Below are 72,089 nucleotides of genomic sequence, written 5' to 3'. Positions count from 1 at the left end.
AATGATGCGGCTGCTGTTTATTTATTGAAAGTATGTACAACAGAAGTAAAATGATGAGGATCTTAATTGGGGTCTAATACCTGGATGACCAAAGGAAAAAAACTCAATGGAAACATAGTGCCTTTGGGATACCCACATTATTGAAGTACTTATTAGCATGGGAAAGTACTCAAGGGATTATTTGTTGATAGATATGAAATTAAAAAGGTAGCAAATATGAGAGGGTAGCATGATGGAACATTGGTTTGCGTGCTGTAGTCCACTCAAGGTGCATAGGTGGAAGCAAAAAAAGGTTTCTAATGCATATTGTCCAATGGTGGGACTTTTTATATATGCATACACAAAAATGCGTGGGAAACAATATGCTGTGCAAGAAATATTTTGAGGGGTTCTTTAGAAAGATGGTGTAGCTATAAAAGCATATGTCGTGGCTTTGCAAGCTGGCATCCCTTTAAGAATGGTTTTCGTTGTCGAGGATATGTGCTCTCATCTTACTGTGCATTGTGCGTGAGTGTTGGACTCTACGACACTCCACCAATTGTAAGTTAATAGACTTTGACTCTTATGCTCATCCCATCCAGCATGAGCAACATGACATAGTTATGCTGAACTCTTTCAGCTTGAGCGTAAGCCTAATAACTACGGCTCTTAGCACAGAGTTTATTATGACCTGAAGCTTTGGGACTGATGCTTTGCTCATTTTATGGCTTAGCAGCTCGACTCTGACTATACCAAAGAGTGTTTTTTGCACTATGGCGACTTGACTTTTTACATTCTTGTGCTTACTACAAACATTTCTTTAGGTAAAAGTAAGCTTGAATCTTCAAAAAGAGGATTAATGAAGGACCAAGTTGGCATTGAAGGTTTCTTTTGCCATACCTGATTTATCATTTTTGAATCAAAAGCTTTGTTGGTTGGGTTGTCCTTCTTTGACTGTGAAGACTCCATTATTCTTCATGTGATCCTCCAATTCGGCCTGTTGTAAGGAGTCTTTGAGGTTGTTGTAAGCCTCTGTTGGCTGTCGGCATCTAGCTTTTGAATCGGTTCATTGGAAAACTTAGGAATACAAATCTCTTGAGGACCTTTGTAACTCCTTTATTGACTTTGCTTAGCTCTAGGTCTTGTTGAGCTCTTGAGATCTTCATGGAAGTCTGGTGTAGTTGCAATTGGCTTGTGGTTGATTGTTAGCCAAATCTTTGTATAACCTGTGTAGAATCCTTATTTAAGAGGAAGATTCTTTGAGATCCTTCTCTGTTCTGTATCCTCTTGAGAGTTGTGGTAAAACTTTAGCATCTTTCGATGTTGTTCTATTGTATACGTGCTTCTTAAGTATCCTAGGATATTATCGAGGTTGATACCTTGTGGACCTTCTTTCTTGGGAGGATCTTGATTTCACTTGGTATGCTCTAACCTGCAGTTTTGGTACCCATATTTGTCTGTTACCTCCATAGTACTCCTGTTCTCTTAAGCTCCATTGTGATGCTATCCATCCCATGTGTTTTTATTTCTGTGTTGATTTTCCATCCTTAATCCAAACTGAATCATTGACTTTGACTAAATTTCTCGGAACAAACACTTGCTTGACTTTCCTTTGCTTTCTTGAGTACTTTGGCTGATATACCTTTGATTTGTTGGGTGTCTCCCTAGAGGTTGCAGTTGGGTCAGCAATTGACTTGAAGTTTTGAAAGCCTGACTTGTTTGAAGAAGCTGATCCATGAGGGTTTTTTGATGTAAAGGCATATGCTGTCACACCTTCTTTGCTACTCGGTGGAAGTTCCACTTTGGATTTACTTTGTTTGCAAGATTTGTCTTTGATTCTTGTGACTTTTGCAACTCTGATTCTATCATTAATGGTATATGTAACTGTTTCTTGCTACCACTTGGAAAAGAAAGTAATAGCATTCCATCTTCTTTGTATGCTTTGTGCTTGTCTAACCACTGATGTCCAAGGATGACATCTGCAAGCATTTCCTTTGAAGGCTTCACCTGAAACTTTACTTGCTCTTCATGCTGTTGGATGCTAAGAGTAGCAAACAATTCTTCTTGACTTGTAGCCTTATCCAAAATTTCTCTATTATTAGGCTTGCCTGGAGTAATCTCTAAAATGCTCTGAATGTTGTTTGCAACCATATTGCACTTTGCTTCTTTATCCAGTAGAGCATTGCATCTGACACTCTCTTCAATTGTATTACTGAGGACTATAGCTATTCTCATTGTTGGGTCTATTGAAGATCTCTGTCTACATTTGCCATGGTCTCATCTTGATCTAACTGTGTCTCTATGGAGGGTGTCTTGAGACTCTACTTTTCAATTTGACTTACATCGGTAGATTCAACTGGCAATGTCGGGATTTGTGGACTTCCTATAGCTTCTTGGTTGTCTGCAACCCCCCTTCTTAACTTCTCGCTTTGGTGGCATTCTCTGCTCAATAGCTATCGTTGTTGCCCTTTACTCTGATCTGCACTTGCTATTGCCTGATTTGCTTTAAGCTCTTCTGAAGTTAAGTCCGATGGAGCTGAATAATCTTCAATAGGATCTGCTTTGATATCAATCTCCATTTTAACTGTTCTTGAGGACTTTGTGACATCGTCCACGAGTGACCAGTCTTGGTCTTCCTTCTTTGTTGCCTGTGATGACTTTGTCATGTTTGAACACCGTATCTCTAACATCTTCTGGGCCATTGGCATTCCCACTATGATGTCGTCTTGCATATTCTTTGCTATGATCATGTGGAATTGGGTTGTGATGATTTGTGAACCTATTTGAATGGCAGTGGAGACGACTCCCAAGCATACTGTTCGTTTGTTTTCAGATATGCTCATGAATTTAGGAGCATCTTCCAGCTGTGGTTGGCCACATTTTTTCCAAGTGCAAAAAGACACGAGGTTCTTGTCTAACTGAAAATCTAACTTAACTTCACTTGACAACTTTTCTTCGTTTTCATCACTGGTGATGCTGCACTTGATCTTCTTAGGATTTATTTCTGTATTGATTAATTTTGTTGTGGCAGTGTCCTTGGGTTGAGCTTTTTCTACATTGGCTTTGTCTTGATCACCTGCTTCTGTAGATGTTGTCTCATTTTGCTGTAATACTGCACCTTTTGATTGCAACTGTTGAGAATTGTTCTCCTGTATTTGGGTAACCCTTGATCTTAATAGATCCACTGTACTTTCTAGCAGAATGTGTCTCTTTGGAGGAGATTTTGGTGGTGACCTTTGTGTATCCTTTTGGACTTCAATTTTCATTGATTTTGACTTTTCTGTCACCTGTTCTGGCAGCTGGAGGCTTTGCATCATCTTCAGATAGTCTTTGACTTCAGTCGGGCCATCTGTAGGGGCTTGTACAAGGTCATGAACCTACTGATAATCATTGCCATTTGCACCTCGATATGGATGGGTGAGCTTGGTCACATGCAATTTCTTGAGCACTATGGGATTTGTTGGATTTTGGCTTTGACTTGTGGAGATCAACTGAAACTTTCGCCCTTAATGATCTTTATAGAATCAATTTTTTTGCAGATTTTGATGGGATTTGGGTAAGTGGGAAACTTCCAATAACCATATAATCTTTCAATGGTTTTTGCTTTGAAGGGATTTTTTGGCTACAAGTTCTTGAGCTTCTAACTGGTGTAGCATTTTCTGGTACTAGAGCTGAGCTTGATGGATTTGCAACTCCCCCCTTCTTAGGGTGATCACTATAGCCTGCTCCATTATGAGAGTTCAAAACTGTTTGTCTGTGGTTTAGTCTCACCTTTTGGGATTGTGAAGGCACACTTTGGGTAGCACTGTTGATGTTTGATATCTGTAAACCTTCTGCATAGTTTCCTATGTATCTTTGTGAAAGATGGCAAATTATTTCCCAAGTCAAACTGTAGATAGCATTATCTTTGCCTTGATATTGTCTATCCCATGGGTCTCCTATGATATGAGCTTCTGTGGTTTCAGGACCCAAGGCATCATAGATTTTAGACTCTCGTCTATATCTACGACTATTTTGGTCAAAGTATATGCTCGTTTGGTCACAACGTTGAAGTCTGATTTTTGATGGAGGAGAGTATGGCTCTAAACAGATTTTTGGATTCACTCGAGTAATATAGTTCAGCCCTAGAGAGGATGGGCTATAATAGTTTCTATCCTCTGAAATGAATCATCCTTTCTGATTTATCACTGGACGCACTTCTATGAGTTGGGATGTGGGCCGTTCAAACACTGGTTGATCTTTTGTTGTACAATTGCTCTTTTTGGTCTACATATTGTGCATATGAATTATGTGTACCATACAATGCTAACATCATTCTGTTTGATGTGTCCCTTAGACTCGTGAATGATTGCATACTTGTGGCAATGGATGCAGAATCATTAACAAACCTTACACTCTTTTTGACCTATTGAGATTCACGTTTCTAGTTTGCTCCATGCTTTGCTTGGAAGTTGATGTGTCCTTGTTGTCTGGATTTCTTGGATAATCTTCATGAAAATTTTCACTTTTTCTTCCACAATCTGAGCAATACGGCATGACTGGTGATGGTTCTCCAATTAGATTGGCTTCAATTGGCTGATCTATTGGATCTTCCAATGCTGGTTCTCGAGTGTAGATTTGACCAATGTAATCCATGTACAACGATCCTGATTGCATATGCACTAAATGGATGCTTTGCTGGCTTGTGCAGGTTTCTAGATAACCACTTGGATCCATCTTTGCACTTCTATCTGTACTTCATCTTTGAGCTTGCAATACCTGGCTCCACTAAAGTCTGTGAACATCTAGGAGTTCTCTGAATCTAGCTTTACTCTGATCAATAGGCTTGTGGCTCCTGTGCTACTTTTGCCAATCATAAGATACCTATGGACTTTCGAATCTGTATACAAAACTTTATCTCCAATGTAGCCATATAGCTGTAAAATTTGCTCTGTTACAGTTGTGTATGTGTTGCTACTGCTACTGGTTAGCTTTGGTTCTTGTGCACTTGAACTCTCGGCTCTACTTGACTCCATGCTGTCTTGGTCTCTAAGAACTATCTCTTAGCAGATCCCGATGTTGATCAACAGAATTACACCTGCTTGATTTCGATAAGACTGCTTTTGCAAAAGTACTTTTGGCAGCTGATTGCTCTTAGACTTATAAGAGCTGATTAACTCTAGCTCGAAAGTTTGAGAATGATTGCAGTCTTTGAAATGATGAAAATCTAGGCCTTGAATAACCTAACCTGCAATCCAATGTGATTTGTGTCCTGATTGGCAAGTTCCATGCGTGAAACTGCCCTAATGGCTTTATTTTACAAAAATCAGTTTCGAACTGCACTTTTATATGCTCGATCACATTTTGACAGGTTTTTGATCGTTTGCTAACTATTGTGATTGGTATGTGTATATCACTTCAATATGAGCTAAGTGAGTCAACAAATAAGATTTTAAAATTCTACCCTTGCAAAGAGCTAAAGGATTAATCTGCAACATGAGAACTGACTTAACATGTACCAATTTGGACCCGATGGAATCCAAACTTGACCAGAGGCCTTGTATTATGTTGCTCTAACACTGTACAAGTTCAAAAGTCCAAAATTTTCTCTCTTGGGCTCAAAAGTAAATAATCCGATTATTCACTTTTCTCAGTTTTGCTCACTTTTTAAGCTTGTTTTGCCATATAAGCACATTGTTATAACCTCTGGACAAGTTTCACTGAATTTGAACAAGATTTGTCCAAGTCATCAACTGTTTAGTGTCCGCAGACTCAGTTTTCTAGAATCTAGCTTAAGTCTCACTTTTGTGATCCAAATTTTTCCAAATTTGATATGTGAACTCTACTTGATATACTTGACCTTGTGGTATACTAAGTTGTGCATAAAGTTGCAAATCTTACAGTTGTAAATAATCACGATTATTAACTTCTGGATTTTTTTTTTTAAATAACCAAGATGTTGATACAAACAGGTAAAGCAGCTCAATTTAAGCTCCCTAGCAAAGTTTCACGAAGTTTGGATAAACCCTGCTCAATTTGTCAATAGTTTTGTGTCTGCAGACTGTCTTTACAAAACTAGCCACAATTTTCACTTTAGAGATCCAAATTTAAGCAAATTTGATGTGAGTGCTCAATACAACATGATAGAACTTGTGGTATGCTTGGTTGGCCAAAAACACTTGAAAATTGGGAAAAAGCAAATAAGCGTGATTATTTACTTATGATAAAATTTAGCATATTTTTGGTCACCTGAGTATATACCCATGTTCTACACTCTAAACTAAGCCTCTGAGTCAAGTCTCACCAAAGAACAAAATTTATCAAGTCAAACTCAATTTCTCAACAATCAATACGGAGTTTAGTTTTTGTCAAGTTTTTGGCATGTTTTGTGATCCAAACTCTATGAGCCTTTACAAAAGATGTTTGTAATCATGCAAAGAGTTTCTGGTATCGACCTTGATTAATTTTCAGTTGAAAGTAAATAATGAGATTATTAACTTTTGGCCTAAAATGAACATTTTTTGCAATTTTTTCAATGGACTGTCTTTTTATGACATGTTTTAAGCTTGTGAGTCAAGTCAAAACTTAATTTGGCCTAAATTCTCAAGAAAATGTAAAATATTAAGTTTCTTTTCGTAGAGCTATTTACACATGTTATTCCTTCTTTTTACATGTATGCTATTAACATAACATCAGCATTGACAAAACTATAGTCATGAAAATATACGTTCGAATACATTTTTGCTAAATGCATGCACACTAGGTGTTATGGGCCCTAGTTTTTAGCAAAGGCATATTTGGAGTGGCATGCAAATTCATGAAATTGATAGCTTATGAAGCATTTTGACCACAAGTGCACTATCTCTATGAGATTTATTATGGATTTACCAACCACCATACGAGGGAAATGGCTCGGTATGGGTGCCTAAACTGTGTAAAGTTTATTCTAAAGTTAACCAAGTGGTTTGTTCATAATTTGTAGCAATTATATAGGCTACTCAAAAATATTGAGAGTAATTGAGACCCACATTGGAAAGGGGGAAGGAGATACACACCCAACCCGCACAATGTGTGTCTCTCTACAGCCCAAGGTAAACACAACACCCCTAACCACTAGTTTTCAACATGTCGTTCATCACTCTCATGCAATCATCGTCGCCCCGCTGACCTCCACCATAACCGTCGGGTGTGCCCACACAACCGTTGCGGACGACCACCATTGATGGGTTGTAGGCTATGGGGGATGCCAACGAGGATGACACCGCGAAACAAATACTCATGTGAGAGAAGACAAATTGCCCTGCATTTTGAGAAGCTAACTGTTGGTAGCGCTATGCAAGACATGAGGATTTTTGGGCTCTGCACCGTCCTAAGGGGCGTTTTGAAATGCCTCTTTCTGTGCAGCATTTTGAAACGCTGTGGGGCAGAGACCACCTTGCTATTGGATGGCGTTTTGATATGTTGTAGTTTTGATATGCTGCAGAACTGCCAACCAATAGCAAGGTGGTCTCTACCCCATAACGTTAAAAACGCTGCGTAGAAAGAGGCATTTCAAACCACCCCGTAGGACGGTACAGAGCCCAAAACTCCTCATCTCCTCCATAGCGCTACCGACAATTAGCTTCTTAAAACGAAGGGCAATTTGTCTTCTCTCTCATGAGTATCTGCTTCATGGTGTCATCCTCGTTGGCATCCTCCATAGCCTTCAACCCATCAATTGGTATGATTTGATTAATGTCTATTACATATATATAACCACAAACTTGCCATGCACACTGAACTTGATTTGCATGTTGTAGAAGAACCATTTCCCACGGGTTATGACCACAAGGGCCTGAAAACCCAACAGCCACATGCATCAACAATGCCGTTGCGTAGTGCCATGGCACGAATGCCATGGCCAAGCTCCAAAGAGCTTCAAGCTCTCTCTTTTCAGGTTGTCAAATGGGAGGGCATTCTCGAGGTCAAATACCTTGCAGTCCTTGCTCTCGGTGGCACAAGTGGGGTTAATGCCATGACACAAGGTAGCTACAGGTGCATGGCCCTCAAAATTCCTCAAGAGCCACATAAATTTCAACAAAAATCTGTTATTTTCCATTGCATTGGACTTCCTATCATTTGATGCTCACAAACCCGGTGATCGAGCCAAAATTGACCGGCCACATTGTCATTGAATGCATCTTATCCATGCTGCACTTCAACCCTCCCAAGCCCACCAATCAAGGCCATAAAAAATAGGAAAAAAACATATGATGCCTTTTTTCCCACTAAATGCACCTACCAGGCCCGCAACTTGGCAACCATGGCCCCGATGGATGAGCCGTAATTCTTGATAGCCCCATACAATGCACACTATATTCCAAAACTTGGTCGAGGCCCAAAATCTCCTAGTTGGCATGCTCTCCAATGCAAGCAAGTTGCCCCATAAATGGTCCCCTGTCAATCTTTCAGCTGGCCATAAATTTCTCTCTAGAGCTCCAATTGACAATCCAGAAAGACCGACATGTTCCACGACTTGAGCTCTTCAACCCTATCCCCATTGACATGAGCTCTTGCCATCTATCCATGTATTCCATGTCCGTTGGGGATTGGCAAAGCCTCCTAACTTTGAACTTCAATATCTTTCACACCGTGGCTGCGTTTGAAGAGCCGTCTGGACCGGCATCTAGAGCACTTTGAACACTACATTCTTGGGCACTGCACACTACTTTGGACACTTGGACCTTCCAACTCAATTAGACCTTTTCAAAGCCTTCTTGGTCTAAAAACCTCATCAGGCATACATTCCCATTGCCCTTTGCTTGCCCAGGGTCCTCAAACCTGCTTAAGCATTTGGTCCCAGGGCATGTAGGCACCCATAACCTTGTATATCATGCTTTCTAGCATTGACCAAATTTGGTTGTACCATCATTTCCCACCCCTTGTTGAACATTCATGCTCAAACAAAAGCACTTTTATTGAAATTGAAACCTGCAACACTTTGCTAGCACTCAAGAAAATTGGAAAAGGCATAACCATATCTACATCATGTAGAGAGTTGCATGTTCAACACACTTGAGCCTCTTTAGGTGGGTTTCCCAACCCTTTGGCTAAAATTTGATTCACATGAGGTACCAAATTCTTGTCAAAGTATAGCTTAAGCCGCACCTCGTTCAACCTGTTTCTAAGCAGCTTACCATTTGACCTCACCAATTGATAGATCCTATTTGCAAAAGCTTTTTGTACTCTGTACGGCCATCCACTTCTTCTTGAAATTATTTTGGAAAGTAAAATCCAAGTCCTTCCTCTTGCTCCTGATCCGTTGAATTTAGCAATCCGTTTCTCCCGTTGCTTCACACAATAGTATGTTGCTACCTCCCTATTCATCTGTAAAGCTTCAAGATTGACAATTCGATCCTGCAAAAATTCATGCTACATGGAATTGACTTGCCACATCCCCTTCAAAGCACCTAGCTGAACTTAGCAATTTGTTTCTCCCACTGCTTCACATAATAGTATGCTGCTACCTCCCTATTCATCTACTCTGGTTGAACTTAGCAATCCATTTCTCCCGCTGCTTCAAGATTGACGAGTCGGTCTTGTAAAAATTCATGCTACATGGCATTGACTTGCCACATCCCCTTCAAATCACCTAGCTGCATATCCATTGGCAACACTACCTCCTTAACATATAGCAACTCAAACAAAGTGAAATTGGTAGCCACCTTGTATGATGTCATGTACACCCACAAACACTTCTCGAGATTGGCCTCCCATTTTTCTTCCTGCTTGTAAACATACTTCATCAGCATCTTTATGATTTTTCCATTGGCACTCTCCACTAGAACATTGTATTGAAGATGATAGGGTAAACAGAACCTGTGTTGAATGCCCAACTTCTCAATTAAAGCCTTCATAAGCTTGCTTCTAAATTCCTATCCTTTATAAAAAATGAGCAGTCATGGTATTCCAAAACAACATCAGATGTTATAAAAAACAAATTGAGCCACAACATGAGTATTTACCTCATTGGCTGCCTTTGCCTCTAACCACCTGGTAAAGTAGTCAATAGCTACCACAATGTACTTCTTCCCACTTGCCAACTTTGGGAGTGGGCCACTGGCATCCAAACCTCACTTCTCAAAAGACTTTTGGGCAATGATAGTTGCCTGTGACCAACTACCAACTTCCTCTCACCTATAGTTTGGCGTTCATGGTAGGTCTTGCACAAATAGTGCACATCACATACTAGTGAAGGCCACCAAAAACCTGCTCTTAAAATTTGAAACAAAACCTGGTCTTTACCTTGATGCCCACTTTCCTCATGACACTGCTACAACACAATGACAATCTCCTCCTTGTAGAGAACCCTTTGCAATACTTCATTTTATCCATAGGTCATTAAATTCTCCCCTATCAATGTGAGCTTGCAAGCTTTCTGCTCTATCCTCCATTTCTATAGCTTAGACAATCTTGCTGAACACTGTCATGAGCCCAAAAAGTCTTCAATTGCCTTCAAAGTCTCATGACCTGCATAAGTGGCTGGGGTCACATATAAACCTATAACCTGTACTTGCACTCCTTTGCTTGCAAGATGACACGACTCTTGGTTTTGTTCTCTTTTGACATGCTCGAATTTAACCTCTTCACAAAACTTTAACACCTTTTTAATGACATAAGAACAATGCTTCAATGAATCTTGTTTCCTCTCTCTTTATCAGGTAAGGTAAACACCTTGCTTTCCCGATCTTGTTTAGCACCTATTGCAAGTAGGCATGGCCTACCTAAGATGATAGGGTATGCATTATCACCTTCTTTCATTACAAAGAAATTGATTAGGCACTCAACGCCCATCACCTTTACTCTTACATCTTAAGCCATGCCCAACCACCTAGCTTTAGCATGGTTAGCAATCCTCATGCACACATTCAATTTGGTTGCTGCTTCAACACCTATTTCCCTCATGGAAGCCTCCGCCGTGATGCAAATTTGTGCCCCACCATCTATATCGGCTTGAACCTGCATCCTCTTTTTTCCACCAAAGGAAGAACATCAGCTGGGCGCCACCCACCCTTAGTGCCATGTTTTGCACTCTACTTGCACATTGCCCTTAGCTTTTGGTAGCCTTGTGCTCACACTTGTAGAACACTATCTCCTCATTTTAGGATTCAAAGCCAAAAATTGACCAAAAGTTATATTAGCTTTTTGGTCCTGCGCATCACTTACTAAATCATACTCGGGGTAGCCGCATCCTAGCTAAAAATCACCCTGTTTGAACTTGCGATGCCTTCTCTTCTTGTTAGTTTCTGGCTACTCTCTACCCTTGTACACTTTCTCCTTGCCTTTACAAGCTCTAATCTCCCGCTTGGTCTCCATCTCCCTTTCATCTTTTTCCCTTTTATTGGCCAAAACTTCAATATCCTACTTATCGACCCCAATGATGTTAACCCTAGGGACGTCACCACTATCCAAGGAGCTAGTTGCACTTGATTCTTGAACACTTGCTCTCTCGGGCCGTTAAACTATGGTGGGTCTCTTCCCCTACCAAACAATGGGTAGATACCACCTCTTTCTGTCAGCGGATGAGGGTAATCCGGTGCAATGTCCTTCTTCACCATAGTTGTAGCACTTGTCGGGCAACGACCTTCGGGCCGTTAAACTATGCTGGGTCTCTTCCCCTACCAAACAACGGGTAGATACCACCTCTTTCTGTCAGCGGATGAGGGTAATCCAGTGCAATGTCCTTCTTCACCATAGTTGTAGCACTTGTCGGGCAACGACCTTGCCTTGCCCCTTGCTCCTCTTGACTGTCCTCTATCCATCAAACTCAGCCACAATTCTTGCATTTTCTTAGACAAATCCTGTACAATTTGCACCACGGTTTCCATGGTTGTCCTCATGAATAGCATCCCTTGGACCCTAAGGTTGAGTAGGATCCACTGGTTCATAGCCTGGCACACCTTGCTCAATCTTCTTTTTGAGTTTCCTACTCTTTGCCTTTGCAATTACCACTGCACTATTATAATTCTTCGGGCTCTCAAAGTCCACCTTTTACCTCACTTTAGGATGTAGGCAGGCCATGAATTTATCCAACTTAAAGTAGTTGTCATTAGCCAACCAAATGGTTGCCACTAACTCTGCCTAGCAAACCTAAAAAAAAAACTAGAAACAAACTAAATTCTTCACTTTCATCTTGTTCGAGCACTTTTAGTTTGGAATCCATCTCAACTATGGATACCTCTTTGTGGAAATTGTTTAAGAAACGCGCTTGTAGAGGCGGCCAAGCAAGCCTCGACTTACCTTCCAATGCTTCGTACCACACTTTTGCTTTACCGTACATCGCTAGCGAAAAAGTCTGCATCTTGTTGTCCTTGTTGGGCATACGCAGTGAAAACATATACAACTCAAAATCCACAATTCACTTGTTTTGACTCTCTTCACCTGTGAAAATATGACCATAACTTCAAGACACCATCTCCCCCAATGCAAAAACATGATTTTCTTCACCAAATTAGGAGCAATCAACGTGCTCCTTAAGTGGGGGCACTGGAAGATGGAAAGTGGGAAGGGGATACACACCTAAAATACAAAATGTGCACCTCTCTATAGCCTAGGGTAAACACAACAACCCTAATACCACTAATTTTCACCTTCCAAACGACACAAAATCACTTACACATGCTCGTTCTGACACACTAATGCACACACAGACTTCACGAGAATCTCTAGCACATATCACACACCCATTACCTCTATTCCACATTGCAAACACACACAATCCTCTCTCTCTCTCTCTCTCTCTCTCTCTCTCTCTCTCTCTCTCTCTCTCTCTCTCTCTCTCTCTCTCTCTCTCTCTGTGCATACACGGACCTTGGTTCGGTGTTGCGCTCAACCACACCAACATCGACAACACAGGCAAAGCACACGAGCATAGGGGGAGTGTTGAATTGACACTGGGAAGACGGGGGAGGGAGGCGAACTCCTGCTTGCAAAAGCTTACAAAGTTACCATGGCTCACACGGAGCAATTCTCCTCTTTACTTGCTCCCAAAAAAATCCTTGGCCAAAAGCCCTTTACAACTCTTGAAAAAACCCTCTTATAGGGAGTTCTTCTTTAAAAAGCAAAAAAAAGGTGGTTTCTTTACTCGTACAGCTCTAGGGAGCCTTTTTTTTGAACTGGGATCCCATTTGACACTGATTTTAGTACTTTGGATAGACTATTAACACCTGAGCTATAACATACAATTCAAAGTAACAAGTAAACTACTCATAATCAAGTAGAATTCTCTTAACACTAGGTTGGTAATGGGACACTTTTGTGTCCTGGGACACTTTTATGTTCTGTTAAGTGACCATTTTCCTTGAATTATGTCAAGAGTTTCAAAATGGATTTTGAGGTGCTATCTATCTAGAAAGTTGTCTCATGAGCTGAAAAAAACTCGACATTTTTATGGAATATCAATTCCATCTTTAACCTTGTCCTTGCATGACATTTCACAACCTAAGCTGTGTGAAAAAACGGGTCCTGTTTTTGGCTTTTTTTCAACTTTTTGCAACTATACCACTCTAGAATTCATGTTTGTGAGGTCTATAATGCTAGAGAATTATCTTTAGTACTCCTCAACATGTCTTGATGCTTTTAGGGAGAAGTAAATATTAAAGTTGTAAGTTATGATCAAATTACAAAAATGGTCAAATCCTGTTTTTTAGCCAATTTTAGCTCTTCTATGATTTTTTTGGTGGCTTTCATGATATCCAAATGCAGTTTTGATTTTCTATGTCGCATATTGTAACATAAAGCTAATATTCCTTGAGTTTTGGGGCACCTAATACCCTATTTTGCATAGTAGACAGCGATGGTTGATTTTTTCAATTATAGAAGAAAACGAAACATTCTAGTATATCAAGTATAGCTTTTTCAATATTGTTAGTTTCTTGTGACAACTACATGCATTTTGTAGGTAGTAACCATATCTAGTCATAAGGATCAAATTTGGCTAGATATTGAATAGTTTCTATGGGATTTCACAACTCATAATGTTGAACCAAGTTTTTTCATGTTTGCTGTATTTAGCACTTCATCTTTGTCCCCAAGATTCCCCTTGGTAAGAGATGTATTATTCTTTTGACATGCTCCATGGCTCCTTATGAACCTAAAGGACAATAGGGAACTAAGAAAACATGCATATATTATTTGAATTGAGCGTGGCTATAGAAACTTTGATGATAGGTTTGCAGAATGGTAAAAATTCAACTTTTTTGTACCTATTTCTTTTGGCAAAACAAAAAATAGTGAGTGAAAAGCAATCATATGTTCTGATCACCAACCCATTGAAGTTAACTATGGAATTCATCTCAAGTCCTACAAAAATCCGTAATCTTATTTTTATGCAACAAAACGTAAGAAATGACCGTTTTGTTGGAAATGTACTGGTCCATCAACTTTGGAGGCTTGGTGTGACCAAAAGATGAGAAATTTTACAAGTTTATTATTTTTTCCATGTGTAGTAGTCCCTGAACTATAACCTCATCAAAGGATTTTACAAAATGAGTGGATCTACTATGGTTTTGGAGGTTTTTTTCAAAACCCTGAAAGGACACTTTTATGTCCTGTTAGGTTACCAACCTAGTGTTAAAACTCTTGTCAAACTTATGATTTCAAGTCACTACATTTTAACATTGAACTTTAATCTCTTTGCAAACGAAAAATAACTTCATTCACTTAAAAGAGATAATGAATTGGTTCTAAGAAAATAAAATGTTCAATCACCAAGCGAACAACAAATAACATGAAATATAATGTTCAACATGGTCTGTTCTGCACTTGATCGCTTACATGAAAACAACTTTCAATTCATCGAAAGTCAACTCATGATCAAGTTGCCTTTCAATGATAACCCTCCCACTATCAACCAACCACCTCACCAAATTCACTCTCATTTCCTCCAAACACATGCAAGTTAACTTTTAACACTACCTTTGCTTTCTTCTTTATCTTCTTGGAAGTTTCTTTTCCAAGCTTAGTAGCAAGAGACTCTTTAAGCTTTGCACTAATCTGTTAAATAATCCCACAAACAAAATATGTAATCTTCTTAACACTATGCACCTTATTACATTGAGCACAAGTCAAAGAAAGAATATTTAAAATTTCATTGAAGTAGAGATTGTCACCTTTCTCTCTCTAGTACTTTTTTGTGAAGCCTCGTGATTCATTGCTTGACATAATGATGAAACGGAATCCACAGTATCATAATGATGAAACGGAATCCACAGTCTCATAATGCTCTCTTAACTTTGATTCGGGTGGGCAAAACATGTGATCGAATGAAGGAATAGGGACATCATTCTCAGCCATCTAAGCCATGAATTTAAAAAAAATTGACACCACTTAAGTACTATTAAAAAGACATCTAAGCTTTGTGATAAATAAAAGTACAATACGAATACAAATTAAAAAATTGACACCACTTTAAACTTTTAATAAATTAATATATCTCTAAAATCCTTCATGAAAATTGAAAAAAACAAACATAAAAGCATAGCTTCTACATAGAGCAAGAGATAAATAATATCCAGTTTGATGCATATCATGCCTGCTGCCACATACATGGTAGGAACTTCACTTTTCCATCTTGATCTGTAACCCTTGTTTGCTTTAAACCTTTCCATCCTTGGACTACAGATGAGCAAGTTGATATAAGCTTCCAATCCTCATCTTGAGTAGTCGTTCCCCATTGGGCATAGCTGCTATTCATTGCTTGAAGTTTTGTTAGCCGTACTCGTTGTAGACTAGAGTCTACCTCTCAAACAAGAGCATATGCTAGTCGACAAGAGGAAGATTCTTCATCCACAAACTCTTTGACTTGGACTATGTCATTCTCCTCAAGCCATGGAGGTACACATCCAACACATCCAACAATCAATAAGCGTCTACGAATGCCTAGATCTGTAGTCTCATAGGCAATAATACAATTCTGAAACCTCCACGGGATAAACTTGTGTAGTAGTAAATTGACTTTTCTTATACAATCCCAAGAGAAAGGCATAGGGGTGACATGCAGTATGCTCATTCCTATAATCGGATCCACATTCAACTTTTCAACATCGTCTTCAACCAGGATTGAGTGTCTATAATAATCTGTACCAAAAAAATAGTAGAATTTTTTCCTGGGACTGCATAGTAAAGAAGGGTCCAATTCGTGCTTTCCACTCACCTACAGAAGCTGTATTCTTTTGATAATTATCAAATGTCACCACAACTGTATCTCCTACACTAAATACTTCTCCTTTGAATAGAACCTTCTTGTGTTGTAGCACTATAGCAGTATGGAATCCATACTGACTCATAAATCGTTTCTCCTCACTTGATGGCAGTCTCCAGTTTTTCCTTCGTGGACCAATGATGATGCCTTTCTCATGAATGGATCTCCCACATGGATAGTCACATCCATATGCTACGTGAGCATTCCACAACTCCTTTGCCTTTATGATGGATGATACTCTCAAGATTCCATTTTTGTGCCATTGTTGACAATGAAGAATATTGCCCTCATCTATCCTGTGTCCTTGGGGTGCCATGATTGCAGAGTGGAGCTCTCCATATAATCTTTGATAAGGATACAATCTATCCTTATCGTTTTGAATTTTGGACAAGACCCATGTAAGAAGCTTTCTCTTTTGGAAGTTCGTAAAGGAGATTTCACTCTCTTTGTTGTTTCACTTGATGTTGACATATTTAGAGACAAGGTAATCATCTACTAATAACAATGCCCCTCTTAAAAAGTCAAACCATCAAGTGCGTCACGAATAGAATCTACTAAGCTTTTCTACAATTAAACCATTACCCCAATGTGACACGTGTTCAATTAGCAAGCCAAGTATCCCAGCCATATCACAAGGACTTTTGAAACGATTTCTATATATATAAAAAAAGAGAATTTCCAATATACTTTTCTAGATTGATACAATCAACCTAAAAAAACTGCAATGTAGAAAAAATGGAACATTTCCTAGGTAGTGTACCTAGAAAATTAGACGAGGCTTTCATTGTAACTTTTACATATAGAAAATTAGATAGACGTCCATAAGGAATTGCTATATAGAAAATTAGAGAAACGTCCTACAAAATTTTACATATAGAAAATCAGATGGACGTCCATAAAAAATTCCTATATAGAAAATTGGAGGGACGTCCTACAAATATTTACTTGTAGAAAATTGAATGGACATTTAAACTTATTTTTTACAAAAATAAAGAAACTGATTGATGTATAGATATATATTACTCATTTTTTAGCCTTAAAACAAACCAATCTATCATCTTTGCGTCAATCTTGGATCATCCACTATAACACACATCACACAAATCAATAAACTAACAACTTTGATTAAAAGAAGATTTAAGTCTTTTTTAAGATTTCTATCACATACAATTCAAAGTAACAATAAAACTACTCATAATCAAGTAGATTTCTCTTGAAACCTTGTCAAAACTTATGATTTTAAGTTAACATTGAACTTTAATCTCTTTGCAAACGAAAAATAACTTCATTAACTTAAAAGAGATAATCAATTGGTTCTAAAACATTAAAATGTTCAATCACCAAGCGAACGACAAATAACACGAAATATAATGTTCAACATGGTCTGTTCTGCACTTGATCGTTTACATGAAAACAACTTTCAATTCATTGAAAGTCAACTCATGATCAAGTTGCCTTTCAATGATAACCCTCCCACTATCAACCAACCACCTCACCAAATTCACTCTCATTTCCTTCAAACACATGCAAGTTAACTTTTAACACTACCTTTGTTTTCTTCTTTATCTTCTTGGAAGTTTCTTTTCCAAGCTTAGTAGCAAGAGACTCTTTAAGCTTTGCACTAATCTGTTAAATAATCCCACAAAAAAAATATGTAATCTTCTTAACACTATGCACCTTATTACATTGAGTATAAGTCAAAGAAAGAATATTTAAAATTTCATTGAAGTAGAGATTGTCACCTTTCTCTCTCTAGTACTTTTTGTGAAGCCCCGTGATTGCTTGACATGATGATGAAATAGAATCCATAGCTTCATATCCCAACTAATGTTAAAAAATATAAAACATATATGAGAATCTTTATGTGTAAAAACAAAACACATGCCATTAGTGGCATTACCTTCAATGGAATGTCACTCAAAAGACTTTCTCTTTGCTCTGGCATGGCTTTGACTCTTTTAACATTGCCATTCGATAACAATGCTCCAATAGACGGAAAAGATCCATCCACATTATCTAATTTGAGGTCTTCAAACTGAAATTCCTATAGAAGACCAAAAGAAGTACACAAAATCTTTTTTATGATCGTTTTATTTTCATGTATCTATATTACTTGAGAAAAACATATACCTGCTCCTGCAATGAAGATTCCATACTTTTGGTTTTCTTCCACATAGAGAGTAAATCTTGTCTCTATAGTGGATAAACCATTTCATAAGACTTCAATTTTAAACTTAGTAACATGAAAGTACTAAATTTTGTTCATAATTCTTGTAAAGACAATCAATTCATAAAGTTATGAAAAGACTCACAATTTTCAATGAATCAATTAGTCTCGATGTGCCCTTAGCTTGATTTTGTATCGCCAATGGCATACAATCCACATGGGTCGCCTTTCAGACCTCATCACATAATTTAGGGGATACATCTACTAGCCCAATGCTAGACGCCTATACAAACACATAAGTAAGTAAATACATGGTATATACATTTAATATATAAGAAAGAAAGGTCAAAATATAAGTACCGTCTCTATAGTTGAACCTTTCAAAGCAATAGTACGAGTAGTTTCTATTTTTGCAGTCCCGTGTGCCTTGAAAAGTAAGATGAGTTTAGTTAATTTCTTTCATAAGAGCCCTATGAAGCCAAATATCTTTATGCTTAGAAAATATATACACACTTACATCATTCGTAGTCTTCTTCTGATCATATTTTTGTTGCGATTGTGCATAGGTCAGCACAAACTGATAAATATGTGTCTCCTCCCATTGGTAGGTTGCCTTGCCTCGTCCACACTTCAAAGGTGCTAATTCACCGATCCTAGTTGAAATAAGATCGTGCATTTTTTGTTGCTCAAGGCCATTGTGGCGCAAATCGTCCACAAAAGGATAGTTCTTAAACCATCCTCTAACCATCCTATAGTTGTCTAAGAGCACTCTATGTTGCTCGTCGAAGAACATCTCCAAAAGTTTCTTTCGATACATTCCATTTGGCTCTCTTAACTTTGGTTCGGGTGGGCAAAAGATGTCATCGTATGAAGGAATAGGGACATTATTCTCAGCCATCTAAGCCATGAATTTTTAAAAAATTGACACCACTTAAGTACTATTAAAAAGACATCTAAGCTTTGTGATAAATAAAAGTACAATATGAATACAAATTAAAAAATCGACACCACTTTAAACTTTTAAAAAATTAATATATCTCTAAAATCCTTCATGAAAATTGAAAAAAAGAAACAGAAAAGCATAGCTTCTACATAGAGCAAGAGATAAATAATATCCAGTTTGATGCATATCATGCCTGCTGCCACATACATGGTAGGAACTTCACTTTTCCATCTTGATCTGTAACTCTAGTTTGCTTTAAACCTTTCCATCCTTGGACTACAGATGAGCAAGTTGATATAAGCTTCCAATCCTCATCTTGTGTAGTCGTTCCCCATTGGGCATAGCTGCTATTCATTGCTTGAAGTTTTGTTAGCCGTACTCGTTGTAGACTAGAGTCTACCTCTCGAACAAGAGCATATGCTAGTTGACAAGAGGAAGATTCTTCATCCACAAACTCTTTGACTTGGACTATGTCATTCTCCTCAAGCCATGGAGGTACACATCCAACACATCCAACAATCATAGGCAATAATACAATTCTGAAACCTCCACGGGATAAACTTGTGTAGTAGTAAATTGACTTTTCTTATACAATCGCAAGAGAAAGGCATAGGGGTGACATGCAGTATGCTCATTCCTGTAATCGGATCCACATTCAACTTTTCAACATCGTCTTCAACCAGGATTGAGTGTCTATAATAATCTGTACCAAAAAAATAGTAGAATTTTTTCCTGGGACTGCAAAGTAAAGAAGGATCTGATTCGTGCTTTCCACTCACCTACAGAAGCTGTATTCTTTTGATAATTATCAGATGTCACCACAACTGTATCTCCTACACTAAATACTTCTTTGAATAGAACCTTCTTGTGTTGTAGCACTATAGCAGCATGGAATCCATACTGACTCATAAATTGTTCCTCCTCACTTGATGGCAGTCTCCAGTTTTTCCTTCGTGGACCAATGATGATGCCTTTCTCATGAATGGATCTCCCACATGGATAGTCACATCCATATGCTACGTGAGCATTCCACAACTCCTTTGCCTTTATGATGGATGATACTCTCAAGATTCCATTTTTGTGCCATTGTTGACAATGAAGAATATTGCCATTGTTGACAATGAGGAATATTGCCCTCATCTATCCTGTGTCCTTGGGGTGCCATGATTGCAGAGTGGAGCTCTCCATATAATCTTTGATAAGGAAACAATCTATCCTTATCGTTTTGAATTTGGGACAAGACCCATGTAAGAAGCTTTCTCTTTTGGAAGTTCATAAAGGAGATTTCACTCTCTTTGTTGTTCGAGTTATTGTTGACATATGTAGAGACAAGGTGTTCGTCTACTAATAACAATGCCCCGCTTAAAGAGTCAAACCATCAAGTGAAGTGAGTCACAAATAGAAGCTACCAAGCTTTTCTACAATTGAATCATTACCCCAATGTGACACCTATTCAACTAGCAAGCCAAGAATCCCAGCCATATCACAAGGACTTTTGAAACGTTTTCTATATATATAAAAATAGAGAATTTCCTATATACTTTTCTAGATTGATACAATCAAACTAGAAAAAGTGCAATGTAGAAAAAATGGAACATTTCCTAGGTAGTGTACCTAGAAATTGTAACTTTTACATATAGAAAATTAGATAGACGTCTATAAGAAATTGCTATATAGAAAATTAGGGAAACGTCCTACAAACTTTTACATATAGAAAATGAGATGGATGTCCATAAAAAATTGCTATATAGAAAATTGGAGGGATGTCCTACAAAATTTTACATATAAAATATTGAATGGACATTTAAATTTGTTTCTTACAAAAATAAACAAATTGATTGATCTATAGATATATATTAATCATTTTTTAGCCTTTAAACCAAACAATCTACCATCTTTGCGTCAATTTTGGATCATCCACTATAACGCACATCACACTAATCAGTAAACTAACAACTTTGATTAAAGAAGATTAAGTCAGATTTCTATCACATACAATTCAAAGTAACAATAAAACTACTCATAATCAAGTAGATTTCTCTTGAAACTTTTGTCAAACTTATGATTTAAAGTGACTACATTTTAATATTGAACTTTAATGTCTTTGCAAATAAAAAATAACTTCATTAACTCAATAGAGAAAATTAATTGGTTCTAAAACAATAAAATGTTCAATCGCCAAGCGAACGACAAATAACATGAAATAAAATGTTCAACATGGTCTATTTTGCACTTGATCGCTTACATGAAAACCACTTTCAATTCATCAAAAGTCAACTCATGATCAAGTTGCCTTTCAATGATAACCCTTCCACTATCAACCAACCACCTCACCAAATTCACGCTCATTTCCTCCAAACTCAAACCTCTCTTTTGCTAAAAAATGAGCTAATTTATTGCTTACACATGCAAGTTAACTTTTAACACTACCTTTGTTTTCTTCTTTATCTTCTTGGAAGTTTCTTTTCCAAGCTTAGTAGCAAGAGACTCTTTAAGCTTTGCACTAATCTGTTAAATAATCCCACAAACAAAATCTTCTTGAAGAAGTTTAGCACTATGCACCTTATTACATTGAGTACAAGTCAAAAAAAGAATATTTAAAATGTCATTGAAGTAGAGATTGTCACCTTTCTCTCTCTAGTACTTTTTTGTGAAGCCTCATGATTATTTGCTTGACATGATGATGAAACAGAATCCACAGTCTCATATTCCAACTAATGTTAAAAAATATAAAACAAATATGAGAATCTTTATCTGTAAAAACAAAACACATGCCATTACCTTCAATGGCATGTCACTCAAAAGACTTTCTCTTTGCTCTGGCATGGCTTTGACTCTTTTAACATTGCCATTCGATAACAATGCTCCAAAGGACGAAAAAGATGCATCCACATTATCTAAATTGAGGTCTTGAAACTGAAATTCCTATAGAAGACAAAAATAAGTACACAAAAACTTTTTTATGATCGTTTTATTTTTATGTATCTATATTACTTGAGAAAAACATATACCTGCTCCTGCAATGAAGATTCCATACTTTTGGTTTTCCTCCACAAAGAGAGTAAATCGTGTCTCTATAATGGATAAACCATTTCATAAGACTTCAATTTTAACCTTAGTAACATGAAAGCACTAAATTTTGTTCATAATTCTTGTAAAGACAATCAATTGATAAAGTTATGAAAAGACACCATTTTCAATCAACCAATTAGTCTCGATGTGCCCACAGCTTGATTTTGTATCACCAATGGCATACAATCCACATGGGTCTCCTTTCCGACATCATCACATAATTTAGGAGATACGTCTACTAGCTCAAAGCTAGATGCTGTGAGCGGGATGGAAACACACACAAAGCCTCTATAATGACCCGACACACACTCTTGGGATGATACACACACACACACACACACATTATGAGGCACCACTCGGCTTACACAACTAGCCTGGCCGAGTCAGGAAACACACATACGGAGTGAGAAGAGAGAGATTTCCCACTTGCCCACTCAACACTCACACATACACACTCACACACACTCTCAATTCAACTCAAAGGAGACAAATTGCTGTTGTTTAGACTCAATGAAGCTCAGCCCAACACCAATGGGGCAAATAGTTTACACGGTATTGAAGAAATACACAACATACAACCACAAAGTTAAGCGGAGGCTTCACTCACCGGAGAAGATTACACAGAAAAATAGCAGAAAATTTGTGAGGAATTTGGCAAAATGGACACCGCCATTGCGTCCAGAACGCCCAAAAACCCCACTCTACAATGTCAAAGTGCTCAAATCCGACCTCGGATGAGCAGTTTAGGGCCAAAAAATGCTCCAAAAACAGCAAAAACACACTTGCGGCTGTTCCTCCTCTCTTCTCCACGTTTTTTCTGGTCTTCTCTCTATTTCTTCAGTTCCCACACTTGGCTTTATTAGTTGGTCACCCTTGGCCTTTTAGATGACCTCAAATGGACCCAGAACAGGCCAGAAACTGACCTCGCAGTGCATAGTTGTCACCTTTTTGCATCATCCGCACACCTAGCACTCATTTCTTTTCAATAATGCGTCTCGCAAACACGTGAAGTGGCCCCAAAAAGTGGTCCTAATGATGACCTTTCTGCATACCTCTCACAAGAAAACACCCACATTGTGTCCGTATTCATCCACGTGCAAATATTGACCCCGTTCGACCTCTTGACGCCACTCGATGCCATCTGACACACCTGCTTACCTCATGTCGTCGGCCCGCGGATAGCTTCCTCGAGAAGTTTTACGTGCTACCAACTCCTCCTTATTGTAGAAAAAATACAGTGGTACTGGTAATAGTGAAAATCGATGCACTATGTACACCCTGTCCTACCTGTACACATGTGGGCCCCACGTAACCACCTGGCTCTGAAAAAAGCGCAATTCTTTATTCGATGCACCATGCATGTGTATGTACATATGCGCAATCCCTTGCTCCAAAAAACTCCTGACATAATTTGCCCATCCCCTAGCCTACTAGATCATTCATGATCAGCAGCAACAAAGAGAGATATTAGACTCGCCGCGTCACATGTCTCCTCATCCCTCACCAACACTGCTTGATCCAGAGACAGCTCATCTTGCTCCACCATCATCAATCTAGCATGATACAATTTAAGACGCAATCCATTTACCCTTGACTTATGTAGAACACCATCCAGGTTAGCCAGCTGATATGTGCCATTTGGAAACACTCCACTACCTTGAAAGGGCCTTCCCACTTAATTTGAAACTTCTTTTGGAAGGTGTTGTCCAGCTTACTGTTGTAGCGCAAAACCAAGTCATGTTTCTTGATACGGTTACTTTTGAACTTTTCATTTATCTTTGCCAAAGCCTTATCCTGCATCTGCCCATAATGCTCTAATGCGCTCGTCCTATCCAACTGGACCTCTTGTAACTGCAAGAGCCTCTCTTTGAATGCATCACTAGGTGGCCAAAGCAACTTCTCTAACATCTTGACCGCAGGCAACTCTACCTCTACAGGCAATAGTGATTCCTTTCCATACACCAAATGAAATGGAGTAAACCCTGTACTTGTCTTCACCGAAGTACGATAAGCCCATAATGCACTAGGAAATTCGAAATCCCAATTCTTTCCTTGGTGCTCTGTCACTTTAGAAAGAATTTGTACCAACTCACCATTGAATCTATCATTTAAGCCATTACACTGCGGGTAATAAGGAGTGGTATGCTGGTGCCTAATCTTCATCTTTGTGCATAAGAAGTCTAGCAGTTTAGCTCTAAATCCTGGCCCCTTATCTGAAAGTAGCTCTAATGGCACCCCAAACTTGCAACATATTTCATCATACACAAATTTTGCCACATCCTTTGCAGTGATCTGTTTTACTGCTATAGCCTCTGCCCATCTAGAGAGATAGTCCACTGCCCTCAAGATATAGCTTTTGCCCCTGCTTGTGATAGGTAACGCGCCTATTGCATCAATCCCCCACTTTTCAAACACATCAAACGCCATAATGGTTTTTTGTAGCTCTGGCTTCAACACTCTCTTCCCAAATGCTTGACACCTATTGCAAGACCTACACCATGTGTGAACATCCTTGTGTAAACTAGGCCATACATACCCCTCTTGCAAAATCTTATGCAAGGTGATCTTTAGAGCAAAATGGCCACCACATGCGCCTTCATGATTGTCTTCCAACACTCTATAAAGCTCCTCCCGTCAAGGTACACGTCTCAACACGAGATCAGCCCCTTTCATGTATAAGACATCACCAATCAATTTGTACCTGTATGATCTACGCACAAAGCCATACTTCTTAGACTTCTGAATCTCCTTTGGAATGATTCCTGTTAGCAAAAACTCCTCTTCTTGAGCCAAACTTTCCCGGCCATGATAAAGAGGTAATGTGGTCCTCAACACAAATAGCTCCCCAATCATGCCTTGAGCTGCTTCATGTGCCTCTCCATTTAGAGCCTTTAATTCTGAAGCACATTTGCTTCAATGAGGTGTTCTTGCTCTTCCACACACCCAACACTTGCTTCACCACTAACAAGGCATCACCTTTTATGCTCAACCTTCGAACCCCATGCTTCAAACAAATGTGTAATCCAGCTTCCAGAGTAGCATATTCAGCCTCATTGTTACTATGAGCATCCAATTTGAACCCTCTCTTGCATACTAGCTTCCCCTCTGGATCATAAAGTGTTGTACCCCCTGAAGCTGCATCATGGCTCTTTCTGTATGAACCATCAAAGAACAACACATGTGCATTGCTGATCTGTGGCACTTCTTCAACTACCTTTCTAACCACCTCTTCCTTGACAATAAGGGGATTCTCCTTGTAGGTCAACAAATCAGCTAGGGTAGCCCTTGTACTATCTTCCACTAGATAAGAGAACTCAAACTCTTGCAGCTCAATTACCCATTTCTTCACCCCATTTGACATGTTAGTACCATTAATTAACTGTGGCAAAAAGGCATAACTCGTCAAGAAAACAAAAGGCCGTGGTAGGAAGTAATGACGAAATCGTCGACAAGGAAATATTACACTGGCCATCAGTAGCTCTACTTCCTAGAACTTTCTCTCCGCTACCAACTTCACTCGGCTTGCACAATACACTGGCCTCATATAATGGCTGCCCTTCCCCTTTTGCAATAGCATGGCTCCAATGGCATCATCCCCTATTGAGGGATTTACATAAAAAGCTTTCTCCCAATCAGGAGCCTGCATGGCTGACAACCCCCTTAACACCTCTTTCACCTCTTGAAACACTTCTTCACACTTGTCATCCCATTGCAATGGATCATGCTTTGCCACTTGTTGTAATGGATAAAGAATCTGAGAAGACAATGGAATAAACCTTGCCATGTACTTCACTTTGTGTATAAAGGTTGCCAATTGCTTCGTACTCGTAGGTGATGGAAGAAGAATAATAGACTTAACCTTGTCTAGATCAGCCTCAATGCCATTTTCTGACACCATGTGGCCCAATAACTTCACCCTTGGCTGAGCTAGATGACATTTCTTTGGATTTAGTTGTCCTCCACATTCATCATATCGAGCCAATACCATCTATAGCTTCTCATGGTGTTCAACCCTACTGCTATAAACACAGAAGTCATCCATAAAAGCTTTAACACAACTACCAATGAAGGGTTCCAACACCCAATTTACTCTCTCTTGATAGAAGGAAGGTCCATTTGACAACCCAAATGGAAATACTGTGTAGCAATAGCAGCCCCATGGCGTAATAAAAGCGGTCTTTAAGAGCAATCTTCAATTGAAAATAGCTTGAAAAACCATCACAGACACTGTACCTCTCATAACCTGTCACTGAATCCAAGATCTGATCGATGAATGGAAGAGGATATGGGTTCTTCTTAGTGGCTGCGTTTAAGGGTTTAAAATCTACACAAATTCTCCACTTCCCATCCTTCTTTGGACTGACTACAACTGGACTCACCCATTCTGTGGTCTCCAAAGGGACTATGAACCCTGCCTTCAACAACTTGTCCACCTCTTCTTGCAAGGCTTCCATTTGCTCTTGACCCATCCTTCTTAGCCTTTGCCGCACTGGCTTAGCACCTTCTTTCAGCTCTATATGCATCTCTTCGCCCTTGAACCCTCTGATCTCTTCATATGAAGTAATGAACAAATCAAGAAAACTAGCCAGCATCTGCAAATATATATCCTTCTCCATAGCTGAGAGGTCTCCACTGATCATTTGTGTTATCAATTCGTGCTTCTTTGACAACTCAACCTTGGTTTGCATCAGCCCTTTAATCAGTTCATAAGGCCCTTCACTTTCATCTTCAACCTCATTCGCAAATGCAACTAAACCAAACTCCTGGATTTCTTTGTCCATCAAAAGAAATGCAACATCAACATCCTCATCACTGCTGGTAGTGCTATCACTGTCCTCATCTGTCACCGTGGAAGAGTCTTCATCACTAGACTCATCCTCATCTTCATAAAGCTCCTCTAGTCGTTTCCTTGTGTCCATATTATAAAGCTTCTTAGTACCTGTCTTTCCATAGAGGCTAATCGTACCATGTCGCCAATCTTAAACAGCTCCCACTGCACGTAACCATGGTCTGCCCAGTATAATAGGATATGCTCCCAAACCTGCTGGCATCACATGAAAATCAACCACTGCCTTTGCATCATATGCCTCCACTTCTAAGCTCTTTACAACACCCAAGAATTTTACTTTTTGATCGTTTGCCAATCTGATCCGAAAACCTGACACCCCAGCCACTGCGAGACCCATCTTCTCAACGCATGAGTGTGTTATGACACATATTTGGGCTCTGCCATCCACATAACCTTGTCCCAAATTTTTCCATTTATGCCACACATCTACTATTAGACAAATGTCTGGTAGCTCATCCATTGCCAACACCTTTACTGAACCTCTCTCTGGCTCTTTCTCCATTGGGTTAACCATCCTCTTCCATTGTCGCTTTAGCTTGGGCACCATCTCTATAAGCTGCCCAAAAATAACATCTGCCTTCTTGCTCGTCAGATCCTCTTTCAAGTCATAGCTTAATTGCCTATCCCCTAGTGGAAAATCTGAAACATGAAACTTTCAACGAGCTCTCATTTTCCTCTTGGCCTTGACATCCTCGCCTTCATGGCTCTTTCCTTTCTTCTTACTAGGACCTGGGGCACTTCCTCCTTCCTTATCCTCTGTGGTCCTCTTCCCAATAGGCATCACTAATGTATCCTCTAGCTTTGATGCCTTCTCCAAGGTGACTACACTTAGCACTTTCGTCTTTCTCTTTTTCTCCTGGGTCACTCCACTAGTTCCTTCGTCTCCCTTAATTTCGATGCCATAATCATTTGACCTAGTTGGCACTGTCTTGGCAATGGATACATGTCTCCCCCCATCCTTGGTGGCTTATCACATTGCAGGGTGATGTGACCCAACTCTCCACAATTGTAACATGTGGGCGTCTGCCTCCAAAACCTACCATTGCTTTGTCCAACACCATTCCTAGGCCTTTCTTCACCTCCTGGCTGATTTGCAAACCTTCCTCGACCTCGATTATTTCCCACTTGACCTAGCATGTTTAGGCTGAGATTCTTCATCAAATCTACCACTTGCCTCATGTCGTGCCTTAGCCCATCATCTTGCACCGATGTAGTGACCATTGCTGGCATAACGTGACTAGTAACAGGAACCACTGGTTCATGATGAACCCCTGACATGCGACCTTGTAAAGACTCTATAGGCTGAAATTGAGACCTCATGGGCATAGACTCCACCCCTAACTGGCTCATTTTCCTCAACTTCCACTCTTTGTTCCTTGCTACCTCTAGTGCATCTTCATATGTCCTAGGCTTCTTTAGCTCCACTCTCCAACGTATATTCTCTCAAAGACCAGCCAAGAACCTGTCCTTCTTCATCATGTCAAGCGGGGGTACCTGTGGTGCTAAGGCATTGCACATCCGCTCCCATGCCAATGAGAACTTACGTATGTACGCATCTATTGGCTCACCTTCCTTTTGCACCAAACCTTGTACTTCTTGCCACACTTTGTCAGGATCTTCTATCTTCACAAACTCCACTTCCAACCCATGCCTTAGATTATCCCAACTCAATCTTACAGGTGGATCCGCTGCAAGCAACTCCTCTTCAAATGTTTTGGACCAGAATCGTGCATCACTCTTCAAACAAATTTGGAGAAGACGTAACATCTGCGCAGGGTCATGAATCTGGTTGCTAATGCAGGCAACCTCCATCTTTTCCAAAAAATCTTCCACATCTTCATCACTTCTTCCATGAAACTCCTGATAAGAGAAAGCCATGGCTACCCAAGTTATATTGCTTTGAGAACCACTTTGAACACACCTGCAAGAACCGAAAACTTTTGACTACCCAATCGCCAAAAACTTCAATGGAACTCAACTTTAGATGAGGACAAACACATGCACATCAAATGAGTTTTCATAGTTGATCATCGAAATTACAACAGGCAAAGGAAATTCCAAGATCTCTCGTAATCTTCTTGGCCCAAACATAAAGACTATGTGCTGCTTGAAAAAAATCTTCCTGGACACATGAACATTTAATCTGGATTCTTTGAGTTAAATGAAATGGAGTGAATTGCAGGCCATTTTGATCATCCGTTAAAGCCAACCATGAAGCTCCCAAGAAGGCACACATGACTTAACCTCTGATTTTGCCAAAATTTCAGCAGCATAACAGTATAAATGGCTCAAAAGACCAAAAAACCAGCCATCATAACTTGGAAAAATTTTGGTAGAGTTTCCCCAGAAATAGAGCAGTAGGAACCCCAAATATAGAGTGTATATGTATGCATAAACTGTCAACAATAGAACCCGAGCATCAAGTAGGACTCACTAGTACATAGCCTATGGCGAGGTCACAAAAAGGGTGCTCCCGCTACCTGTATCACCGAAAGGATCTCCACATTTCAGAATCCCCCAGCTCAATAAAAACCTCACGCTATCGACCCTCACACGAAGGCTAATGCAAATCGCGTATAGTCAATTCTCAGAAATGACTATCTTCCAGACCAAGTCTCAAAAATGGCTGGGATTGCCAAATACAACCAAGTACGGCTCCACAAATGCGTACAATGATAGTTTCCACAAGTAACGTATAATCCAGCACACAATGCGCTCAAATAGGCGCCAAGTGATGCATACCCACAACAACTGCAAGTGACATCACTGCTAGTATATCACTGTACTCCAGCTACCTGTACCTGTGTGAATCACCTATACCTGTACCTGTCCCTGTAACCTGTAACCTGTAATCCCCAATCTCGAAGCTCGAAGCTCGAAGCAGAAGGTACTCGAAGAAGATCCTCCGTGGGGGCGCCAAAAGAATGTGAGCGGGATGGAAACACACACAACGCCTCTATAATGACCCGACACACACTCTTGGGATGATACACACACACATTATGGGGCACCACTCGGCTTACACAACCAGCCTGGCCAAGACAGGAAACACACAGACGGAGTGAGAAGAGAGAGATTTCCCACTTGCCCACTCAACACTCACACATACACACTCACACACACACACTCTCAATTCAACTCAAAGGAGGAAAATTGCTATTGTTTAGACTCAATGAAGCTCAACCCAACACCAATGGGGCAAATAGTTTACACGGTATTGAGGAAATACACAAGATACAACCACAAAGTTAAGCAGAGGCTTCACTCACCGGAGAAGATTACAAAGAAAAATAGTAGAAAATCTGTGAGGAATTCGACAAAATGAACAGCTCCATTGTGTCCGGAACGCCCAAAAACCCCAGTCTACAATGTCAAAGTGCTCAAATCCGACCTCAGATGAGCAGTTTAGGGCCAAAAAATGCTCCAAAAACAGCAAAAACACACTTGCGGCTGTTCCTCCTCTCTTCTCCACGTTTTTTCTAGTCTTCTCTGTTTTTTCAGTTCCCACACTTAACTTTATTAGTTGGGCACCCTTGACCTTTTAGATGACTTCAAACGTACCCCGAACATGCCAAAAACTGACCTCGCAGTGCATAGTTGTCACCTTTTTGCATCATCCGCACACCTGGCACTCATTTCTTTTCAATAATGCGTCTCGCAACCACGTGAAGTGGCCCCCAAAAGTGGTCCTAATGATGACCTTTCTGCATACCTCTCACAAGAAAACACCCACGTTGTGTCCGTATTCATCCACGTGCAAATATTGACCCCGTTCGACCTCTTGACGCCACTCGATCGCATCTGATGCACCTGCTTACCTCATGTTGTCGGCCCGCGGATAGCTTCCTCGAGAAGTTCTACGCGCTACCAACTCCTCCTTATTGTAGAAAAAATACAGTGGTTCTGGTAATAGTGAAAATCGATGCACTATGTACACCCTGTCCTACTTGTACACATGTGGACCCCACGTAACCACCTGGCTCAGAAAAATGGGCAATTCTTTATTCGATGCACCATGCATGTGTATGTACATATGCGCAATCCCTTGCTCCAAAAAACTCCTGACAACGCCTATATAAACACATAAGTAAGTAAATATAGGGCATATACATTTAATATATAAGAAAGAAAGGTCAAAATATAAGTACCGTCTCTACAGTTGAACCTTTCAAAGCAATAGTACCTGCAATTTATTTTTTTGCAGTCCCGTGTGCCTTGAAAAGTAAAATAAGTTTAGTTAATTTCTTTCATAAGGCCCCTATGAAGCCAAATATCTTTATGCTTAGAAAATATATACACACTTACATCATTTGTAGTCTTCTTCTTATCATATTTTTGTTGTGATTGTGCATAGGTCAGCACAAACTGATAAATGTGGGTCTCCTCCCATTGGTAGGTTGCCTTGCCGAGTCCAAACTTCAAAGGTGCTATTTCATTGCTCTTAGTTGAAATAAGATCGCGAATTTTTTGTTGCTCAAGGCAATTGTGGCGCAAATCGTCCACAAAAGGAGAGTTCTTAAACCATCCTCTAACCATCCTATAGTTGTCTAAGTGCACTCTATGTTGCTCTCCGAAGTACATCTCCAAAAGCTTCTTTCCATACATTCTATTTGTCTCTCTTAACTTTGGTTCGGGTGGGCCAAAGATATCATCGTATGAAGGAATAGGGACATTATTCTCAGCCATATAAGCTATGAATTAAAAAAAAATTGACAGCACTTAAATACTGTTAAAAAGACATCTAAGCTTTGTGATAAATAATTAAGTACAATATGAATACAAATTAAAAAATCAACACCACTTTAAACTTTTAATAAAATAACATGTCTCTAATATCATTTATGAAAATTGAAAAAAAGAGACATAAAAGCATAGCTTCTACATAGAGCAAGAGATAAATAATATCCATTGTGATGCATATCGCGACTGCTGCCACATACATGGTAGGAACTTCACTTTTCCATCCTAATCTGTAACTCTTGTTTGCTTTAAAACTTTCCATCCTTGGACTACAGATGAGCAAGTTGATGTAAGCTTCCAATCCTCATCTTCTGTAGTCGTTCTCCATTGGGCATAGTTGCTATTCATTGCTTGAAGTTTTGTTAGCCGTACTCGCTTTAGATTAGAGTGTACCTCTTGAACAACAGCATATTGTAGTTGACAAGAGGAAGATTCTTCATCCACAAACACTTTGACTTGGACTATGTCATTCTCCTCAAGCCATGGAGGTACACATCCAACACGTCCAACACTCTATAAGCGCCTATGAATGCCTAGATATTTAGTCTCATAGGCAATAATACAATTCTGAAACCTCCATGGGATAAGCTTGTTTAGTAGTAAATTGACTTTTCTTATACAATCCCAAGAGAAAGGCATAGGGGTGACATGCAGTACGCTCATTCCTGTTATCGGATCCACATTCAACTTTTCAACATCTTCTTCAACCAGGATTGATTATCTATATTAATCTGCACAAAAAAATAGTAGAGTTTCTTCCTGGGATTGCATAGTAAAGAAGGATCTGATTTGCGATTTCCACTCACCTACAGAAGCTGCATTCTCTTGATAATTATCAGATCTCACCACAACTGTATCTCGTATACTAAATACTTCTCCTTTGAATGGAAGCTTCTTGTGTTGTAGCAGTTTAGCAGCATTGAATCCATACTGACTCATAAATCGTTCCTCCTCACTTGATGGTAGTCTCCAGTTTTTCCTTCGTGGACCAATGATGATGCCTTTCTCATGAATGGATCTCCCAGATGGATAGTCACATCCATATGCTACGGGAGCATTCCACAACTCCTTTGCCTTTATGATGGATGATACTCTCAAGATTCCATTTTTGTGCCATTGTTGACAGTGAAGAATATTGCCCTCATCTATCCTGTGTCCTTGGGGTGCCATGATTGCAGAGTGGAGCTCTCCATATAATCTCTGATAAGGAAACAATCTATCCTTATCGTTTTGAATTTGGGACAAGACCCATGTAAGAAGCTTTCTCTTTTGGAAGTTTGTAAAGGAGATTTCACTCTCTTTGTTGTTCGACTTGATGTTGACATATATAGAGACAAGGCGTTCATTTATAAAGCACCAGACAACATCATGATTTCTATGGCGAATAACATCATCTTGAATGTCTCCACTACCTTTAGAATAAAATACATCTTAAGTTAGAATTACCTCAAAGATCGTATGACTTAGAGAAGCTGGTTTGTAGACACCACAAAGAAGTCATACCTGCCACATGCTCGAGTGATGAAGAGTTTGCACCCAATGACTCTTCACTCCTGACTCTCCAAGATGCAAGAAGGGTTTGTGCTAGTTTTATAGCCTCCTTAGACCACCCATGGTCTCTGGTATAGTTAAAAAATATGTGGGCAACATCAATCAACAAGAGTCCCAAGTCTTCCACTATTTTTGGAAAACCCTCTACCTTAAGCAAGACAAATGGAAGACACCATTGTATAAATTTTTGGTTCTCTTGTGCCTTGTAGCTTTCATGGTACTTGCTTGGGTTTCTATGCCAACGTCCATGGCGTAATCTTGATGGAGCACAACTTAGGGCCCTTGCTGATATATCACCAATCCCGCGCTTCATGTCATTGGTTGAGTTCTTCATAAGCAATGATAAATACTTTTGAAAAACATTCAATGAGAGAATGTGAATTATGTCATAGACAAGATCCAATGACAAGTCAAATCCATAAATCTTATATAATATCCATAAGCTTGATTTTCCACTCAACCCCACACTCTTTCGTATCTCTTCACGTTGAGTCTGAGAAGTTACTCTAATGGATTGAGACAAGGAAGCTTGCATTTCAACTATACTTCTCTTCAAATATTGGAAGCGATTTTTGTCATAGAGATATCTTCCTTGAAAGCTTGAGCTTGATGAATCCAAAGTGGAAGATGCCTTGTCCCTACGACAAAAGTGTTGTCCACCATCCTTAAATAGCCCAATCTTGCATTGAGTAGGGTGGTCTCCATTGACCATCATTACCATTGCACGCAATCGGATGTTTGTTGAAGAGACTAATGCCGCATCAATCAAGTGAGAAGGATAGTTGAAATTAACTTGAAATCCATCTACATATAATTTCTCTAACTCCCTCACTAGTGGCTCCAAAAACACATGAAAAATATCTCCAGAGGCTCCAATAATCTTCTTGCAGCTGAAAGGGACAAATAAAATCGGTATAGGCTGTAAAATAGAGTTCTTTCCAGTGTTCAAAACTCTAATTTCCGCAACCCCACAATTTTTTTTGTGTCATTTTTGATGATTGAAAACCGTCCCAATGGAGCAGTAGTGCAAAGTTTCGAGGATCTCCCTAACAATCAAAATAGAAAAAGATCCAATCAAGATACAAAACTATAGATAAAATTTCAAAAAATGAGCAAGAAGCTATTGCTTTGGAAGAAGGCAGATACCTTGACGGTCCTCTTCGGGCTTTTGATCAATCTACGACACGACTTGCATGTAAAAGGATACATTTATTGATCCTTGGTCCAATTCAAGGATAACTCCTCAACAGCATTTGTTGATGGCCATGCCTTGTAAGAGTGTCTACATCTTTCACAAATGACAGGAAGCTCAAAGGTTGAAGCAGGGTTCCAAAAGTCTTGGAGATCCTTACACTTGGCACCATCCCAGAATTCATCAATAACCATAGATAAATCTGTGGCCGACCGATTCAACCATATGTCCTTGCGACCACATACACAAGATGTCGTGGCACATGGTACAAGAAGAAAATATAAGCTCTAGCTGCTTTTGAATAGGAAGATAGTCAAAGAAAATCATTTGTTTTCAAGGCAAAGCACACTTTGTGCATCTTTCACAGCAACGAGGACAATCCCCTTTCAATTTCCTACCCTTGCATCCTTCAGGTTGTTGGCATAAGCACAACACAACATTTCCCACATAATTATCCTCATTTATTGGGTCGTACAAAATAGGATGATGAGTATATCCCTTTAGACCCATACAAATGAGATATCTCTCATTGTCTACCATACCGAGGCTTCTGTACATTGTGTTCAACTCTGGCCAACATGATGGAGCATTGATGCCACCAAGGTTGCCTTCCCAACTGTCTGGAAGCTTCACCAAGAGAGAACTCAAACTTTCTACACCAAACAAAATTAATAGGGGTTGCATTGTCAAGAGTCCTTGCATTCTCATGCTCTTCAAGGTTTTGACTACCTTCAAAAATTGCAGGAGCTTCATAGCCAAGGAAGATAGCAGACACATTCTCTTCAAAGCCTTGATTGTGATTTTGATCTACAATAGCTTCAAAAGTACTATATTCAAGAATTTGACAATTCAACTCCGATTGAAGTTCATTTGTGCTTGTAGGTACAATGGTTTCTTGACACTGTGAATCATGTATACTTTGAATTCCAAATACCGAGTTTATTTCTCGATATCTAGCCTTAGCATCCTGATGTCTTTTATAGGTTGATGGAGCTACGAACCTTCCACCATAGCAATATGCTTTGCATGAACACCATTGTTTTCTAGTTACTTGATGTGATGATGTTTGAGCAGTCTCAACCGCAAAACTAGGTTGAGAGTTGGAGGTGGGATGCTCAAAATTTCCAATACGCATGCTTGGATGAAGATCCCCATTGCGATCATGACGAAGGTGCTCGTAAGATGTCCTGCTAGTAACAAGCTCATACCCAAGAGAGATATGCTTGCACTTATAATTACATTGGCACCTATGTAGCCTTGTGTCTCTAGGCTTCATCTATTTGACACAAAAGTGGAACATAGAGTATATTTCAAATTTCTTATATTTCTTCACTTAAAACCTTCATCAAATTAAAAAACAATAGTCTTTATAAGTTGACACAAAGTAAAGCATTGAGACATTACATCAAATCTTTCAAATTACATAAAATTTGTGACATCCATTGCTCATCTCCACAAAAGAGAATAATAGGAGTTACCTAAAAGTAGTTTTCTAGAAGGAATAATAGATGAAAGTTCTTCCATTCTTTCTAAGATAACATCTACAGATACCAAACTGGACTCCGTGCGCCAATAGACTATGTAGTAATCAACAAGACGCAGACTCTCTTTCAAAAGAAGGAGCTCTAGATTCCCATCCCACCCAACATGATCATTAATCCATATATGTAAAAAGGTGGTTTTTGGTTTAGATTGACCAAACAAATAATAAGAACTCTCCTCCCACGGCTTCTCTATATCTTGGGTTGCCATTAACAAATTAGTTAGCTCAAGGACAACTTCCTTGCCCACCTCCATCGAACAAGCACGTAGATTAGAAAATGTACCTGCAATGCCAAACTATTTTTCTAAGGTCAACACTATCCGAAATGGTCAAAGATTTGCTATCTACCGTCATGTTAATTTTTTTAAAAGATCGCTCAAGTAACTTTTGGGTTTCATGTGTAATGCAAAATCGCTACACCTATAGCATTAGACATAGATAACGATTAAACAATGTTCGTAATGCTTATTGCAAGGCAGCAGATGCACGTAATAACAGATGATGCAAAGAGTTCCAATGCCTACACCAGGAGGGACAAAGGAATTACCGACCGTAGGAACCTTATAAGGGAGGAAAGGCTTTGCCCATAACGGGGAGACCCAATTAGGTTTGACTCAAAATTTTCATGAGTCGAAGAATTCTTTTTGGTTTTTAAAAATTTATAGACTCGATATGCCGAGCCATGTACATGTCCCTTAAAAGAATCACTTAGTGTTTTTCTTGATGAATTTCTGGGTTGTACAGCTACAGTGAAGGACCCTACAAATGTCTCTCTCTTTAGCATGTCTTTTGTATAAAGACTTGGGTGTACTCTCTCTCTCTCTCTCTAACTTCAAATCCACTTATATCAAAGGTATATTGATAAACAAAGCCATTGAGCTTGGGAGAGATAGACATTTACATCTGCAAGAGCCACCATGACATTGACAGAGCTTTGTTAGAGAATCGAGACTATTCTACCTAGCCCAAAATGAGAGACATTGATACAACTATTTATAGAGATGGACATTGACGATGCTCTTCAAGCTAGGACTGATGGGACAACACCCTAAATAGGACATCCTTCGACACTCATCTTCATTTTAGCTTTCATTTTACTTTATTTGGTTTTATACCAAAAAATATTGAATCCACTAGGATTGTATCAATTTGGTCTCACAACTCATTTTGGCCTTTAGAAGACATCTTATATAACATTTTATTTCATTTCATCTCTCTCTCTCTCTCTCTCTCTCTCTCTCTCTCTCTCTCTCTCTCTCTCTCTCTCTCTCTCTCTCTCTCCAAATGCCTCAAATAGCACAATATACAAATTATACAAATGATTAAGGTTAATAAAAATCAAGACCAACCTTATCTGTCGAAGGCTAAAGCTGCTAGCTAGCCGCAATGCACATCGATATAGCTGCAGCACTGCGACGTGGAGAAACGACGCCTGTACACGTAGAGGGCGCCCGTGAAGCAGCAACGCTCATTGAGAGCTGGCGCCTCCGACGTTCGATCTGTAGTTCGACACGCAAGTGATGAAGCTGATGACGTGACAGACAACACAGCGTGCGCTGCAAAGATGCAGCTGAGCACTAAGCTATCGCGAGGGAAGAAGAGGGCCTGAAGGCAACTAGCACACTGGAGTTACGCCATTGTTGCAGCAGAATCAAAGCGTACAGAAGAAAGTCCTAGCTAGGGCAAGTATGGGCTGGATAGGGTAGAGAGAGGTCAAGGAAAATTTGTGCAAGGGAGAGAGAGTGAGAGAATTCCGGCCCTTTGGATAAGTTTTATACCTGGAGAAACCAATTCTCTAGGTATAGAGAAAAGTCAAAAGAAGGGCAACCTAGGAAAATCCTAGCTAGGTGTCCTTGTCTCTTTATGTCGTTTTAATGAAGGATTGCGTGTACTCTAGATCTCTCTCTCTCTCTCTCTCTCTCTCTCTCTCTCTCAAACTTCCAATCCACATATACCAAATGTATATTGACTAACAATACCATTGAGCGCTCTGTCAGAGAATGAGGATTATTCTGGCACAACATAAGAGACCTTCAATACAACTATTTACAGAGACAAAAATTAACTATTGTGTTCAACGATAGATGCAATACATCCTCTGACAGAGCCCAAAGTCATACATTCTCGAACACTCATGTTCAATTCAACTTTCAATTTACTTTATTTTATTTTATACTCATACATTGAATGAAATCCACCAAGATTGTATCATTTGGTTTCACATGTCATTTTGGCCATTAGCAGATGTTTAATATAACATTTAGTCGCATTTCTGTGTGTGTGTGTGTGTGTATGAAACTCTCTTTGTGAGAAAGACACACACACACACACAGTTTTAAATCCACCAAGATTGTATTAATTTGGTCTCACATATCATTTTGGCCTTTAGACGACGTTTAATATAACATGTTATTTCATTTCTCTCTCTCTCTCTCTCTCTCTCTCACACACACACACACACACACACAAACACACACACACACACACATACATTGTCTTAAATCCACCAAGCTTGTATCAATTTGATCTCACATGTCATTTTGGTTTAGAAGACGTTTAATATAACATTTCATTTTATTTTTTTTATACTCAGACATTGTATTACGTCCCACCAAGATTGTTAACATTATTAGAAGACATTGAATGTAACATTTCATTTCATTCCCTTCTCTCTCTCTCTCTCTCTCTCTCTCTCTCTCAAATGCATCAAATGGCTGCACAAACATATTAAAATGTTTTATGAGACAAGTCGACCAACCTTAATTATCAAGCTTGAAAATGAATCCGCGTGCAAACTACTGATCGACGAGAGCTGCTGTAGCAGCGCGCTGGATGTGTTGGAGGAGAATCGAACGAACACGTGTAGCTAGGTAATGCCTTGGCAGCGTGCAGCTTTCAGTACCTTGATTCCGCACCAAAGCAAACAGCTGCAGCGCGCTACAGTCAATTAGCATTGGCGTTAACACGCGCGAGGAAGGAATGAGCAGGGGCATCGAGAAGTGATGCCATTGCAGCTAATGCGCGTTAACTCGCGTGAGGGGGGAATGAGCAGGGGCAATGAGAAGTGACGCCATTGCAGCTAACGCGCGACTCAAAGAAAGCAGTACAAGCTAGGGCAAGTACGATATTGGGATAGGATAGAGAGGTCATAAAAATCCGAGAGAGAGAGAGAGAGGGAATTTGCAGCCTTTGGTACCTAGAAAAACACGTTCTCCAGGTCTGAGAAAAGTCAAAGACCACACTAGCTAGTAAAAACGTACCCAGGTCCCAACTTTCTATATAGGAAAGAAGTGGAAACTCCTTGTGTATGCAACTTTGCAATGTGACTTAATCTTGCACTAGAAAAGTTTATATCCCTCCTACCATTTAAATAGATCTATAAACTAGGATTTGAGAATATTCTAACCATATGCAACTTTGCAAGCCACTTAAGCTTACAGTAGAAAAACTTTATATCCCTCCTATCATTTAAGTGATTTGTGATTGAGCACAAATAGTATTTCCAATATGCAACCACTCTTTTCCTACATCACACAAAGTAAAAGAACTTTGGCAGTCAACTCAAGTAAATGCACAAGACAAAAAAATACACAAAGGGGATATATCAAAAGGATAAAGCTCTTCCATCATAATTCATAAAGAAAGTTTACCCATAATAATTACAACACCTGCAAGAACTAACACCTGACAACACCTCAAAAATTACTACCAAACCAAGACGATATGGCAAATGGTACAACATGCATGGCTACATTTAGTATCTAACACTAAATCTCTCACAAGTGGATGGCAGTACAAAATTCCATCAAAATAGCATCTCAAATTGTGTACACTACCTGCAAGCTTGGAAATGCATACACAATCTTAGATAAAGTTATTAGGGACTTCAAACTAAATATATGTGTAAGTCAATCAAAAGTTAAAATTTAATTTTAACCTACAAAGGAGCGATAGCATTTGCCAAAATTGCAACTAAAATGCAAGATTTCCTAAATATCATTACAGACAATAATCTTGAGTTTCTTCCATACATTTTGATATTAATATGCAAAGATCCTTTGGAGCGGTTCTAAAAAAGACCAAGAAACTGTAATCACATTGTACTTACCTTTGGAAATGTAACTCTACAAATGCTTTTCAAATGTAACATATATGACGCTCAAATATATTACACAAGAGTGCTTCCAATACACCTATTCTTCCACCTCTTTAAAATGCTGCTACAATTCAAAAGTGATCATCAAACCACCTTGTCCCTATGATTTCCCACTCATGCAAAAAGAAGAAAATTCAATCAAGGTTCCTTTATCTCATGCGCTCATCAACATAAAGTTAGGAGCCCTCCATGTATACACATGACAATAAATCCACATGAGAAAAACTGTGTGAGTTTGAGTATCACCTGAGCATTCTATTAGTCCGGGATAGTCATGCATGGTCCACATTAGAATGCCTCTGATCAAGGCATTGCGTTGACTTGAGTGTTGGCTCATATCCACAACTTCTATGCCAGTCCACAATTGTTGTATCTCTTCCAATAATGGACAAGGATACACATCCATATATTTTACTTTATACGGCCCCTGCACAATCAAGCTTAGAAATAGGTGCCCATTCTTGGTCGTCAACCACGGAACAATGTTGTAGTTGACAACGACAACTGGCCATACACTGTAAGATGTCGATCTCTGACCAAATGGATTTATGCCATCCATAGCCACGTCGAGAAGCAAATTTCAAGCTTCCCTGGTAAAATCCAGCCATGTGTCATCAATATGCTTCCATGTCGTACAATCTGCAGGGATTTGTAGCACACCGTCTGAAGATCTATTCTCCTTGTGCCATGATGCTAGAGCAGCCATGGACTTGTATTAGAAGAAATTATTGATGCACGATAGTAGAGGAAAGTGTCACAACACCTTCTGTGGCACTTTTTGTACGTGGAGATCTATATCTCTCGATATCACATTTTGGACACTTCTCCATGTCCATGTATTCTCTTCTGAAAAGGATGCGGTTGTTAAGAAAAGCGTGAATGAAATTGTAATCCATCCCCAACTTTCGCAAGATCTTTCTTGCTTCCTCTCTGGAATCTAGCATCACATTATCAGCTGGCAGTACGTGCTCTTTGAGAAATCTACAAAGAGAAAAAACACAAAATACTTGTGTATGTAATTTGGTACATTATATATTTATAGTTTTGTATTGAAGTAGACACATTGTAATAGATCACCTGAAAAGTGCTATGATGCTAGTGTCAATCCATCCAAACTTTGCCTGCATGTTGAGAAGAACCAGGAGGGACTTCAATCTAGACACTCGTGCTTCACCATACAATGGCATATCGACCTCACTTTTCATGTCATCATAGATAAGCCTTTTTGACTCCATGATCGTCTTGATCATTTTGTCAATCTCGGGCTCAAACATAGCCTTGTTGGGAATGTGCTCTACATGATTAACCACCGAGATGTCAGAGGATGCATCTTGTGGCCCCATGTATGATGCTTGAGTAAGCACTTGCAAACACGTTGTGAGCGGGATGGAAACACACACAACGCCTCTATAATGACCCGACACACACTCTTGGGATGATACACACACACATTCTGGGGCACCACTGGGCTTACACAACCAGCCTGGCCAAGACAGGAAACACACAGACGGAGTGAGAAGAGAGAGATTTCCCACTTGCCCACTCAACACTCACACATACACACTCACACACACACACTCTCAATTCAACTCAAAGGAGGAAAATTGCTGTTGTTTAGACTCAATGAAGCTCAGCCCAACACCAATGGGGCAAATAGTTTACACGGTATTGAAGAAATACACAACATACAACCACAAAGTTAAGCGGAGGCTTCACTCACCGGAGAAGATTACACAGAAAAATAGCAGAAAATTTGTGAGTAATTTGGCAAAATGGACACCGCCATTGCGTCCAGAACGCCCAAAAACCCCACTCTACAATGTCAAAGTGCTCAAATCCGACATCGGATGAGCAGTTTAGGGCCAAAAAATGCTCCAAAAACAACAAAAACACACTTGCGTGTGTTCCTCCTCTCTTCTCCACGTTTTTTCTGGTCTTCTCTCTATTTTTTCAGTTCCCACACTTAGCTTTATTAGTTGGGTACCCTTGGCCTTTTAGATGACCTCAAACGGACCCAGAACAGGCCAAAAACTGACCTCGCAGTGCATAGTTGTCACCTTTTTGCATCATCCGCACACCTGGCACTCATTTCTTTTCAATAATACGTCTCGCAACCACGTGAAGTGGCCCCAAAAAGTAGTCCCAATGATGACCTTTCTACATACCTCTCACAAGAAAACACCCACGTTGTGTCCGTATTCATCCACGTGCAAATATTGACCCCGTTCGACCTCCTGACGCCACTCGATGCCATCTGACGCACCTGCTTACCTCATGTCGTCAGCCCACGGATAGCTTCCTCGAGATGTTTTACGCGCTACCAACTCCTCCTTATTGTAGAAAAAATACAGTGGTACTGGTAATAGTGAAAATCGATGCACTATGTACACCCTGTCCTACCTGTACACATGTGGGCCCCACGTAACCACCTGGCTCTGAAAAAAGCACAATTATTTATTCGATGCACCATGCATGTGTATGTACATATGCGCAATCCCTTGCTCCAAAAAACTCGTGACATAATTTGCCCATCCCCTAGCCTGCTAGATCATTCATGATCAGCAGCAACAAAGTGAGATATGAGACTTGCCGCATCACATGTCTCCTCATCCCTCACCAACACTGCTTGATCCAGAGACAGCTCATTTTGCTCCACCATCATCAATCTAACATGATACAATTTAAGACACAATCCATTTACCCTTGACTTATGTAGAACACCATCCAGGTTAGCCAGCTGATATGTGCCATTTGGAAAACACTCCACTACCTTGAAAGGGCCTTCCCACTTCTTTCGGAAGGTGTTGTCCAACTTACTGTTGTAGCGCAAAACCAAGTCATGTTTCTTGATACCCTTACTTTTGAACTTTTCATTTATCTTTGCCACAGCCTTATCCTGCATCTGCCCATACTGCTCTAATGCGCTCATCCTATCCAACTGGACCTCTTGTAACTGCAAGAGCCTCTCTTTGAATGCATCACTAGGTGGCCAAAGCAACTTCTCTAACATCTTGACCGCAGGCAACTCTACCTCCACAGGCAATAGTGATTCCTTTCCATACACCAAATGAAATGGAGTAAACCCTGTACTTGTCTTCACCGAAGTACGATAAGCCCATAATGCACTAGGAAATTCGAAATCCCAATTCTTTCCTTGGTGCTCTGTCACTTTAGAAAGAATTTGTACCAACTCACCATTGAATCTATCATTTGAGCCATTACACTGCGGGTAATAAGGAGTGGTATGCTGGTGCCTAATCTTCATCTTTGTGCATAAGAAGTCTAGCAGTTTAGCTCTAAATCCTGGCCCCTTATCTGAAAGTAGCTCTAATGGCACCCCAAACTTGCAACATATTTCATCATACACAAATTTTGCCACATCCTTTGCAGTGATCTGTTTTACTGCTATAGCCTCTGCCCATCTAGAGAGATAGTCCACTGCCCTCAAGATATAGCTTTTGCCCCTGCTTGTGATAGGTAACGGGCCTATTGCATCAATCCCCCACTTTTCAAACACATCAAACGCCATAATGGTTTTTTGTAGCTCTGGCTTCAACACTCTCTTCCCAAATGCTTGACACCTATTGCAAGACCTACACCAATGGTGAACATCCTTGTGCAAACTAGGCCATACATACCCCTCTTGCAAAATCTTATGCAAGGTGATCTTTAGAGCAAAATGGCCACCACATGCGCCTTCATGATTCTCTTCCAACACTCTGTAAAGCTCCTCCCGCCAAGGTACACGTCTCAACACGAGATCAGCCCCTTTCATGTATAAGACATCACCAACCTATTTGTACCTTGTGCGCTTCTTGCCGCACTATCGAAGCAAGGGCCTTGCATAACACTGTGTGCGAGCCATAGACGGATCCAAGCACACAACTAGGTTAACTAGTAAGCTCAAAAGAGGGCAATGGTGTGTCACTCACCGCTCTATGCTCCTGCCGTGGAGGATTCCTCGCCGCGAAGAAGAAGGAGACGCCGCTACGTCGCGCTCAACCGCTTCACCGCCGTCGTGCCGCCGCAATGCTCGATCGCGCTCTCTCTCTCTCTCAAACATAAACACACACACACACACACAAGGAGGTGAAGAAGAAGAAGATGGAGATGGAGATGGAGCAAGAGCACTCTTCTATTGCACAAATGAGAGAATGAGTGAATTTTAGGTTTAGTTGGCTTTTATATGAGCTCCCCCATTCACACTTGGGCGCCCATGGTTAACCAACTAATCCCTTGAATGTCCTAGTTAGAGTGCGCCTCTCATCGGCGATCACTCTTACCCTTTTCCTATTGGACCGACAAGCCCGGTACCTGACTCTACCAAATAAATAATACAATGTCCACCGTAGGTTACAACGTCCGTCTCGTAGGTGATAGGGTGTCCGTGAGCCGTGAGGGTTAACATGCCTCCCTTCCTGATGTAGATTCCGTCCTCGGAAGCTATTGAGTTGAAGCTCGTTGGTCGAGGTGGAAGAGCATTTGAGATGAATGTCCTTAGCCTTCATTAGTCACTGCAAAATCAAACAACATTGCACAGTAATTGCATTTTCATAAGCGATTAAAAAGCATATGCAATTTTAGGCAGACAATTGATTGGTAACAGAATTTTAAACAATTTTTCAGCAATAAGCATTAAATTGCAATGTAATCAAATGCATAAACAGATGTAAAGGTAAAAAATTAAACAAGTCTGGGGTCGCTAATTTAACGGTCGAAAGGCACTAGAGATCGACTATTAATACCATGGGTAAGCTTGTTAATTTTCTCTTGTCAATTAAGTTGTTTAATCGCGAGAGCCAAGTATTTCATGTTCGAGGGCTGACTAGAGGCTATACCTAGAGGACCTTGTAGTTAAGCTACGATAAAAGTAATTTCTCATGAAATCATCGCCTGACTGATTACCTTTTCTTTGACCCCCCAAAGTGTTTTCATAGTGATTCAATTTGATGTGTGTGCTTATTTTGTATGCCTTGGGTTTTTTGCTTTTCAAGGAAAAGCGCCCACACTGGGAACCTCTAGGGATCTAGTACCATAGGCAATACATGTGAGTGAAGTACCAAATCAAGCTGAGATTTCTCTTTTAGCTTAAGATTTTACAGTGTGGCACTTTGATTTTTTGTTTGTTCATTTTGAGCATTTTAATTTTGTAGCTTTGGGGGGTCATATAACATTGATACACCTCCCCAGGCTCATCACACTAGTAAACTCCATTTATAATACTTAAGCGAAAGGTCAATAGGGTCAAGCCCACTAGAAAGCCCTAGTACATTTCACACAATGCTGCCTAAATCGGATTAAGAACCTAAGTAACCATTGATTATTAGGAAGGCATTCCCCATGGTATTAAGAGAAGATCTCTAATACCTAACTTTGTCAAACTAGCTTAGTCGGACTGCTTGATTTTTAAACCTACACAAGTGATTATGACAAAAAAATACATTGAATTAAATGTTTGATACTAAGCAAATGCGGTGAATATTAGGCTACCAATCACAATTAAAGCAGACAATCATAGATGCAAAAAAGATAAGGGGCAATGCTAATGGACAAGAAACACCTGTTTGTGTCGATGGTCGCGCTTGATTTGAAGAGTGAGTCGAGATAAAGATTCCATGAAGGTCCAAATCCTATCAATAGAAACACGCTCCTGTACACACTAGGAAACAAAAGGAATACCTCCAAGAGGCACATTAGTGGGAAAAGGTAGCAACACTTATTGAACACAACAAAAAACATAAGGAACCCTAACCTAATTATTTGCACTCCCCCTAGAGAGTCAAGGGAATAGGATATTGTAGAGGTTGGGGGGAAACCCTAAGGCTAAACCCCTATCCTCGCCATCGAGATAAACAAAGTCATCATCCATGAGACCATATGTGCCATCCGTGTAGTCCTGTAAATTTTCTTCTTCATCATAGGTGCCCATGTTTACCAAGAAGGTCACTAGACGCCTATAGTCATCTTGGTCAAAAGGGTAGGCTTGTGCAATGGGAGAAACGCTCTCTACTAAGTATGGATCAGACGTGGTCAAGAGACGTATCAGCCATTCTAACTCCTCAAAATTCCTCTCACATGCTAGCGTACCTATCAAATCCCATTCACATGCAAGCACTGGAAAGACCATGTGAAATATTTGTGAAAAGTAACGAGGGTACCTCTCACCCAAGGCAGGAGTGGATGACTCTAGCGTACTAGCCATATCTGTACACGCAAATAGATGATGGTTAGAGTGCAAATATTACAAGGGTCGTGTTCTTGTGCGTAATTTGTTTTTATGATTTGTGTTATGGCTCTTGCTCTTTTACTTTTTTATCTTGTTTTTGTGAGTATAAGGCTTTATATATACATTCCCTAAGATTGGAGATTAAGAGGTCAGCGAGAAAGGTTGAGAGGGAAGCAAGTGAATGATGGATGTCCACAAACACTCCCCCCTTCCTTGGGTAGATCATACCGGTTGAAATGATGTCGTCACCCTTTGAAACCAATTGTTTCAGTTGGTAATAGGTGAGGATTTTTGCCAGTAGTTTTCTATTACCCTAGGTGGCTCGTCAAGTTGCAAGGGTGGTAAGGTACTCTCCCAGGATCGAACTTGAAGTGGTTCATCAGGTGATTCTTGAACACTGGGAGGTGTGGATTCTTTTGTAGCTTCATAGAGGTCCACTACTATAGATGGAGGATGTGTAGAAGCTTTTACCGCTATGGATGTATTACATGAGGAGCTAGAAGCGTCATGGAACTCCCCCCTTCCTGAGCTAGGTGGAATAAATTGGTTTTGCCTTGGAGCCCAAACTAGCTCTGGACTAGGTGTGTAGCATTCCGTGATCTTTCCCTTCCCACGGTCTGCCATTGGCTTTATCGTTACACTGTTTGACTCATATGGGTTTGTTGTCGATAGGGAAGGACACATTTTACGTTTAGGTACCCAAATTTGCTCATTTCCATCATAGTAGCCTTGGGCTTCTAATAGTTGTTTTGGAATCCATCGTGATTTGGTCTTGACTCTCCTAGGGCACGCTCTTGGTTTTCCGGGGAAATTTTTTCTTGGAATGGATGGGAGGGTTGAGGTAGTTGGAAGTAAGGCCTTGGGGACCCATTGATATGTACCCTTAGGTCGTGCAGGTTGAGTACTTGCAATATTACTGCTTGCTGCAACTACAAGTGTTGAAGTGCTAGGTTCATGGGTAGCCGGCAAAGACGAGTTAACCACCTTGGCTTGTGAATGCTGGCTATCCTTCAACTTTGCTAGAGTTTGCAACGTAGGTGACTTTGCTTGAATGATAGGGGTAAGAGTCGGTGGTCGCGTCGTGACACTACCAGTATCCAAATCAATAGTGCATTTGGTTTCCAACATCCACGTGCGTCCCAGGTTTACGTTGCCTTCCATAGCTCCCGCGAGCATGACTAGAAACCTCTGCACTATGCTTCCATTGTCATCGACAACAGGGGTCTGAAGGACTCCAAGAATAGCAGTTTTCTTTTTATTAATGCCCTTGACTTGCATCATACTCGGGGATAGGGTCGGTTTCCCTAATTAACACCAAACTCCATAGGATAACAAATTGTGTTTATCTCCCGTATCTAATAAAGCATTTTATAGTACTTTCCCATAGGGGCTATTTAGCTCAATTGGGTATCGTAGGGGTGGCTCAAATTATAATGAGTCGTCATCTGTGTCCTCGAAAAATGCTTGCGTGATTCCCAGATTAGCCTCTCGTTGGCGTCTAAGACGTTGTTGTCGTTCTTGAGCCTCAACTCTTGCTTGGATTTTTTAAAGCTCTGCTTGTTTCTTGGCAGCCTTCTTTTGATGGATGGCTTGCAACTCTTCCTGGCTTAGAGGATCATAATATCTTTTGAATTTACTCCCATTAAGGAATCCAATGGTTTCAACTCCATCTAGAGTCTCCACATGAATGGTACCTTGCGGGGTAATTTCACACACTCGATATGGTCCCTTACCAGCGTATTTCAATTTCTTCTTTTCATTACGTACCCCGTACATAAGAACTTTATCACCAACCTTGATGTCTTTATCCTTTAAATGGCTATCAAACCACTTCTTTCTCCTATCCTTCTCCACTAGAGCATTTCGCACAGCTAATTGCCTCTCTTCATCTAGCCTTTCCAGGATATATAATCGCTCCACTAAGGGGTTACCATCCCAACCTTCTTGAGAAGCTACTCGAAGACTAGGAATGACGAACTCCCATGGCATAACTGCTTCTTGGCCATACACCATCTTAAACGGTGTGCAATTAATAACAACTTTATACGCAGTACGATAAGCCCATAAAGCTGATGTAAGCTTTAGGTCCCAATCAGTGCGATGAGCCTCAACTGTCTTTGTCAAAATGGAGATGAGAGTTTTGTTGGTACTCTCAGCTTGGCCATTTGCTTGGGGATAATAGGGTGTAGACTTGTGGTGAGATATCATGAAGTTTGATGTGAGTTCTTTTATTACTTCATTTATAAAACGAGTTCCATTGCACTCACAAGTTCAAAGGGGCATCCAAAATGTGTGATAATGTTCTCAAAGAGGAACTTAGATGTTGTTTTTTCATCCGCCTTTCGTGTTGCTTTTGCTTCAGCCCATTTGGTTACATAGTCGGTAGCCACAATGATATATCATGATTGCGTGTTACGTGCAACCGGACTAATAGGTCCTACAAAGTCTAAGCCCCACTTTTCAAATGGTTGGGTTACCTTGATGGGATGTAGAGGCATCCTATCACTTCTTTGTGGCTTCTTGAAGCGTTGGCATTCATCACATCCCTTTGCAAAAAGGGATGCATCCTTAAACAGAGTGGGCCACCAATATCTTGACTGTAAGATCTTTCGGGCAGTCAACTTTCCTGAAAAGTGATCACCGGCTACGCCCATGTGTGCCTCTTATAGAATATATGAATACTCATCCTTGCGGGCACAGCGTCTAAGAACATCATCTTTTCCTCTCTTATAGAGAGTTCCAGCCAGTAAGCAATAGGGTTCGCATTCCTTGATTAATTTTCGAGCTATATCTTTTCGCAGTTCTTTGGGTGGAAAACCATTAACTAAGAAGTTAACAATCTTTTCACTCCATTCAGGCATTGTCTCAACAATGAACAAAGGAGTATCAGGAAATTCATCATCAACCCCCGTAGGAGCTTCACCATTAGAGATACGAGATAAATGATCCGCCATGACATGTTTCCTCCTAGGCCTCACAACAAAGGTGAAGTCAAACTCAAGAAGAATTAACAACCATCGTGTAATTCGACCTGTGGAACACGGCTTGTTTACCAAATATAGCAATGCTTGATGATCAACATAAAACACAAACTTGGTAGCAAGAAGGTAATAGCAAAATTTCTTTACTGCGTAAATCATAGCTAGACCTTTGCGCTCTGTAGTAGTGTAGTTTATCTCGGCATCATTTAATTGGCGACTTGCAAAGCTAATAGGGTAGTCCAATTTATGTTCTCCTGGTTGAGTTAGAACACACCCAATAGCAAAATTTGATGCATCAATATGCACATGAAAAGGTACATTCCAATCAGGTGTTCGCAGGATTGGAGCACTTGTTAGGGCCTTCTTTAATAACTCATAAGATTGATGACATTCTTCCGTCCAGTGAAACTCGATAAGAAGCTTGTACAATGGACGCGCTATCTTGGCAAAGTTTAAAATAAACCTTCGATAATAACCAACATGGCCCATAAATCCTTGAACTCCTTTATAGTTAGTAGGTGGTGGCAAATCGGCAATGGCTTTAATCTTACTCTCATCTGTGGATATCCCGTTCTTGGACACTATATGCCCTAGAATGACTCCATGCTTAACCCAAAATTGGCATTTGAAAGGGTTCAATGAGATGCGATAAAATCTGCACCTTTCAAATATTTTTCGTAGATATAACAAATGCTTCTCCCAAGAAGAATAAACACAAAGGTCGTCTAGGAAAGCTTCACAAAACTCCCTTAGAAATTCTTTAAACGCAGTGTTTATTAATCGTTGGAATGTAGCAGGGGCATTTGTTAAGCCAAAAGCCATAACACGAAATGCAAACACTCCAAACTCTGTGATAAAAGCAGTTTTAGCTTGGTCCTCTAATGCAATTGTGATTTGATTGTAACCAGAGTACCCATCTAAAAAGCTATAAGCTTCCTTGCCCGCAACTCTTTCAAGCACATGTTCTGAATATGGCAAGGGATAATGATCTCTCCTAGTAGCTGCATTAACTTTCTTGAGGTCCACGCACACTCTTAGTTTTCCATTCTTTTTTTGGCACAATGACTATTGGAGAAACCCATTCTGAGTGCTCAATAGGGTATATGAATCCACATTGGATAAGTTTTTCAATCTCCTCTTGTACAATTTTGGCGTACTTAGGATTCATTGGATATGGTAGTTGATGGACGGGTTTAGCAGTGTTGATCATGGGAATTGTATGTTGCACCACAGAAGGTGGAACACCCTTCATGTCATGATATGTCCAAGCAAAGATATCCTTGTATTCCTTGAGGAGCTCCTTAAGTACAACCTCTTCAGTTTCCGTAAGGTCTTGAGAAATAAAGACTGGTTTAGACTCCTCACCTAGGTCTGCTAATTCTATCTCTTTAACTACCGTTGGACCATCATAGACTCCATTGCTTCCATTGGTAGGTATTCGTTGGGCTTTGGCATACACAACCTTTCGCTCCCCCGTGGTATAATATTTAAAATGTTCAGGAGCCGTATGTAAGTCAACAGGCTCTTGTCCTGACGGAGACCTTTCTTTTAGTTCTGCCTCCTTTTGTTGTTGTGCTAACTCTCGGTTTTGACGTCTTCTTATAGTTCGACTCAATTTCGGCTCTGTAACCTCCAATTGAGCGAGGTCAATGGGTCGCAGGCTGCACCACATGACACTTTGGAGATGTTCACCCCAATTGTCTACTAGCTTTCGATGAGCATCACATGCCCCTAGATAGCTAAGCCATTCTGCAGTAGATCTTTCCTTGTTTATCCTAGCTCTCACATTTGCTTGATATCGTCGTCTCTTATATGACCTTTGTTTCTTGTTAAGGTTTTGATTTTGGTAAATGTTTGAACTCGACTCGCCTGATAGGTCTTAGCTTGTATCTTCTTCACTCTCATATAAATTACCATAGACGGTCGTACTAGGCCTTGAGTGTTCAGTTTCTATACTTGGTTCACTCGATGTTTCTTCAGTTTCTGAATCCATTTCTCCCTGAGATTCTGTTTCTGATGTGTATTGGCCTGAAGCCTTTGAGGAATCATCGGTTTCACTCTCAGGTAGGTGTGCCTCTTTCTTATCATCGGATGTTACATGTGCTACACCTAACATGTTTATTGGTGCAATGTGTGGTATCTCTTCCCCATCTGGTGTTACCCAGGTTGTTCCTCTAGCTCCCCATGTATCTATAGTTGCCGCTAGGTGTACCCAATCGACATTGTCTGACTCAGCCATTCCGGGTAGGATATCCATATAAGGAGAGTTCTCCCCAATATCCGTGTCTTCGTTACACGTGTAACAATACTGTAATGGAGCTGAGTGAATTGTTGTGTCTGATCGATTATCAATGATGAATTTATTTCCTAGAGGATGCGTTCGACCACTTAAAAGATCAACTCGAATGATAGAGTCTTGGAACTGTAAGTAGACGTGGTTTTTGGACCAGTCATGCACCATTTTTGCTTCCCTCATGAATGGACGCCCTAAGATCATCTCAAATGACATAGGATGCTTGGAAAAATCCATAACAATGAAAGTTTGCCTTACCTTGTGTCCCAAGACCTTGATTCTGAGATCCTTTAGCATTCCAATAGGCGTAACAATAGATCCATTAGCCATTTTTACCACTACGCTTGTGGCTTCAAGGTGAGGTCGTCCCATAGACTCCCAACAACTCTTTGTCACCATGCTGACTCCCGCACCACCGTCAAGGACCCCCTTTACAGTTAATCCTTTAGTAGTGATTGGTAGAGTAGCATTAGATTCATCACCTTCAAAGTATTGCCCTAACTTGTTAACGGGTACTTCAATTACAGATTCATGTCCCGCTAGGTCAGATGGTGGTGCTAAATGTTCCTCATCATTCATTACCGAGTCAGGTTTGTTCATATGTGCAAACTGTGGTAATCCGGCCTGTAATTCTCCATTGAGGAAGGCTCGAAGAGCTGAGACTAGCTCGGGGTCTTTATATAGTTTGGACATGATGGTGGTTCTAACTTCTGAAGACATGAAATCCATCAATTTGGCAACATTTAATGGCATCTTGTGGGACGTAGGACCCTGACAAGAGAATGGTGAAGATGGAATCTCCACTTCCTCAAGGGGGTCGGGCATTCCCTCACCAAACATTCTCTCTAGTAGGAAAGGTGTGTGTCCAGTTTCAGATGTCCTACCCTCACTCTCTTCCCGAATGATACTGGGTATAGCTAACGGCCTGTAGTTCTTGTGAAGTTGAACTTGTGTGGGAAACACTGTGTCCGACATGTGGATATGTTTGGGTTTAGGTTCTAATGTTCGTTGAGTTTCTTCCACCAAACCCCTCAGTTGTTGGACTCGTTCAATTTCCACTGTTGGGTTTGGATAGGTTCCAATCTTTCTCTTGCAATCCTCATTTTTTGTCTCTCGTGGCTTATCTTGGGGGTTCGCAACTGGGTGGTTTAACTTTGAATACTCTTTTGGTGTTCGTCGTAATTCCCTCTCGTGATCCTCCTCACTGGCTTTTTCCTTTGTAGTAATAGTTTTGGTCTCCGTGGTCTCTATCGAATCTGAGTCATCCTCAGGGTCATTCATATACACAGGATCCTCTCCTCTCCCTATGTTAGTCTTTGAACTAGGTTTTGAGCTAGAAGCATTAAGGGATTTCTTTTTTCGTGTTTTCTTCTTTCTCGCTCGGCCAATGGATGCAGCATCTCTCTCTTCGAGGATGTAATTTTGCTTTTGGAGCATCGACCGTGTGAGTGCATTCACTGGTGCTATGTTTATAGTTGGTGGTGTCCCATCAACAATCTCTATTATGTTCAATGGTGTGATTTTCGGTGCGTTTGGATTGTTAGGACACTGTGCGATCAAATGATCTATGCCACAACGATTACAAGTGAGTATTGGCATTGCCAATGCACTGCCTTGACTTGTTTGCATTAGTGCAGCATTCTTTTGCATTCTAATGGGGCACTCAGCTACTCGATGTGGTCCACCACATTCGTAGCACTGAAGAGGTGGTCTCCTGGCAAAACTATTAATGTTTTGGCCTCTTGCTGCTAGCGCAGTAGCTTGATATACCGGTTTGATTTGTCCCCAATGGTCTTCCATATAGTACATGGGACACTCCTCAAGCATGTCGACTCCATAGGTGATACTAGAGTCTATGTCCTCGTCGCAATCTACATAAGTACTAGGTGACTCGCAACCTATTTGGTTCATAGGTGTAACTCTTGGATGAGGGGGTTGCGGTCCTAGCACTGGAGGTGGCAACGGTGTGGTTTGGACCACATTTTGGGTTCTAGGGACCATGTGCTATAATGGCAACTGTTGCTCCATGGGTGGGGTAGGCATCAATGCAGGAACTCGAGGTGAGTCTGCCCAAGCTATAGGCGGTCTATTTTCCATGATGCGTTTAAGCATTAGGCAATCCTTCGCTTGATGGCCATACCTACCACATGCGTTACAAGTCCTGTAAACTTTACTCTGAAAGTAGGGCATTCACTCCTAGTATGTGGGCCCAAGCAGATTGAGCACCATTGCTGCTCCCTTCTTGGATACATATGAGTGTTTTGTGGAGCACGATTACCCCTAAGGCTTTCTTGGATGGCCTTGGTGAGATCTGCCAAAGTCATCTCAGATATCGTTTGCTCTTTCACGATTGGCTTTATCTTCATTGGCTCATGCCCCGATGCTTGCGAGCTACTAGACTTCGGCTCGACAGACACTCTTTCTCCTGCAATCATTAAATTATCCTCCAATTGGATTGCATTCATGGTGACTGCTTCCCAAGTAGTGATACCTCTAATGACTAGGCCATTATAAATACTTTCATGTCGTAGTCCCCTAATGAATCTATCGAGCAATTGGTTGTTGTTGAATTGCTCGTTTGGATTGCATCGAGAATTCAAATTCTTTAGGCGACTAATGAAGTCTCTCACGGATTCACCTTCTTCTCGTTGGGCTTTCTGGAGCTGAGAGGCTACACCCCAAAGTACTCCCTCTCGTATGTATTCTTTTAAGAACAGTCTCCTAAGAGTAGAGTAGATCGTTTTCTCTTCTACTCTTAAGGTTCTATACCAATCTCCAGCCTTTCCGCTTAGGGTCAAACTCAAAGCCTTACACTTATGTAGCTCATTGTGCTCTTCCAAGGAATCGCACACATGTTCAAAGACTTCCATATGCTTTCTAGCATCTCTGTCTCCACTGAATTTTTGTGTGAGCTTAGCTACTTGAAATGCCTTGCTCCTAGGCTCTCTATCAGGTGCACTACGCATGTTTTCTGCAATAGAGCGACCGATAGTTTGAGAAAATGCTGCCAAATCTCCTATTTGAGCAGGTATAATGGGTGTATGTGCTCCTGGAACCACATGTGAGATGGGAGTTGGCCTTGGACTTGGCATACACGCGGCTCTTGGGTCCCATATTTCGTATGGTGGTGTACCAGACGGTGGTCCAAAGTTTACATGCGTGGCCCTAGGCATAGGGGGTGCCTGATATGGCATGTTATTATTAAATGGCATGGCTCCACTTGTATAAGAGCTTGGATAATTCCATTGTGGATTGTAAGCTCTTGGAATAATCGGAGGTGTAGGAGCTACATGAGGCTGAGCTACATGAGGCTGAGGTCCAAAGTTTACATGCGTGGCCCTAGGCATAGGGGGTGCCTGATATGGCATGTTATTATTAAATGGCATGGCTCCACTTGTATAAGAGCTTGGATAATTCCATTGTGGATTGTAAGCTCTTGGAATAATCGGAGGTGTAGGAGCTACATGAGGCTGAGGTACGACAAGTGCACGTGATTGATACATACATGTAGGTATAGTTGGGGGCACTGTGCTACTAGGCATCGGCGCAGTGTTAACAAATGAATCCATGGTGTACTTCTTGTCATGCTCACCACTGGGATATGCATGGTAGCCGTAGTGTCATTAAGAGAAAGATGAGCTAGATCTGGGAAGGTAAAGCTGCCACTTGTGGGCTCAATTGTACTGAGGCTCCTGGCGAAACAACATATGGAGGATCAATGGGGCTCACTGAGGGAGTCTCCATTTGTGATAGGGTTGGTTGGTTGGCCTTTCCCGTATCCAAGAATCTCATTAGGCCTGTTGAAGGCATGTTGATCCCTGTGTTCTGTCTTTCTAACTCGACAATCCTATGGAGGACATCACAGACTTTCTGTTGTTGCTCATCTATGCTAGTAGCACCCGATGTGGATTGTAGAACATCTAACCAACCCACATGATAGGTGTGTCCTGTGTACCGATCAGTTAAAGCTTCTGCTTGTAGGTCATACTCCAAATTTTTGTTTAGGAATATCCCATCTAGGCATGGCGTGTTGGAGGTTTCCCTCGAAGTGGAAGCATTATTGCTCCCCATCGCTTGCCCCTCCATGACTGCTACCTTGGGAGCACTCGGTTGCTCGGCTGGCATGATTGTTGTCATAGGAGCCTTTGCTTTTAGGGCTCGACTTTGCTCTAGCCTTCGTAGGTTCTCAATTTCCCTCTCCCTTGTTGCTTGCATATAGCGTTCGATCTCTTGTACTTCGGCAAGTCTCCTACCATCGGGTAGTAAAACCTCAGAGGGAGATAGTCCTAAAGGATCAGGAGGTGTAGCGGATGGAACATTCACATGCACACTCTCAAGAAGCATAGGGTCTATTTTAGGCATGAATGACAAATTTACTTCCCCACTCCCTTCATTTATTTCATTAACTGCATGTTCGGAGCGAGTAGCTCTACTAAGGGTCTCTTTTAAGCGGCTAAACACGCTGGACCCGGGCCGTGGGCCCATGGCATGCATGTCTTGACTTGAACTATCAAGGTTTGGTGTAGGATACCCCTCCATGACTTCGTAGTCAGAGGAAGAATCACTAGACGCGATATGAGGATCTTGGGTCGCGCTACCTTGAGTCCCGGCCGAAGGTTCAGAACCTAGGGTGGAGGAATAATGGGTGCCCGCGTAAATGGAGGCACTACCAATATGCTCGTGCTCTAACACTCGTCCAGAGCGTAGGTTCATATGACTTGGATCCCCTAGAAGTGTTAGTGAGTGACCGTGAAGGCTGCTCACCTAGTAATTTTGGGTGTTTTGCAACCCAAGTCTTTTCTTATTTATTTCTTTTTTGATTTTTTGGTCCTTTTTTTCTAACCCAGCTATAGAATAGAACGTATGATAGCTCAAAACGAGCATCTCGGTCAGAGGGACGTGCCGTGCTTTACAGCCCTCCGTTTGGTCACTTTATGCCCTCGGAATCCCTAAAACCGTCAATTTCTAGTAGGGAACTAGGCCCAAATTAGAAAGTCTAAGGGTGCAAGTGGGAAGAGAAGGGAGGAGAGTGAAGGACTTGCCCCACATGCTCTCATTCCCTCTTGAGAGGGTAGGGTATATATATAAGAGTGAGTCTAGTGTACATCATAAGATTGAGGATTGAGGCTTGGGCTTGGGCTTGGGCTTGGGCTTGGGCTTGGGGAAATGATCCCGATCAAAATTTTAGTGTAGCCCCCCAATCACTCACGCTTAAATATTTTCGGTTTTTTTTTTTTTTTTAAAGGCGACGACCGCGCGCGGTTTAGGTGACCCTTTCTTGGCCACACACACTGTCAACACCTACCTAACCTCTCTGTCAACAGCTCACAGACAACTCACTACCTTATCTACTTACTAACAGTGTTGCTAACCACTAACTAATCTACTAACTAATTTGTTAACCACTCTACTAACTGCTTACTGACAGTGGGCTAACTGTCCACCTACTTCCTCTCTCACTACCTTACTGTGCAAAGACTGTGTGCAGGCAAACCTTGACATAAAACTGTGTACAGACTGTGTACAAACAGAAATTGCTAACTGCCTTCCTACATATTCATTCACTGCGAACAAGCTAACGACTACTAACCGTGCAAAGACTGTGTGCAAACAGAAAACACAACATTATGCAGAAATCACAGAACTTGCAGACAATACAGAAATTAACAACTTGCTGAAAAATAACTCATTCCTCTTCCTCTTCCTCTTCTTTCCTACTACAAACAACTCATAGGAGAAGCACAAAGTGCCTCTTGGGCTTAGTGCAGGGCGATTCCCCGACAATGGCGCCAAAAATGTGCGCTCCTTGCTGCACTGTCAAAGCAAGGGCCTTGCCTAACACTGTGTGCGAGCCATAGACGGCTCTAAGCACACAACCAGCTTAACTAGTAAGCTCAAAAGAGGGCAATGGTGTGTCACTCACCGCTCTATGCTCCTGTCGTGGAGGATTCCTCGCCGCGAAGAAGAAGGAGACGCCGCTACGTCGCGCTCAACCGCTTCACTGCCGTCGTGCCGCCGCAATGCTCGATCGCGCTCTCTCTCTCTCTCTCTCACACACACACACATACACACACACACAAGGAGGTGAAGAAGAAGAAGATGGAGATGGAGATGGAGCAAGAGCACTCTTCTATTGCACAAATGAGAGAATGAGTGAATTTTAGGTTTAGTTGGCTTTTATATGAGCTCACCCCATTCACACTTGGGCGCCCATGCTTAGCCAACTAATCCATTGAATGTCCCAGTTAGAGTGCGCCTCTCATCGGCGATCCCTCTTACCCTTTTCCTATTGGACCGACAAGCCCGGTACCTGACTCTACCAAATAAATAATACAATGTCCACCGTAGGTTACAACATCCGTCTTGTAGGTGATAGGGTGTCCGTGAGCCGTGCGGGTTAACATACCTGTATGCTCTACGCACAAAGCCATACTTCTTAGACTTATGAATCTCCTTTGGAATGATTCTTGTTAGCAAAAACTCCTCTTCTTGAGCCAAACTTTCCCAGCCATGATAAAGAGGTAAAGTGGTCCTCAACGCAAATAGCTCCCCAATCATGCCTTGAGCTGCTTCATGTGCCTCTCCATTTAGAGCACATTCAATGTGTCTGATGATCCATGCTTCGAACTTTTTTAACAGGCCTTTAATTCTGAAGCACATTTCCTTCAATGAGGTGTTCTTGCTCTTCCACACACCCAGCACTTGCTTCACCACTAACAAGGTATCACCTTTTATGCTCAACCTTCGAACCCCATGCTTCAAACAAATGTGTAATCCGGCTTCCAGAGTAGCATATTCAGCCTCATTGTTACTATGAGCATCCAATTTGAACCCTCTCTTGCATACTAGCTTCCCCTCTGGATCATAAAGTGCTATACCCCCTGAAGCTGCATCATGGCTCTTTCTGTATGAACCATCAAAGAACAACACATGTGCATTGCTGATCTATGGCACTTCTTCAACTACCTTTCTCACCACCTCTTCCTTAACAATAAGGGGATTCTCCTTGTAGGTCAACAAATCAGCTAGGGTAGCCCTTGTACTATCTTTCACTAGAAAAGAGAACTCAAACTCTTGCAGCTCAATTACCCATTTCTTCACCACATTTGACATGTTAGTACCATTAATTAACTGTGGCAAAAAGGCATAACTCGTCAAGAAAACAAAAGGCCGTGGTAGCAAGTAATGACAAAATCGTCCACAAGCAAATATTACACTGGCCATCAGTAGCTCTACTTCCGAGAACTTTCTCTCCGCTACCAACTTCACTCGGCTTGCACAATACATTGGCCTCATATAATGGCTGCCCTTCCCCGTTTGCAATAGCATGGCTCCAATAGCATCATCCCCTACTGAGGGATTTACATAAAAAACTTTCTCCCAATCAGGAGCCTGCATGGCTGACCACCCCCCTAACACCTCTTTCACCTCTTGAAACACTTCTTCACACTTGTCATCCCATTGCAATGGATCATGCTTTGACACTTGTTGTAATGGATAAAGAATCTGAGAAGACAATGGAATAAACCTTGCCATGTACTTCACTTTGTGTATAAAGGTTGCCAATTGCTTCGTACTTGTAGGTGATGGAAGAAGAATAATAGACTTAACCTTGTCTGGATCAGCCTCAATGCCATTTTCTGACACCATGTGGCCCAATAACTTCACCCTTGGCTGAGCTAGATGACATTTCTTTGGATTTAGTTGTCCTCCACATTCATCATATCGAGCCAATACCATCTACAGCTTCTCATGGTGTTCAGCCCTACTGCTATAAACACAGAAGTCATCCATAAAAGCTTTAACACAACTACCAATGAAGGGTTCCAACACCCAATTTGCTCTCTCTTGATAGAAGGAAGGTCCATTTGACAACCCAAATGGAAATACTATGTAGCAATAGTAGCCCCATGGCGTAATAAAAGCGGTCTTTAAGAGCAATCTTCAATTGAAAATAGCCTGAAAAACCATCACACACACTGTACCTCTCATAACCTGCCACTGAATCCAAGATCTGATCGATGAATGGAAGAGGATATGGGTTCTTCTTAGTGGCTGCGTTTAAGGGTTTAAAATCTACACAAATTCTCCACTTCCCATCCTTTTTTGGACTGACTACAACTGGACTCACCCATTCTGTGGTCTCCACAGGGACTATGAACCCTGCCTTCAACAACTTGTGCACCTCTTCTTGCAAGGCTTCCATTTGATCTTGACCCATCCTTCTTAGCCTTTACCGCACTGGCTTAGCACCTTCTTTCAGCTCTATATGCATCTCTTCGCCCTTGAACCCTCTGATCTCTTCATATGAAGTAATGAACAAATTAGGAAAACTAGCCAGCATGTGCAAATATATATCCTTCTCCATAGCTGAGAGGTCTCCACTGATCATTTGTGTCATCAATTCCTGCTTCTTTGACAACTCAACCTTGGTTTGCATCAGCCCTTCAATCACTTCATAAGGCCCTTCACTTTCATCTTCAACCTCATTCACAAATGCAACTAAACCAAACTCCTGGATTTCTTTGTCCATCAAAAGAAATGCAACATCAACATCCTAATCACTACTGGTAGTGCTATCACTGTCCTCATCTGTCACCGTGGAAGAGTCTTCATCACTAGACTCATCCTCATCTTCATAAAGCTCCTCTAATCGTTTCCTTGTGTCCATATTATAAAGCTTCTTAGTACCTGTCTTTCCATAGAGGCTAATCGTACCATGTCGCCAATCTTAAACAGCTCCCACTGCATGTAACCATGGTCTGCCCAGTATAATAGGATATGCTCCCAACCTTGCTGGCATCACATGAAAATCAACCACTGCCTTTGCATCATATGCCTCTACTTCTAAGGTCTTTACAACACCCAAGCATTTTACTTTTTGATGGTTTGCCAATATGATCCGAAAACCTGACACCCCAGCCACTGTGAGACCATCTTCTCAACGCATGAGTGTGTTATGATGCATATTTGGGCTCCGCCATCCACATAACCTTGTCCCAAATTTTTCCTTTTATGCCACACATCTACTATTGGACAAATGTCTGGTAGCTCATCCATTGCCAACACCTTTACTGAACCTCTCTCTGGCTCTTTCTCCATTGGGTTAACCATCCTCTTCCACTGTCGCTTTAGCTTAGGCACCATCTCTATAAGCTGCCCAAAAGTAACATCTGCCTTCCTGCTCGTCAGATCCTCCTTCAAGTCATATCTTAATTGCCCATCCCCTAGTGGAAAATCTGAAACATGAAACTTTCGACGAGCTCTCCTTTTCCTCTTGGCCTTGACATCCTCGCCTTCATGGCTCTTTCCTTTCTTCTTACTAGGACCTGGGGCACTTCTTCCTTCCTTATCCTCTGTGGTCCTCTTCCCAATAGGCATCATTAATGTATCCTCTAGCTTTGATGCCTTCTCCAAGGTGACTACACTTAGCACTTTTGTCTTTCCCTTTTCCTCCTGGGTCAGTCCACTAGTTCCTTCGTCTCCCTTAATTTCAATGCCATAATCATTTGACCTAGTTAGCACCTGTCTTGGCAATGGATACATGTCTCCCTCCATCCTTGGTGGCTTATCACATTGCAGGGTGATGTGACCCAACTCTCCACAATTGTAACATGTGGGCGTCTGCCTCCAAAACCTACCATTGCTTTGTCCAACACCATTCCTAGGCCTTTCTTCATCTCCTGACTGATTTGCAAACCTCCCTCGACCTCGATTATTTCCCACTTGACCTAGCATGTTTAGGCTGAGATTCTTCATCAAATCTACCACTTGCCTCATGTCTTGCCTTAGCCCATCATCTTGCACCGATGTAGTTACCACTGCTGGCATAACCTGAGTAGTAACAGGAACCACTGGTTCATGATGAACCCCTGACATGCGACCTTGTAAAGACTCTATAGGCTGAAATTCAGATCTCATGGGCAAAGACTCCACCCCTAACCGGCTCATTTTCCTCAACTTCCACTCTTTGTTCCTTGCTACCTCTAGTGCATCTTCATATGTCCTAGGCTTCTTTAGCTCCACTCTCCAACGTATATTCTCCCAAAGACCATCCAAAAACCTGTCCTTCTTCATCATGTCAGGCGGGGGTACCTGTGGTGCTAAGGCCTTACACATCCGCTCCCATGCCAATGAGAACTTATGTATGTACGCATCTAGTGGCTCACCTTCCTTTTGCACCAAACCTTGTACTTCTTGCTTGTCACACAACATTTTTGCATCGATTACAAGGACATAAATCCTGGTTGAGAGATAGGCATTTTGGTTGGATGACTCCACATCATCATTACTACGCATAATGAATGTAAAGACCTTGAATAATCTTCTCTTACTCTTCTCCATATCTTATCTCTCTCTCTCTCTCTCTCTCTCTCTCTCTCCCCCCAATCAATCAAGAAACATAGATCACACTGTAAACTATCTCAAATTCTCTAGCCATGTCCGATCCCCGCACACCTTGGTCTAGAGGTGCACGGAGATCATAACCATCGGGTTATAATCTCATCTTTATTGGTCAATGCCAATATTTGTGGGTATGAGAAATCTACACGCCCATGTCTACATGACAATGTATGTAGTGGGCAAAGCCCCTTTGCCTTTTGTTCAACTCTAGCCATTCCCTACTGTTAACTACCTAAAGAGCTATGGTCATAAGTGAAGCCACCATTTTGTGGTATGTGTAGTGTGAGAGTGCACCCACATCTCTAGAGTGCTTTGAAGAAGAGCTTTTTTATTATGCTTCTTGCTCAACATCTCTTCACAATAGCTCCTTGTTTGAGGGATTACTGTGCACATTACATGCATGCTTCCATTCTGAGGGACTGTGTCGTTGAAATCTTTCCAACCTAATGCTACATCCGTAGAGAGAAAGAGAGATATAGACAGAAAGAGAGAGAGAAAGAAAGAGAAGGTAAAATGAAGAGAGTAGAAAGTCAATTTTGAACTCCATCTTTTTTATGTAAAGAAGACCTTTTTTTAAAGCACTCTATAGAAGCGGGAGCACTCTTGTATTGCGCACCCCACAAAATGGTGGCTTTACTTACAACCGTTGCTCTTTACTTACTTGCAAGCTCACATGCACAAACAACTTGTCCGTGAGCCATTTGCGCATGTGAGCGTGCAAACAACTACGTACATACCTAAACTCATGTGAGCTACATGCAAACAACTGTGAACATCATAAACCTAACTAAATTTAAATCATAATCTTGAAGCTAAACTTAAATATAAAACCAAATCCAAAAACTAACCTTAAATCTAAACCTAAGCTTTAATTACTAACTATCTTTAAATATCCCTAACAATGCTCTAAACCTTAAATCTAGAGTTAAATCATAAACCTTAACCCAAAGCTCTAACATTAAATGTAAACCTAAACTTTAACTTAAATATAAAAACTAAATCTTAAAACTCTGACTCTCTCTATCTCTCTATCTCTCTCTTTATCTAGATATGTTTCTCTATCCCTCATTCTCTCTGTTGAGATGTAGAGAGAAAGAGGGAGAGAGGGAGAGATACGAGACAAGAGACACACCATGTATGCTCCCAAAAATTGATTCATATTGAGGATAAGATACATATATATAGGTAAGACCAATTTGACTAGAGTGATGTGAGGTCCCCACCCTGCCGTCTCAAACGGCGGATCTGATGGTAAACCTGGTGGCCACTAGATCTATAGCGGAAGCAAACAAAGTGGTTCACGGTTCATCTAGCGGACGATCTTTCATCACAAAGTGAATCGAGTTCAAGCCTACTAGCAACGAGATCTAGCTCCACCTCGCAGGGGAAGCATAATTAACCTATCTAGCCATCCTAAGACCCACCTTCCAAGAGGAGATAAATCCCGAGTGCCTTTTTTCCCATGTTTCAGAGGCACGTACACTTGAGACTTTGCCGCTCGAGGGGCAATGAGTAATACTAGTGTCGATTTAAACACTATGGGGATAGAGAGTTCCCGAACAATCGGGACCACCCTTCTCATAGGCATTGGCAACCTGAGCCAAGGCCCCACTTTCCACCCCCACACTCACACTTCCTTGTGTGTCCTAATTACTACCACAATGGTTGTTCAACATAAAAAATTCCTTGATTAGATTCTGAATCACAATGTTCGTTAAGACAACCCTTCAACCAGTATTGCAAAGCGGCACCAAGACTGAAACTCTAGTAAAAATTCTACTCAAACTTATTCATTGAAATTCCAATGTTCTCGAGGTACAACATCCCCCCTCCAGTGAGAGTTTAGTCCTCCCGTTGTCGCCTAGCTGCCCATACACCTAAGTATGTCCACCGCATAGAAAGCACGACATGGATATTTCCACCGAATAGAAAGCAAGTCGTGGGTTCCCACCGCATAGAAAGCAAGTCGTGGGTAAAGGCCCTAAGCTAGTAACTATAGCTACTGCGAAATCTTCACGAGCCGCCCCCTATGATGAGTAGGGGGACCAGTATTAGTTCAACATTGGAAATAGAATGAACATGTCGAGCTAAATTTTCCCTAGCAGACATTCTTTCCTACTGCAAACAATATATCTATCAACCATTCTTTCCTACTTAGAATTTAGTATACAATTGAATTCAAATGCCGAGGTTTTCTTCGGATTTCTCCAACATGTTTAGGGATATGTTCTTTCCTAGCTAATCGTATGCAATGTTAAATTAAACAACTTGAATAAAATTGTGACCTACCTCCTCCATTTCCTCATCAATGGCCCGTGAGATGGCCGGTACTTGGTCATCCATGGGAGCTTTTCCTTTTCCATTCACATTGCTCGTTCCCGCCTCACGGTCGTGGGCACCACTGAAGCGAGTTCTCTTACCGGGGCCATTTTATACTCACTACTTAATTGATAAACTTGGAGAAAAGAGCTAATGTCCAAGAGTATCATAACAATCAAGATGACAGATTAGAATCATTGAACCATCCTTCTTATACGAGGGGGGGTTAGATTTTCCTTTGAGACATAGCAATTTTATGGATAATACTTTACTTGTCCTATGGGAACAGGATCAAAAGTTAATCACTTGGCTTAGATAATTAAGAATTTCATAATTTTACTAATTAAATTACTAGAGAGATGAATTAGACATGCTCAATCACTTTCCTAATGCAAATAGAAAGATGCAGAATTACCGTATGCATAGGTGAGAGAAAATTCCCTTCTTAGTGGCTTAATGACGGATTAATTTTTCCTTAATTACATCTTAATCTATGAGTAAATTGAATCTAAATTAGTTAGACCAATATTGTGTGGTAATAGAATGAATTTGACCAAATCTACATCATTACCGGCTTGACAATTAATTACTATGCTGTCTAGAGGAAGATTTCTCTTCTAATCATGCATTAATCTATGATTAGGAGAGATTAATGGCTGCATAATTAGTTATTGGATGATGATTAAGTAATAGAATATTGATATGGAGAATTAGAGAGCAGCTATTGAGAATTATAGCTAGGATTAAGCATAGTAGATGAGGAATTAAGAGAATGATGAAGAGGTTTACAGAAGAGCATAATTTAAATCAATATTACCGTGATTAGGGGCTGAAATCCTCTCGAATTTCTGATCCAATTGATATCTCAAAGCGAGAATCGGGCAACACTTCCCTCCTTTGCTTCTTCTCCAGAAACTATGTGTGCCGGCAACACCTTCCCAAGGTGTGTGTGTGTGTGTGTGTGAGTGTGTGTGTGTACTGAGTGGGTGTGTGAGCATGTGTGTGTGTGTGTGTGTGAGCACACTCTTAAATAGGATCCTCCAAGCTAAAAATCGACCAGGCTTGCTATTTGCATCTGAATGAGCACTCACTTCATGCATGGCAAGTCTAGTTACCTGCCTACCAAGTGTCCAGTTAGCTAGTCTAACTGGCTCTCACACTCACTCTCAAGCTTGGAAACTCTCCCACAACTCCCAAAAGACAAGAGGGCGCCCCCTAGCTGCTAAAGCAGGCTCTGAGTGGCCTGAAACCTGTTCCTACACAGGCTCGATCCTCGGTGCCTCCCCGCACAACTTTAGGAAAAATTGGTTTTAGTGTAAAACGAGCCATACGAGTCGAAATTTAATGCCGTAAATTGCTATACTAAGTTCTAACTAAGGCGTATCTGCCTGAGTACCTGCCATATTTAGCAGTCCTCGGGGTCCGCAAATGCTTTTTTTTTCAAATTCGGGGTACGGGTGCAGTTTTTCGAGACGGTCAAAACTAGACGGGCGGGTGACCAAAAACCTATTAATTTTGGAAATTTTTTACAAAAATTATTTTAATTCACATTTCGAAGCTTTAAAACATTCTAAACATCATGTCACTGATGACAGAATTCGGAAAACTGCTAAAAATAGTAACTTTTTCCATTATGTTCTCCTTCTTTGAAAGTTCTTTCCAAACGGTTCTTATCTGCATAGTGCTTCTGTCTATCATGAGCGGCCTGAATGTCTTGGTGAATAGCTCTAGTCTGAGCTTCCATATCTTCTAGCATCTTTTAGAGGCTTCTACCCTCATGGTTGGATCCAAGAAGTTCAGTGGTGCTAAATAGTCTTGCCCATAAAGAGCTTTAAAGGGTGACATTCCAATGCTTCTGTGTTCGGAAGAATTATAAGCATATTCTACCAAAGGAAGATATTGTAACCACTTCTTTGGATCTTGCAACTAATAGGCCCTGAGAATGTCCTCAATGACTTGATTTACTCTTTCAGTCTGCCCATATGTCTGCGGATGATACGCTGTATTGAAGGCTAATTGTGACCCAATAGATTGGAAAAGAGAAGTCCAAAATTTTGATGTAAACTTGGCATCTCTATCACTGACGATATGCTTGGGTAAACCATGTAACCTAAAAATCTCCTTGATGAATACCCTGCTAATACCTGAAGTAGTAAAGGTTGTCTTTACGGGTATTAGATGAGCCACTTTTGTGAGCATATCAACAACCTCGAAAACAGAGTCATAACCTCCTTTAGAAGGTAATCCTGTAACGAAGTCTATACTGATGCATTCCCATTTCATATGGGGTATGTCAAGAGGTTGAAGTTGCCCTGTTAACTTGATCCTTTCAACTTTTATCCGCGCTGACAAGAAAGACATTGCCTCACATAGCAAAGTATGTCTCCTTTCATTCCAGACCAAAAATAACTCCTCCGCACAGCATGAAGAGTCTTAGCATAACCTAAATGTCCAGATGTAGAGCTATCGTGTGCTTCATACAGAATAACCTTCTTTAAAGCTGGGTCTCTGGGTACACAGAGTCTATGTCTGTAGTAAAGACATCCTCCCATAAGAGAGTAATCTATATCTTCAGGCATCTTATTCTGCTGGACTAATGATACTATATGCTGGTATTCTGGATCTACCAAAGATGCTTCTTCGATTCTGTCCCAGATAGGATTATTTGGATTAGAGGTAGCTTCGAGAAAAGATTTTTGGCTAAGTCCATCTGCAACTGCATTTTCCTTCCCTGGTCTATACTTTATGTCAAGGTCATATTCTTGTAAAAGCTCTATCCATCGCCATTGTCGCATATTGAGAATAGGTTGAGTAAAAATCCATTTTAAGCTCTTGTGGTCTGTAACCAGCTGAAACTTGCGTCCGAGAAGATAATGTCTCCACAGCTTCAGCGCATGAATAATCGCTAAAAGTTCCAAATCGTGAGTAGGATAATTCTTCTCATGATCCCTCAGCTTTCGTGAAGTATACGCCACTAGTCTTCCTTCTCGAGTAAGAACTCCGCCTAAAGCAAATTTGCTAGCATCGGTCGCTACTTCAAATTCCTTACTGAAATCTGGAAGCTTTAAAATAGGAGCTGAGACCAAGAATTCTTTTAGCTTAGCAAAGCTAGACTCATGCTCGGTCTTCTATTCGATCCTCTTTCCCTTCTTCAGAAGTTCCGTCAAAGGTGCAGCAATACATGCATAATCCTTGACAAAAATCTTGTACCATCCCGTTATCCCAAGAAATCCTCTTACTTCACTGACGGTGGATGGTTGAGGCCAATCAACGATATCCTTGACTTTATCTGGGTCCACTGAAATCCCTTCGGTCGACATGACAAATCCAAGATAATTGACCTTTGGTGAGAAAAAGTTACACTTGCTCTCTTTAGCGTAAAGTTGGTGTTCTCGAAGGAGATCAAGTACTTTGCAAACATGTTCTTCATGATCTGCCTCGTTCTTAGAATAGATCAGAATGTCATCAAAGAAAACCAAGAAAAAATCATCCAGATAAGGTCTGAAAATATCCTGTATAAGTCGATTGAAGCTTGCAGGAGCATTTGTTAGACCAAAAGACATTACTGTGAATTCGTAGTGTCCATACCTAGTGTTGAAAGCTGTCTTTGGAGTATCTGATTCCTTGATCCTAATTTGGTAATATCCTGACCTTAAATTAATCTTTGTAAACATTTTGGCATCGTGGAGCCTGTCCATGAGTTCGTCAATCCTTGGAATTGGATACTTGTTCTTGACAGTTACCTAGTTTAGTCCACGGTTATCTATGCATAGCCTTAAGGTTCCATCCTTTTTCTTCTGAAAAAGAAGTGGTGCACCCCAAGGAGAAGTACTGGGTCGAATGAATCCTTGCTCAAAGAGTTGCCTAAGTTGTTCCTTGAGTTCGATGGCCTCTGGAAGTGACATTTTATAAGGTCTTTTTGAGATAGGTTCACATCTAGGGATAGTCTCAATCTCATGATCGACTTCTCTATGTGGTGGAAGATTCGTAAGGTCTTCGTGGAATACATCATCATACTCCCTCAACCAGTTTGGTCGAAGTGAGGGATCTGATTGGTCCACCTTGTTGAGCTTTATCGCATAAATTTGCTGCCCCTTTCTTAGTCCCTTCAAGAGTTTGCTGGCCTTAACTAGAGTAGCCCTAGGTCTCCCATTTTCCCCCTGGATTAAGACTTCATAACCCAAGTTATCTGTAAAGTTAAAGTTCCCTTGTGCACAATGGGTGTGGGCATTATTTTTCTTTAACCAGTCCATCCCTAGTATCCCATCAAAGAATCCGAAGGGTAGGTTTCGAAATTGGGAAGAAGTTGGGTGTCCCCCTAAATCAAAGTCGATTTTTCCTGCAGAATGTTGAGATACTACTTCCTTGCCGTTTTCTAACTCTACAACTAGCTTGCTTGTTGGATACTTATCTAGCTTAAGCTTCCTCATGCATCTGGGTGAAAGAAATGAAAGAGTACTACCACAATCTATAAGGAAGTTAACTTGTTCACCTCTGAGAGATCCTGGCGTATGAATGACTGTGTATTGCTCGCAACCATTGGGGTTGTGAATTGCAACGTGCAAGGTTGCTCTCTCCACTGCTTCATCTTCCACAGTTGGTTGTACCACTGCGGCATTAACTCTGGCGGTAGCTCCACACCCTCGCCCTCTGTTCATCCTTCCACGTCCTCCTCTTCCATTAGATTGGCCACGCCCATGGGCATTCAAGAGTATGACATTAGTGCTGGTTGCCTGAGTGTTCCTTGGGCACTTGGATCTGTAATGTCCAAACTCACCGCAACCATAGCATTGAACATCTGGAAACTCCATGGTTGTGGTGGTAGCCACAATAGGGCACTGGTCATATGCTTGGTTGGCTGGTCTGTTATTCCAAACATTTGTCCTTGCCCTCTTTGCCAAATGATTCCTCCTATTCTGATTAACTTTTTGTACTTCAAGAGCTAAAGGTTTTGCCCTCAGCAAGGCATCCTGTAGTGTTGTTGGCCTGAGAGCTTCCAACCGAGTATTCAAAGGATCGATTAGCCCTTGGAAAAACCTCGCTACCTGTTGTTCCAAGGTCATCTTAGGAGCATATTTCCGAAGAGTGACAAACTTTGCATAATACTCTTTGATAGATGAAGTCAGCTGCCGAAGTGAAAAGAACTCGTTCATCTTCAAGGTTTTATAGGCGGGTGGTAAGTAATGTCCCATTACTACAGCCTTGATGTCTTCCCAAGATTGGGAAGATCCCTTAATATCCAAGTCCGTGCAATGTTGCTTCCACCATATCTTGGCATCGCCAGACAAGCGGAACATCGCAAGCATGGTTTGATTCATGGGTTGGGTTCCTGCAGCTTCAAAGTAGTCATCCATTGCTTCCATCCACACTTCCGTATCTCTCTCCACATTTGCCCCCTCGCCCTTAAAGATCGGAGGTTGGGCTTGTTTGAGGAGGAGCTTCTTTTCTTGCGCTGCCGAGTAGAGAGCAGCATGCGGTGCCTACATGGGTTACATGAGGTTCTTGATACCATTACTTGGATTTCAAATAGACACAAGACTTAAATAAAATTCAAGACACTTTATCAAGAGACAGAGATCCAGAGACAAAAAAGCACTTTATTGATGAAAATTTATTACAATCGAAACCCCTTAAGGTTTAGGGTAATTTGTGATCACTTTATTACATGTCTTTTTGGATTGCGTATAAGATACACCTAGCAGATTGTGTTTACATGATACTCTACTTTATTCATGAAGTAGTTTCTATACTCATCCTTGAGAGGATAGTAAACTATGGTGTCGAGTTGGGATTCTTCTTTTGGTACTCCAAAAGTCCTAACTCTGTTTGATGTGATTACATTGGTGACCTTCTCCAAAAGCCACTCGTTGAGGGTTTGATTGGTGTCATCAGAGACAGTCAAGTCCAATTGTGTAGGCAGCAAGTAGAATACCTCCACCACCCTCAACTCTTCTCCCCAATGTATCTTCTTCAAATCAGTAGCCAGGCATCCTAGCTTCCGAGCGTTGATGTAGTAAACCCCTCCTGCAAGTGTCCAATCAAGTCCCCATCCTCTATCGATGCGAGTGGAGTGCGGTGTATGAGCCTTCATTAGTATCTCCATAACATCTTGCCTGAATTGGTAAACTAAGGATCGTCGAGCTTGTTCGTAAATAAGCTCAAACACTTGGAACTTCCGATATTCTAGCACGGGGTCTTCCTGCAACACCAATGCAAGGAATTCGGATCAGCTACCTATATACTTTTAGTTCCTTTTAAATATTCAAACAATACGACTTTATATATCAGCCTAACCTTGGCTCTAATACCAGGTGTGAGGTCCCCACCCCGCCGTCTCAAACGGAGGATCTGATGGTAAACCTGGTGACCACTAGATCTATAGCGGAAGCAAACAAAGTGGTTCAGGGTTCATCTAGCGGACGATCTCTCATCACAAAGTGAATCGAGTTCGAGCCTACTAGCAACGAGATCTAGCTCCACTTCGCAGGGGAAGCGTAATTAACCTATCTAGCGATCCTAAGACCCACCTTTTGAGCGGAGAGAAATCTCGAGTGCGTTTTTTCCCATGTTTCAGAGGCACGTACACTTGAGACTTTGCCGCTGTAGGGGGAATGAGTAATACTAGTGTCGATTTAAACACTATGGGGACAGAGAGTTCCCAACCAATTGGGACCACCCTTCTCATAGGCATTGGCAACCTGAGCCAAGCCCCCACTTTCCACCCCCACACTCACACTTCCTTGTGTGTCCTAATTACTACCACAATGGTTGTTCAACATAAAAATTCCTTGATTAGATTCCGAATCACAATGTTCGTTAAGATAGCCCTTCAACCAGTATTGCAAAGCGGCACCAAGATTGAAACTCTAGTAAAAATTCTATTCAAACTTATTCATTAAAATTCCAATGTTCTGGAGGTACAACATCCCCCCTCCAGCGAGAGTTTACTCCTCCCGTTGTCGCCTAGTTGCCCATACAACTAGGTATGGGCAACGAGAGTTTACTCCTCCAGCGAGAGTTTACTCCTCCCGTTGTCGCCTAGATGCCCATACAACTAGGTATGTCCACCACATAGAAAGGACGACATGGATATTTCCACCGCATAGAAAGCAAGACGTGGGTTCCCACCGCATAGAAAGCAAGTCGTGGGTAAAGGCCCTAAGCTAGTAACTCTAGCTACTGCGAAATCTTCGCGAGCCGCCCCCTATGATGAGTATGGGGATCAGTATTAGTTCAACATTGGAAATAGAATGAACATGCCGAGCTAAATTTTCCCTAGCAGACATTCTTTCCTACTGCAAACAATATATCCATCAACCATTCTTTCCTACTTAGAATTTAGTATACAATTGAATTCAAATGCCGAGGTTTCCGTCGGATTTCTCCAACATGTTTAGGGATATGTTCTTTCCTAGCTAATCGTATGCAATGTTAAATTAAACAACTTGAATAAAA

At 40.9% G+C, this 72,089-nt stretch overlaps 1 protein-coding gene across 4 annotated transcripts; it reads right to left on the bottom strand.

Moving 5' to 3' along the window:
- Positions 1 to 17,548: 17,548 nt before the first annotated feature.
- On the bottom strand, positions 17,549 to 39,433 carry LOC147443539 (uncharacterized). 4 transcript variants are annotated; one of them, XM_086526338.1, is made up of 8 exons: positions 39,014 to 39,433; positions 22,320 to 22,382; positions 22,090 to 22,224; positions 21,936 to 22,022; positions 21,739 to 21,816; positions 18,099 to 18,242; positions 17,941 to 18,022; positions 17,549 to 17,824 (listed from the first exon to the last, which is right to left on the bottom strand). In XM_086526338.1, exons 2-7 carry the CDS (start codon positions 22,341 to 22,343, stop codon positions 17,951 to 17,953), a joined length of 540 nt encoding a protein of 179 aa, XP_086382464.1. In that variant the 5' UTR covers positions 22,344 to 22,382; positions 39,014 to 39,433; the 3' UTR covers positions 17,549 to 17,824; positions 17,941 to 17,950. The 4 variants fall into 4 exon arrangements, with proteins under 4 accessions (XP_086382464.1, XP_086382463.1, XP_086382465.1 ...); XM_086526337.1 differs by having other exon boundaries at positions 22,090 to 22,233; positions 39,014 to 39,430; XM_086526339.1 differs by lacking the exon at positions 21,739 to 21,816 and having other exon boundaries at positions 22,090 to 22,233; positions 39,014 to 39,429.
- Between the last annotated feature and the right edge of the window lie 32,656 nt (positions 39,434 to 72,089).

This window comes from Adiantum capillus-veneris, chromosome 13 (assembly GCF_014529385.1).
Source record: "Adiantum capillus-veneris isolate H3 chromosome 13, ASM1452938v2, whole genome shotgun sequence".
NCBI classification, from domain to species: domain Eukaryota; kingdom Viridiplantae; phylum Streptophyta; class Polypodiopsida; order Polypodiales; family Pteridaceae; genus Adiantum; species Adiantum capillus-veneris.
This window is presented reverse-complemented; position numbering and strand designations above follow the sequence as displayed.

Bases quoted from the DNA above. Each gene is read 5' to 3' on its own strand.
- LOC147443539 (XM_086526337.1), bottom strand. From the start codon at position 22,343: ATGGAATCTTCATTGCAGGAGCAG. The intron at 22,023-22,089 runs GTAATGGCATGT...TTTTAACATTAG, and splicing joins TGAGTGACATGCCATTGAAG to TTGGAATATGAGACTGTGGA. The intron at 21,817-21,935 runs GTGACAATCTCT...ATTATTTAACAG, and splicing joins AAAGTACTAGAGAGAGAAAG to ATTAGTGCAAAGCTTAAAGA.